Source organism: Bos grunniens, chromosome 5, assembly GCF_055505025.1.
Source record: "Bos grunniens cultivar Pamir isolate PY7600 chromosome 5, Bosgru_T2T1.0, whole genome shotgun sequence".
Lineage (NCBI taxonomy): Eukaryota > Metazoa > Chordata > Mammalia > Artiodactyla > Bovidae > Bos > Bos grunniens.
This window is the reverse complement of record NC_141169.1, coordinates 102814150-102877798: the sequence shown is the minus strand read 5'-3', so window position 1 is coordinate 102877798 and position 63649 is coordinate 102814150. Positions and strand designations below refer to the sequence as shown.

General features: G+C 39.8%; 1 protein-coding gene and 1 long non-coding RNA gene across 7 annotated transcripts; one reads left to right on the top strand and one right to left on the bottom strand.

Annotated features, from left to right (window-relative positions):
* Positions 1 to 9943: 9943 nt before the first annotated feature.
* On the top strand, positions 9944 to 16871 carry LOC147372815 (uncharacterized). Of its 4 annotated transcripts, none has more exons than XR_015164318.1 (4): positions 9944 to 10165; positions 12588 to 12670; positions 13132 to 13876; positions 16600 to 16871. It is a non-coding gene; the product is annotated as an uncharacterized LOC147372815 (long non-coding RNA). The 4 variants fall into 4 exon arrangements; XR_015164320.1 differs by having other exon boundaries at positions 9962 to 10165; positions 13129 to 13876; XR_015164319.1 differs by lacking the exon at positions 9944 to 10165 and having other exon boundaries at positions 12382 to 12670; positions 13129 to 13876.
* A 4944-nt stretch (positions 16872 to 21815) lies between these two features.
* On the bottom strand, positions 21816 to 58315 carry LOC147372814 (scavenger receptor cysteine-rich type 1 protein M130). Of its 3 annotated transcripts, none has more exons than XR_015164314.1 (17): positions 58144 to 58315; positions 56700 to 56786; positions 55022 to 55342; positions 52576 to 52896; positions 49581 to 49901; positions 48832 to 49152; positions 36712 to 37026; positions 36300 to 36614; positions 34951 to 35043; positions 34555 to 34869; positions 30040 to 33683; positions 28957 to 29265; positions 28432 to 28467; positions 28120 to 28227; positions 26293 to 26388; positions 25142 to 25194; positions 21816 to 22014 (listed from the first exon to the last, which is right to left on the bottom strand). XR_015164314.1 is itself a non-coding variant. In XM_086402101.1 (17 exons), exons 1-16 carry the CDS (start codon positions 58187 to 58189, stop codon positions 25172 to 25174), a joined length of 3348 nt encoding a protein of 1115 aa, XP_086258227.1. In that variant the 5' UTR covers positions 58190 to 58315; the 3' UTR covers positions 21816 to 22014; positions 25142 to 25171. The 3 variants fall into 3 exon arrangements, 2 of the variants coding, with proteins under 2 accessions (XP_086258227.1, XP_086258226.1); XM_086402101.1 differs by having other exon boundaries at positions 30040 to 30360; XM_086402100.1 differs by lacking the exons at positions 21816 to 22014; positions 25142 to 25194 and having other exon boundaries at positions 26127 to 26388; positions 30040 to 30360.
* Between the last annotated feature and the right edge of the window lie 5334 nt (positions 58316 to 63649).

Sequence of the window (63649 nt, the reverse complement as noted above, 5' to 3'; positions counted from 1 at the left end):
GTAGGTTCTCATTAGTTATCTGTTTGCCACACTGTTTACAATAGCCAGGACATGGAAGAAACCTAAATGTCCATCAACAGAGAAATGGATAAAGAAGATGTGGCACATATATACAATGGAATATTACTCAGCCATGAAAAGGAATGAAACTGCTATTTGCAGAGACATGGATGGACCTAGAGAGTGTCACACAGAGTGAAATAAATCAGAAAGAGAAAAACTGATATTATATATTAATATGTATACATGGAATCTAGAAAAATGGTGCAGATAAACCTATTTGTAAAGCAGAAATAGAGACCAATATAGAGAACAAACATGAACACCAAGGAGGGAAAGGGGGATGGGATGAATTGGGGGGATTGGAACTGACGTCCTTAGTATTCTCTTGTGTAAATCCTCAGAATAGTATAGGATGGGACTGAGATCCCCAGAGGACAGAGCCTGGGTCAGTCTACCAGGCTCTCACAATCTCTCATTGTGTCTGAAGCTGTGACTTCATCACCCTGAGCACTCAGCAGGTGCTAGTGAGGGGCAGGATTCTCCCATGTCCCTTCCCACCCTGAGAACATGTTTTTCTTAGGGAACCACTCAAGCTCCCACCCTGGCCCTGGGATCTTCTTCGTGACAGGCATCCTTGGTTGCGTCTTGGGACCCTGCATGTTCCTTTTTTTCGTTTTCCTGGCAATTCAAAAGTGCAGACAGAAAATAAAGTGCGAAGGTAGGCTCTAAAATGGAGATGATGATGAGAAGAGCTTGTGGGCTTTGGGTGAGAAGGGAGACACTGTGATGTTGCATACTGAATCTGCATCTTGTCCTCATTACATTTTCTGGGAAATGATACTTGTGTTTCTCTGGACTCAGCCTCAGTGAACTTCAGATAGGCATGCCAAGGAAGCATGATGTTGTACATCACAGCAATAAGTTTAGTATCAAGTACAGGGACACAAGTTAGGACTGGGCCAGGAATTCTGGGTATGCCCCTAAGACATGAGGCTAATGGCTCTGATGAGCTGAGTGCAGTCCCAGAGATGTCAAAGATAGCACTCTATAAAGGTGTTTCAAGATGTGAGTTTCTGACTCAGAATCTTTGTATCAATCTTGTCCTCATGTAAATATTATCTATGGGAGGCTGCCTATGAGCATACTAGTGAGCCTGAGCCTGGGGAGGAAAGACAGATGGAGTCAGGTGGAGAAGTCCCTCGTGTATTCTTCTAGGCATAAACTATCATCTGGGGTGATTCATAGCATCACCTGTGGTCACGCATCCACATACGAGATTCCTGTGTCCCACTTTGGACCTATAGCTCTCTCCATGCTCTGAAGATACCACCAGATATCTCCCATCCCCAGTGAATACTGTCTTCTCTCTGGGATGAAAATAAGTCAAGGCTGGGGGTCTACTCTGACCCCTTATCTGGTTTATACACTCGTGTATTTTTCTTTTCATGTCTATTCTTGGATTGTTTCTTACCTGTTAGATGATTCTGTGGCAGAGCTGCCGAGGAATGAAAACAAAGTTGATTCTGGACGTGTCCTACACAAGGCAGGGCTTTCTGCTCTTGGAAATGGGGATGAGGGTAGGAAAGTCTTGTGTAGAAGAGATACTGAAAAGAGTTTTGGGAGATGGAAACCTCAGTCCTCTAGAGGGAGGGTCTGTCTTCCTGAGGACCATGCTCTGAGGAAAGGAATGACTGTTTCTCCAGCAGGTTTAAACTCCTCTTTTTTTTTAAGCACCTCAGTTACTGTCTCATGACCCCAGAGAGGAAGAAATAGACTGAGTTCTCTGTCTGTATAGTTTCTCTAAGAGTTTCCAATATATTGGGACTTCCCTGGAGGTCCAGTGCTTAAGATTTTGCTTTTCAATGCAGGGAGTGTGGTTTCGATTCCTGATTGGGAAGCTAAGATCCCACATGCCTTGCAGCCAAAAAGCCAAACTGTGAAACAGAAGCCATATTGTAACAAATTCATTAAAGGCTTTAAAAATGGTCCACATAAAAAAATCTTTAAAAAAATAATTTCTGATGTGTGGACATGTATGGATAATGTGAATGCATTTCCCAAACCAAGATGTCTGGTTTGATAAAATATCATAAAAGTTCAGAACAAGAGACAATTGAGAAATATTATTGAAAGATATTACTGAGAGATATTGCATTTGGTGAACATTTTGATGTTTTATGTGGAAAATGCTAACAGGATTTTGAAGCTGATATATCCACCAACTATCCAGAATACCTTTAATTGTAGATTCTGGGATTATCCATTCTTGAAGGGATCATAAGGATTGTATAGTCAAACACTACTGCACAAATAAAGTAACAAAGTAGATAATGTGTGACTTCTCAAGGTTACATAAGAAGTCACTGTTAGATCCAGGATGAAGCTATCCTGATTCCCAGGGATGGGTTCATTCCACTCACATTTGTTGTTCAGTCACTAAGTGGTATCTGACTCCTTGTGACCCCATGGACTATAGCCCGCCAGGTTCCTCTCTCCTCCAGTGTTTCCTGGAGTTCTCTCTAACTCCTGTTCATCAAGTAGGTGATACTATCTAACCATTGCATCTTCTGCTGCGTGTGTGAGTGCTTAGTTGCTTCAGTCGTATCTGACTCTTTGAACCATATAGACTGTAGCCCACCAGGCTTCTCTGTCCATGAGGATTCTCCCAGGCAAGAATACTGGAGTGGGTTTCCATGCCCTGCTCCAGGGGATCTTCCCAACCCAAGGATCAAACCCAGGTCTCCTGCATTGCAGGCAGATTCTTTACCATTCTTTACCCTGAGTCACCAGGGAAGCTCCATCATCTGCTCCACCCTTCTCCTTTGCCTTCAGTCTTTCCCAGCATCAGAGTCTTTTCCAGTGAGTCAGCTCTACACATCAGGTGGCAAAAGTGGAGCTTCAGTTTCAGCATCAGTCCTCCCAATGAATATTCAGGGTTGATTTCCTTTAGAATTGACTGGTTTGATCTCCTGGCAGTCCCAGGGACTCTCAAGACTCCACTTGCACGATTTCCACCAAAGATTCTTGACTGTTATTCAAGGACAGAAGAGAAGTGGTCTAAAATTCAATGACAAAAGTAAAGGGCTTCTATGCCTGAAATTCTTCCTGAGATCTCTTTATGTGAAATGAATGAGATGACCATCCCAGTGTCCACCTTCATGTGATCTCTGCAATGGCACAGGCTGCCACATTAAGAATGACCTTGCACTTGGTTTATCACTTTCCTGTTGCCATCTTGAAATGTTTAATAGTTTTTGTATAAGGAGATCTGCATTTTGGATAATAAGGTCCCCAAAATTCTATTTCCCAGAAAATATTCCCTGAGAAGCAAGTAAAAAAGAAGTCTGATTGATCTCTTATAGTTATAGTCTTATTTCCTGGGAAGATGCGCTTGAACCCTTAAAAGCCAGTCCTTCCTGGAAAGACAAAATTTGAGTGAGCCCATATTCAGTTATTCTGTGTATTGCTAGGAAGGATGGAATTAAATCAGATTTCACAGTGGGTACCTTCCTGCAGTTACAACTAGGCATGTATTTTTTGATGCTATGACCTTATTTTCTTAATCACAACAATCTCATAAATTATCAAAAGATTTAGGTGGTTAATCCAAGATGTGACAAAGTAAGAAATACAGTTAAAATGGCAAAACGTTGATATTAAGATATATTTCGATACTCTATAGCTGCTAAATGTCAAGATTACTCTGATAACTATGTTTTCATGGAGGCAGTTTTGGATGAAAGGTGTGAATCCCTTCATCTTTCTTTAAGACCCATGGTAGGACTAATTTCACAATTTTCAGATTCCAATGCAAAATGAAAGTGTGGATTTCCATGTTCAAAAATTATTGAGACATTGAAGTTGGTGACAGTAGAGCTTTAAACCAAGCCCAGGGCCCTTCTGAGCATAGGTGGCATGATTGTGAGTTTGCCCAGATCCACAGAATTTCAGAGCTGGAAGGCCCAATAAACCGTCTTTGCCATAGCAGTGTGAGGGCGGTGGGGTTCCTTGGGAGAAGAAAAACTGTGGAAGCTGAAGCAGCTTTAGCCATTGAAGACTTTCAGAAAAGGCTAGGGTTATCCTTGTAGACCCTTGGGAAGTTGGGATCCGTTCCCTAAGTGTCCTCATGGGATAGATAATAATGGAGTTGTACCTTCTTCTTACCAGTTTCTCTGATTTAGTACTGAGAAAAGTCGAATGCTCAGAATTCTTTTCTCCAGTTTCAGGTCCCAACCATCTATACAGACTGAAAATTAGAGTTCACAGAAGTTTTTAAGTCTCTGTTACAGATACTTCCTGGACATGGTCTGAGATCAACAGTCTGTATCTAAAATGCTTTTCCTGATGTGTTTTATATCATGCAGAAATGATCTCAATCTGAGTCACCAGGCATGCTGTGTGTTCACTTTGTCCTCCATTCTGATGCCTCTAGAGGGCTCTGTTTCATCTGAGTCATAAACATAACCAGTCCCTAAACTTGCTATTGCAGGCTGGTTTTCACGTTCCTCAAAGAAAGAAGATCTGGGAGAGGAGAAACTCCTGACCGAAGAGTGTGAGTTTGGAAATGAGGATGCTGCGCTTGGAAGCAGTGGAATTCCATTTGAAGAACAAATATGTGTCTACTGAAACTCCTGTTACATTTTGGTCCAAACTAGACGTACAGAAAATATCACTTCATATGTCAATAAAAGGGTAACACTGACTTGTGTCCCATTTTTACATACATTGTCCAATAATAAATACTTCGGTCCTTTTATATCAGTTCCATTATTGAGAAATTTTTGTGAACATCTAGAGACTTTAACACAAACAGCTTTTACAATATTCACCCCCTCACCACTTTCATCCAAATATATATTTTCTTCTCTGGTGTTAAGCCCTAGGTGAGTGATCCATGGTCAGACTGAAAGAGATGCTGAATCCAGATCCAGAGTCAGGGTTCTTCTTCTCCCAAGATGACCTCATAGTAACAGCACTTGAATATTCCAGAAATGTTCTATCCTAATTACATCATTTCTTCTTACGTAAGTTGGGTTCCCTCCCCACATAGACTCTGGAAAATTGATTTCATGGAGGCAGATGTAGGTTTGACAGAATCTTCTTAGTAAAACTAAATCTAAAAACTTCTCAGAAGCATAATTGAAATAGGAAAGTACAGAAGTCATTTAGAATGTTTTTATGTTAACTTTGTAATTTTGGTTGTGAAGATTCTTAGGCTTCAGCTTTATTTTTCAAACACAATTTTGTCTTTTTATGATTGAGTTACTAGTTATAGGACATAATGTGTGCTACCTGGTTAATTTAAATGAAGAGTATTTCTTTTTTGGCATTTTTAAAATTTATTTTTAATTGGTTAATTGCTATACAAGACAGCGTGTTAAAAACCAGAGACATTACTTTGTCCACAAAGGTCTGTCTAGTCAAGGCTATGGTTTTTCCAGTGGTCATGTATGGATGTGAGAATTGGACTATAAAGAAAGCTGAGCTCAGAAGAATTGATGCTTTTGAACTGTGGTGTTGGAAAAAACTCTAGAGAGTCCCTTGGACCGCAAGGAGATCCAACCAGTCCATCCTAAAGGAGATCAGTCCTGGGTGTTCATTGGAAGGACTGATGTTGAAGCTGAAACTCCAATACTTTGGCCACTTGATGTAAAGAACTGACTCATTGGAAAAGACCCTGATGCTGGGAAAGACTGAGGGCAGGAGGAGAGGGGGACAACAGAGGATGACATGGTTGGATGGCATCACTGACTCAATGGACATGGGTTTGGGTGCACCCCGGGAGTTGGTGATGGACAGAGATGCCTGGCGTGCTGTGGTTCATGGGGTCACAAATAGTGAGACACGACCGAGAGACTGAACTGTACAATGTTGTGCTGGTTTCTGTGGTACAACAGCGTGAATCAGCTATATGTATACATATATCCCCTCCCCGTCAAGTCTTCCTCCCACCCCCTCTTCCCATCCCTCCAGGTCATCACAGAGCTGAGCTCCCTGTGCTATACAGCAGCTTCCCACTATCTATCTATTTTATACATGGTAGTGTATTTATGTCAATTATACTCTCTCAATTCGTCCCACCCTCCCCATCCCCTGCTATGTTCACAAGTCCGTCCTGTACATCTGCATTTCTATTCCTGCCCTGAATATAGGTGCATCTGTACCATGTTTTTTAGATTCCATATGTATGTATTAATAAGTGATTTAAATGAAGATTATTTCTCATGTCCTCAAGTATAGTGACCCTTTACAATGTAAATCAATTCAAGTTACCCCATAGTATGGCTAGATTTTAGTTGGGAAAACAACTTTCAGTTCCTTGTTCTCACTTCCTCTAGCTAAAGGAAAAGATCAGAAATGACGAGTCTCTTGGTGGATAAGAAAGGAGCTGGGAGCTGGATTACCATCAGGTTTAGTGGTGATTCACTAGGAACTGGACCATTCTTGTTCCCTCAGAATGTTATAGTCATGGTGAACATGGATAGTCTTTTCAGCTCTTAGCTCATATCCTAGAAGATACTGGTACATGACACTTTGGGAAATGTAAGTTATAAGCAGCTTGTTATAAGCAGCTGTACTCTCTCTATGGGTTTCCCAGGTGGCGCTAGTGGTAAAGAACCCATCTGCCAGTGCAGGAGACATGAGATATGGGTTCAGTCCCTGGGTCAGGAAGATTCCCTGGAGGAGGGCATGGCAACCCACTCCAGTATTCTTGCCTGGAGAATCCCAAGGACAGAGGAGACTGGTGGGCTACACAGTCCATGGGGTGGCAAAGAGTCGGACATAACCGAGTGACTAATATTTTAGATTCAAGCTGTTGTTCAGTCACTCAGTCGTGTCTGACTCTTTGTGACCCCATGGACTACAGCATGCCAGACTTCCCTGTCCTTCACTAACTCCCGGAGTTTGCTCAAACTCATGTCCGTCAAGTCAGTGATGCCATCCAACCATCTCGTCCTCTGTCATCCCCTTCTCCTCCTGCTTTCAATCTTTCCCAGCATCAGGGTCAGCTCTTCTCATCAGGAGGCCTAAGTATTGGAGCTTCAGCCTTAGCATCAGTTCCTCAAGCTAGCAGTACAGATAAGTCAAAAGATAAGCTCTTACAAGAAAAAAGTACCTGCTTTCATCCCCAAATTCCATTCTAATGTGTACCTATCAGTGGAAAGTGGAGAGAATAAGGTCCTTAATTTCTCACTTGCTGTAGAATATGTAATCCTATACAGAATAGGGTCAGACTTGCTCATCTTCTGAGCTTCCTGGAAAAATCATTAGAGTTCACACATCTGCTGAGGACAAATATACCATTTACATAAAACATGTTCAAGTTCTCAAGTCCTTTGACTAATAAGAAATAAAGTGGTTTGAATCATTAGCTTTGCATACTGTACCTAATACTTCTTTAAAAAAAAAAGAAGAAGAAGAAGAAAGAAAGAAAATCTTTTTGTACTGGGATATAGCCAATTAACAAAAAATGCTGTGATAGTTTCAACTGAACAGTGAAGGGACACAGCCATACATATATGTGCATCCATTCTCCCCCAAACTCTCCACCCACTCAGGCTGCTGCATAACATTGAGCAGAATTCCCCATGCTATACATCAAGCAGGTCCTTGTTGATTATCGATTTTTTAAAAAGCAGTGTTGCACTAGTATTTCTAATAGCACTTGAGTGTCTTTGAGCTATCATACTTCTAACCATGACTTCCTGAAAGTGTTTCTGTTAAAATCTAAATCTTTTTTTTTCTTCTTTTTTTGTTCTTCTATGCCTCCAATCTTCTCTCTTCCCATTTCACATAATGTGTAGACATTTTGCTTCTTCTTTCTCATCCAAAACATTGGTAAGAAGAGCTTATTTTAGAGTTCCCTGGTTGCCTAGTGGTTAGGATTCTGGACTTCCACTGCTGTGGCCCGGGTTCTCTCTCTGGTGGGAAATTGAGATCCTGCAAGTGATAAGGTGTAGCCAAAAAAGAATAAATAAAAAAAAAGAAGCAGCTTACTTTATGTGGTCAACGCCTACTAAATTTTAATGTTAAAGGAGGGAGAGTAGGGGACAGAGCCTGGTGCAAAATGTAAATAAATAACAAATTTGACCTAATCTTAACATCCCAACATTGTTCTCCCCCATTCTCTCTGCTGGAGGGATTTCTCTTGGTTTTTGTTTCCATTTTTCTTGGGGCTAGTGGTAAAGAACCTGCCTGCCTACCAGTGCATGAGACATAAAAGACATGGGTTTGATCCCTGAGTTGGGAAGATCCCCTGGAGGAGGGCATGGCAACCCACTCCAGTATTCTTGCCTGGAGAATCCCATGGACAAAGGAGCCTGGGGGACTACAGTCCAATGGGTGGCAAAGAGCTGGACACTACTGAAGCGACTTAGCACCCTTACTTAGTACACACTCTCTCTTTTTTTGACTTTTCCTAATTTCTTTTTCTTACATGTTTTGAAATGCTTCCCAGAAGTGTTTTGAAAATTGACCCTCCTGCCTCAGGTAAACAGAGGTACTAGGAAAGTAGACCCCAAAAGTCCTCCTTCCAACAAAGAGAAAGAAGAAGAATTATGTCCACTTCAGACTGTATACTTGATTCCTGGACAGGAGATCAGAGAATCAGTTTATCCTTTCAGCTGTCACTGTCTGGCCAGCTTTTGGTTCCCTGATTCTCATATTTAAGGTATCTTTGAGCACAGTTTGATTCCACTAAATAGCATTTGCATATTCTGCCTATCTGGAGGTTAGGCCAGCTTTGTGCTTTGGTCTGGCAGGACTGTCTACCTTTCTGTAAAGGCAGCTGGCAGAATTTAATTAATAGAATAGAAACATATTAGTTAGGAGGTACAGCCAGGAACCTTGTCCATGGAGCAGACTTGCTATAAGGAATGTACTTTCAATTATAGTATTTGGATATTGACACCAATGTACAAATAAATGGATAATAAAACACACACATAGAGTGTTAACTTTTACTATTACCAGGTTGCATACTGGTAAAAAAATCCACCTGCCAATGCAGGAGGTGCAAGAGACACACATTTGATCCCTGAGTTGGAAAGATCCCCTGCAAAAGGACATGGCTACCCACTCCAGTATCCTTGCCTGGGAAATCTCATAGACAGAAGAGCCTGGCAGGCTACAGTCCCTGGGGTTGCAGAGTCGTATGCTACTGAGTTCACACACATACTGTTACCCACAACCCACCTCCTTCTCCTGAATGCAAAAGCAACTGCTGTTTTTTCTTTTGATACAGCAAACTTTCCTTCCTGTTAAATACCACTGTGGTTATAATCACAAATTGGCCTAATGATGAACAGAAAAACATCCTGCACCTTTAGTAATATCTGATTAACAGCAGTGAGAGAAGCCCTGGTGGTCTCTACTTGGCAGACATGTGTGGTGCACTCTCTGTATGTCTATCATTGCTCTGAAAGAGCTACAGAATCTCCTAAACTGGCTGCCTTACCATGGATCATTCATAGAGATAAATGGGTAATTATGATTTTATAAATTTGAACTCTAAACCTTACTGATCATATTCCATTTAGTTTGGCTCAAAAAAAAGACTCATATGTGCATTGTGTTCTCAAATATTTCTTCTTTAGTAGCATCATTTCTTTTATAGGCCACAATACCCTATTCCTGCCAAAATGCTCAACTAACAGAGGCTGCTAACTTCCAAAATCAACTCTGATTTCCAAAATCAATTCTGGAGAAATGACAGAGACAAAAGGGAAATAAGTATCCAAAGAACTGACCACATCAGGGACTTCCCTGGTGGTCCAGTGGTTGAGAATCTGCCTTCCAATCAGGGGACAGAGGTTCAATCCCCTGTCAGGGAACTGAGATCCCGTAAGCTGTGGAGGTAATTAAGCCTGGTGGCTGCAACTACTGAGCCCACACACCCACGCTGCAACAAAGACTCAGTGTAGCCAAAAAAAAAAGAATTAAGCATCCCCTGTGTACACTGAACTCAGACTGAACTGATGAGTGGAGAGAGGAGGACTAGGCAGAGGCTGGTGAATGGCTGCAGTGTGGAAAGAAAGCTGCATGTGGAGCTCTGATCTTGCATTTCCCCCCGTTCGGGCAAGCACAAAAGTGCTACTCAGCTGGGAAGTTAAAATATACAATTAGGAAATCAGTAGGATGAACCTGGATGAAGAACAAGTGGGTAAGTTGGAATATCAATTTCAGTGATTTTCCAAGAAGACAAGAGAAAAAAATAAAGAAGTAGAAAATAAAACTAAAATTGTAAGTGATCCAGAGGACAGGAGTAAAGCACCACCGTATAGTTAAGGGGGGCTTCACAGCCAGCACCAGTGGTGAAGAACCTGCCTGCCAATGCAGGAGACAAAGAGATGCAGGTTCAGTTCCTGAGTGGGGAAGGTCCCCTGGAGGAGGGCATGGCAACCTACTCCAGTATTCTTTCCTGGAGAACCCCGTGGACAGAGGGGCCCGGCAGTCTACAGTCCATGGGGCTACAAAGAGTCAGATGTGACTGAAGAGACAGCACACATACTTAAGAGGATTCCAGGAAAAAAAAATCAAAAAAACATAAAACTAGAGAGAAGAAAGGAATTTGAAAAACTAATAGATATAAATTGTACAGAATTTTGAAAAATAGGTAAGGTCTCATTTTGAAAGGATTTGTAGATTACCAGTGAAATAATGAAAATATCCACCCCACTACATAGAAATTTTTTTAAGTGGCAAAGTAAAATTTTCAGAAAAAAACAGTGCATCATCTGCCCAGAAGTAAGAATCAGATTGACTCTGAAGTTATCGGTAGCAGCATCACATACAAGACGATAAAGCAAAATTTTTAAAAGGATAAGAACATTGAATCTGAAATTGTATGTACAGCTAAAAGTATCAGTCCTAAGTGAGAGAGAAATATGTAAGTCCACAATTATATCAAATACATACATGTATATAATTCTGCCATTAACACAAGAAGAAACAGTGAAACTGTCAGCCACTATTACTCAAAATTGATGAAAGCTTTGTTTAGGAATATACTCAGAAACTTCTGGGTTATAGGGTACAGTAGGTATATTGTATGCAAATCTCAGCAAGTGATTTTTTTAAGTGGCTTACAAATTTCTACACCTACTGGCATGCTATTGTTGGGCCATTTATGTTCATTCTATTAGAAATATGTTTTCTTATAAGTGTTCAGCTAATCTTCGACAAGGGTACTATGAACACTCAATTAGGAAGCAATTGTCTGTTCAATAAATGGTGTGGGTGGGACTTCTCCGGTGGTCCAGTGGTTAATGCAGGGGTGCAGGTTCAATCCCTGGTCATGGAGCTAAGATCTCACATGCCTCAAGGCCAAAAAACAAAACAAAACAAAAAGCAGAAGCAGCATTGCAATAAATTCAATAAATATTTTTTAAATGGTCCACATCAAAAAAATCTTTTAAAGAATGGTGTTGGTAAAACTTGATATTCACAAGCAAATGAATAGAACAAGATTCCTTTACTATACACCTATACTAAAATTAACTAAAAATGGTTTAAAGGCTCAAATGTATGACCTGAAACTGTAAAAATCCTTGAGGAGAACATATAAAATGATCATTGACTTTGGCCTTGACCTGATGCAATAAATAAAAGTATTTTTTTAAAAACAATATATATATGTATATGTACCAAAGTATCATGTTGTATACCTTAAACTCACACAATGCCATATGTTAATTGTATCTCAACAAATCTGGGGGGGAAATTTCTGAAGAAAATAAAACATGAAGATATTTTAGTGAGCCAATTTTTGGTACTATACTATTTTCCTATACAATTTCAACATCTTTGTTCCTATATTGTTCTCCTTTAATTACTTATATTTATATTTTGAATCATTAAATAAAACATCAGATTTAAAAACCCCTCTTTGTAAAAAGGATAAGGCAAATGCTATACTGTTTTTTAAAAAGCCTCCTCATTTATGACAATTTAACTTGTCTTTTTCCTGATTTTTTCCTACACAAGGGGCTTTAAACAGACTTTATATGAAAAATGATGAAAAACTGCAGAGTTGTGCATAAGGAGGAAGGAGCTTTATTAGGAAGAGAAATCTGTGCTTGAGTCGATAAATGTTATTTTAGCCTAAATCATCAATCTTTCTGTGTGAAGATGTCAACACAACACAACCATGTAGACTTTATCCTAGTCCAGGTCTTAGGAATTATGAGAGTGAAAAAACATGAACAAACATTGTTTCAGATTTTAAACATAAATTCTTATCTTGATAAGTTTTTTAAAAAACTTAGGCTGGAGAATTTTAATATCTGATACTCAGCCAAAAATTAAGCCAATAAAGGCACAAAGGCATTTTGGTTTCCTGTTTACATGCCTCAGAATCAGGAAGTCAATATGACTTTCAATAGATAATTTCCTTTCAACTGTATTTGCTTGTTATTTTTTCTCTCTAATGGTTCATAAAGTACTCCCTGACTATCATAGTCCATAATGACCCTTGCCTTTTCTGTCTGGGTTTCATTTCCTCAGTTGGATGAGCAGCTGATTTTAGAACTCATTTTTCTTGTCAAATCCAACACTGGCCACATATTTTGTTTTTGTATTCTTAGGTGGTTGATGTCTTTTCTGTTCTGGTCGAGAAATAAAGGGTTTGTGGCCCTTGAGAGAAAACATACATTCATAGCAGATGGAGGTGAGGCATGAAGACTCCTGGAGGTGGTATGTTACAGTCTTGGGAGCTGGCAAAGACTAAACCACATTAACATCTTGCCAGGGGGTCTGCACTGGTCGGTCACCCTAAAGAAGTCTGAGTTCACACCAGGAATTGAGATCATTGTGTGTATGGGGGAGCAGTGGGAGGGAGCAGTGGTGGGACAATGTTCCCTGTGGCAGGGAAAACCTGTCTTTTATTTGGTCTTTTAAGTTAGACATTATTCTGCTGAATAAGACTGGCTCTAGGGCTGCAAAGTCTAAAGAAATTAGTTTCTTCATTTTGTGATTGGATATGTCGCCAATGCTGTGAGAGGCACATTCTGAATATGAGTGATGAAAATCTACCTCCTCACTGGTCTAACCTGATCATCTAGTATTTTTGATTCACTGGAGTTGTGATGGAAGTGAAGCTCCCTAAGGTTGCCTGCTTCTTTCTAGCAGCTATGGGATGAGGCTTGGCCAATCCTCATCCATGTCTTCATCTCCCATTGTGCCTGAAGCTGTGACGTCATCACCTTCATCACCTAGGAGGCGAGAGAGCTGAGGCACAGGATTCCGTGTCCTCAGACCTCGATGGAGGAAGTTGTACCAGAGGCCAGTTTATCCCCAAATGGTGTTCCTTGGCTCTATGCCCTGTTTTCTATGCTCTTTGTCTTTTTTCTCTTTGTCATGTTTTCTCCTTTTTTACTTGAGATAGACCAACATGTAAAGAAATGTAAGTGTCACAGTGGGCTTTAGGGCACAGGAAAATTATAGTGAGAGAATGTGTGTATGGAGAGAGGAGAAGTTATATATTATAATGTGGGGAACATGAGGGGAAATATCTACTCTTCTGTAATCTCCAAGGCCTCAATGACCCTGGGCTAAAGATCTTAGGATTACAATCTTCTATGTGATAGAAGTACTTGCAGAACATGGGTCAGGACCGGGCTAAGCAGTCCATTCCTGATATACCTGTGAAAGATTAGGAAGTATCTGGGGCCGTGCCTGAGCTTACATAATGCCCAGGTTTAAGGATACAAGGAACCCTGGGGAACTGGGAATATATGATGGAATTTCCAGATGATGTTGTCTGACCCAGCATGCTTTGTCTTAGTCTTGCTCAAATGCAGGTTTACTCTGCACAATATTGTCCATAAGGATAAAGAAAATGATGACATGAAGATAGACCATCTAGGAAGTCCAGGTGAGAACCTTTGCCCTTCACCTTTGGGTTCATATGGCCATAGGCTGGCAGTCTAGTTACTCCCATGGTCCATGTGCTAGACAGCTGAGAACACCAAACTCAAATCTGGCCTCAGTGAGACAGTCGCCTCATGTTCAAAATAGGCTTGTTATTTAGGAGCTCCTGTAGGTGAAAAGATTTCTTTTCTCATCTACATTTGGGATGTTCCTCATCTTATCAAGGTTCCCTCTCAAGTGACTCAGTGACTAAGCTACATTTGTTTGTTTGTTTGTTTTTTATGCTATACAATGAAAAACAAAGTGCCTCATCTCCAGGCACTTCTTATAAAGTTGTCTTTATGGTAAGGATAAGTGATAAGATAGATCATAATACAAACACACTGGGGAGACTGAAAGTCCATTTTTCTAGGAGACATTCTGACCACCTATAGACCATAAATCCTGCAGCTTGTGTATGTCAAATGACCTGCCTCTCCAGGAAAGGGTGGTTTCTGTTTTATGGCTCCCTTGTAACATCATTGAGAGATGACATCCTGGATTCTTGGGTTCCCTGAATCCACCATGTCGCTCCCTCAATATTAATGTCCCATGTCCTACAGATACTCTGACCAGGTTTCCCTCACACAATATTTAAATGCCTAGTCTGTAAAAAGCTATTGAGTTGCTTTGAGGTAAAATAAAGTAGATTATGGTTTTTAATTGTCAGCAACCAGAACGTCTAGCCCAACACTGCCATTATGTAACGAGAATATATAATTAATTATTGTAGTTGGACATGTTTGGGCTTCCCAGGTGGTTCAGTGGTAAATAATCCACCTGCCAATGCAGGAGACACAGGAGAAGTGGGTTTGATCCTTGGGTTGGGAAGCTCCCCTGAAGGAGGAAATGGCAACTCACTCTAGTACTCTTCCCTCGAAAATTCCATAGACAGATGAGCCTGGCAGGCTACAGTCCATGAGGTCCCAAAGAGTTAGACATGACTGAGCCATACTGAGCACACACACAATTGGAAAAATTAAAATGAATTGCCCCAAACTTCACATTAAGTCACTGTAACACAGTCATCTGTACAAATGTCTCCACTTCCCTCATCCATGATCCACTTCACTACTGCCACTGTCCTTGAAACCCTTGTCTGCCCTTAGAGTCCAAAGTCAGCACACAAAATTCCCTAAGTGATGTTGAATGAGCAGCTTTTTCTGACATGGTTCCTTTTCCATTGCTGAGTGAAGAAGTGTCTCTCTCATAGAGGGGTACAGGTTTATCAGCTAAGGCTCTCTAAGGGCCTGAGGAAAGTACAGCTATCTTTTCTGATGTTAGAAAATCTGAGTGGGCTTCTATCTCTCTCATACATCAAGTCTGCCCTTTTCAAGACATTTCTGTTATTTCTGTGTCCTCATAAAGGCTGGGTAGATCCTGTGTTCTGTGGTTATACCCGCCTTCCGCCTCCATTCTCAGTAACTGATGCATGCACGCTGTGCTTTTACGTGCTTTTATGACCATATTTCTCAGACTTGAATATTAGTTTCGTGGACTATCTATGGATCTTTGCATTATTTCTTCATGGAAAATCAGTGAGATGCCACAATATGAACATTTTTGTGACATTTCTTACCTTATGATAACAATTGCCCCTAATATACTAGGTTGACCTCCCTTACAAATATATAGTTTCTTGGATTATATGGGGCAGAAATTAATGCAGATTTCTTTAGAAGGCTCATAGAACCTTATGAGAACTGAGGTAGCAAATATCAGCTATAATATCTTTAATTAACAGATTAGAAAGTCATTGCTTTTGCTGTGTAAGGTGAAAAGTTGCGAGCCTTCTGGTGAAGACTGTTTTATAGCTCACGTGGCAACTCCTATTATATAACAATTATTATAAAGTTTGGGATTATCTGCACAGATATTTTAGGAATTGGGACAAGTCACAAGAAAATGGTCAGTCTGTCACTTTGGAATGACAATGACAGTTTTAGAGCTATGCTTTCCTCTCTCCCATTTCTGGTATATTCACCTTGGGAAATAGTCCTTTCTTGTGACAACTTTTCCTCAGACTCTGGGTCGAGTCATAAAGTCCTGTCCTGATATCAATTTCTCAGTTAAATGCTTTCTTATCTACAGTCACCCTCTGTGTTTTTTCAGTCTTCTAACTTTACTGAGGGTTTCAGTGGCTAAATCAAAGATTTCTCTTGGTAAATGTCACATTGCACTTAAAAATATGTGGGCTACTTTCAAATATCTTTTGATAACTGATTTCTAACATAATTCCACAGTGATAAGAGAACATATTCTATATGATTTCAATACCTTTAGACTATAAAATTTTTACATCTTGTTTTCTGTCCCTGGATATGTTTCCAGTGTCTCTTAGTTTATAGTCTATGGGAACTTGGATAGAATTTATATCCTTCTGTTGTGTGAAAATTGTATAAATCTTAATTATGCTGAATTGTTCATAGTGCTTTTCAGGTCTACTATATCTTTCTATTTCTTTGCATATTCATTCTATTAGCTTTTGAGAGTTTGATATTGAAACTCCAACTACAAAATCTTTATTTATCCACCTAAAGTTATGTCCTGACATAATGGTTCTGAGTGTTTGACGATGTACAGCAATTTTTACATTCTGCATCTCTTCCGTTGTTCCTGCTGTCTAAAATGGATGTTATCATTCTTCTGGGTCACAGGCATCATCAAGTAATTTTCTTATTGTTTCAGGCTGTCCCCTGGAGTCACCAAGGACAGAAGTTCTTGGAGGGAAGGAAAATGAGATGAGAGGAGATCCCCCACTGTTCGTGAGGATAGCAAGAGAGCCCAGGGATTCCGAGACTGAGATCTGTTCCCCTGGACCATCCGTTTGATGAAAGTGGCTAAGGCTGTAAGGAGTCCTATGACATCATATCCTGGATGGGAGAAGTCTTCAGAGACCTTCATTGCCTCTGTTTATACTGGGGAAAAAAGATAATAAATATTGTGAGACTCTCAGAAAAGTTCTGTGCCACCAGGAATTTCTTGTTGAACTTATTCCTTCTTGTACTCAACCACTTTTTATTCAACTTAAATCTCAAGCAAATTTTCTGTTTCCAGGCAAAAATCCTAGGTAGATTACTTACACTATCTTATTCTCCTAAAGCAACATATACAGTAATTCTTACAGGGGCAGAAAAGCTCATGGTCCCTGTGAGACTCAGCAGTCACTTAATTCAGGAGCACAGCTGAGACTTTTCTCTCTCCGTCTAAGATGATCACACTGCAAACTTATCTGAACTTTCTGAAATGTTCTGTCCATGTTGCATTTTTTTCTTTTATCACTGGTATGCTCCTCACCCATCTGAGCATGGAACGCAGTTTCACTGAGATGCAGAGAAGGAATTTCTATAGATCTTTTTTCTACCAGAAGCTTTATGACCCCCAAACATTTCTTCATTATTATCAAGTGAAACTAATTTTTATCTCTCCTCTCCCACATCAGGTTTTCTTTTCATGTAAGTTCCTATACATAATTTTCCTCATCTTTACATATCATGTTTACCCCTCTGTTCTTAACCAAATGCAATATATTCGTTCTAATGAGTCATTAAGGCATCTACTAGGAATCTCTAGTTGGAAAAGCATATAAGGATCTGGAGGAGGGTGGGGACAAGAAGGGTGGAGAGAGACAGAGACAGAGAGACATGGAAGGAGGGAAAGGATGAGGGAGAGGTGGACAAAAGAAAGGGGAGGAGGAAGAGATGGAGGAAGGAAACAGAGAAAGAGGGAGGAGTTGAAGGAGGGAAGAATAGAGGAGTGGAAGGGAGAAGAGGAGAGAGATATCTGAACTGAAGATATGGAAAAAGTTGTTTTGAGATGAAAGAAGCATGAGATGTTGTTCATGAGATGAAATAAGTAAAAATGTTAAAGAAAAATCTGGTGCTGCCTTTCAGAACAGTTAGGTGAGAAATTTCTACATTGAATGGAAAGTTAAAACAGTCTGGAAAAGTACCTTTATTATCTAATAATTACAATAATTTGTGATAAGGAGTTGCTGAAATCACTATTCACTTTGGTGTTTGTAAAACTGTATGGATGTCTATTAAGATGATATTCAAAATGTCCGTGGGATGTTGGTCTTTTCTGTCTGCATCTGTATTTTGGAGGGTGTGTATCACTTCCTATGTCTGAATATTCTTTCTCTTCATAGGTGCTTCTGCAGTTTCGGAACACATTTCTTCTTTTTTTATTTTCTATTTTATTTTTATTTTCTTTTTAATAAGTTATTTATTAAATTTGATTTATTTTTTTAATAGCTTGTTTTTTAAAGTTTTAAATAATTTTTTTTTCTTTATCTCTAGGCCTGTGCATGTCTTTTCTAGTTCTGTTTCCAAAGTTTCTGATAATTTTTTAGTATAATTTCTTTTGGGCTTTCCTCGTGGGTCAGTGGTAAAGAACCCATCTGCCAATTCAGGAAACGAGGGTTTGGTCCCTGGGTTGGGAAGATCCCCTGGAGTAGGAAATGGCAACCCACTCTAGTATTCTTGCCTGGGAAATCCATTGGACAGAAGAGCCTGGAGGGCTACAGTTCGTGAAGTCACAAAAGAGTCATACCTGACATATCAACTAAACATTAGGTTAATTTCTTTCTCTCTCTCTTTCTCGTTGATCTATATGCCCAACAAATTCCTTCCAAATGTTTTATTTTATTCCTTGTTTTAATATTCATGTTTCAATATTTTGGAATGAGAGGATACAACTCTAAAACCTGGTTGCCTGCTCCTGAAATGTAATTCTTCTAAGAGTTAAGTGAATTCCCAGAGACCTAGGGTTCTAAAATCAGATAGCCCTGTAAGTATTTAGTGCAGGAAGTGGTCTACTACAGGAAATCATGTGCTTACAAAATCCTCATCAGGAAGCTTCAAAAAAACCCCAGGAAACCACTTCTAAAGAATGCTGCAACACCAAGGCTAGCAATTTTCAGGCAAATGCAAACACTCCTGCAAAACTAAATCTCCCCTAAATGGGAGAATCTATCATTGGAATTTAGCTCAGCTTCCTCCTGTAAGGGTTTATGGGAAATGTAGTTCTCAGTTTTCCAGCCCTGGCCATTTAGAGCATCTAAAGAGCCAGAAACAGTAAGCAATTGATAAAAGGAAATGCAGCTCTGATGCCTATATAGTGCAAAGGGGAGCTCTCTGCTTACCTTTGGCAGCACAGGATTCCTCTAGCTACTTCTATCTCTTTTCTTCACAGGGATTCTTCAGAGTGCTGGGGCAAGAGGGCTAAACACATCACATACTATGCTGAGAGTTCATCCTTTTAGAAGACAATTCCAATGGAAACCAGCCTCTTATCTTTCTAAAACATACTACAATTGCAATAGTTTTCCATTTGTTTTCTCCAAATTTTGGTTACTGAAAATTCCATATCTTCATGTGTGGGGCACCAACATTCTAGACTTAATTTTATTCCCAGGAAGTTATTGCTTTTCAAAAATGCTCCCTGGCAAGGAATATGCCTGATATATTTATTTAAAAATACACATTTTTACCCAGTCTCTGGGACCTAAATTTCGGGTCCACAATCCCTGCCCTAGATAGTTAAAAATATCAAACATCATGCACAAAGGTAACCCCAGTGGGACCACTAGCTCATGTTATGCATGGGACTTCCCCTTCCTCTCAGCTAAGCCTGAGCCTTCTCTTTGGGAAGAAAATTTATCAAGCTTATGGTTCATTCTGAGCTCTCATGAGTTCCTGTAAATGGAAATGTGTCTCCTTTTTGCTGTTTCTGTGATGTTCCTCTTTCTATTAAAAGTGCCTTTCAACTGACTCTGGTAAAATCTTCATATTACATGCTAAACAGTAAAAGGAAAGGGACCATGAATCTTTTCCGGTCAGTGGTTATGAATTTGATTTTGAAATAGGAATATGGATGAAAGGACCCAAGCATTTGTAGAGATGAGATAAGCAATACACGTTTAGTAGAAACTGTACTTCCAATTTGGGATTTTGATTTTTTCCTGGGCTGGTGATACGCTGTCAGTTACTCTCATTGTGCTGGGCAGTGGCAGGAATGAAACACATCCTCCAGCCAGTCACACCACCACAAAGGTGGACAACCGTTCTGCACCCAGCCAACCACTCCAATTTCAACACTATAAAATAGATTTTGTGTTAGATGATTTGACCTAACTGTAGGCTCATGTAAGTGTTCTGAGAACATTTAAAGAAAGCTAGGCTAAACCACCATGTTCAGAGATTTAGGAGTATTAAATGCATTTCTATTCAGGACAATTTCAATTTACCAATGGGTTTATCAGGAGGTTAATACATTGAAGGGCTTCCCAGGTGGCTCAGTGGTACAGAATCCACCTGCCAGTGCAGGAGATGCAGGAGACAAGGGTTCGATCCCTGAGTCTGGAAGATCCCCTGGATAAGGAAATGGCACCCACTCAAGTATTATTGCCTGGAAAATTCCATGTACAGGGGAGCCTGGTGAGCTTCAGTCCATGGGTTCATAGAGTCAGACACTACTGATCAACTGAGCACACGTGCACACACACACACACACACACACACACACACTCAAGGCCATTGAAAGCTGAGGAAGATCTGCCTTTGAAATTGACAAGAGATACAAAAGAAATTGAAAATGAGCCAAATGTCATGATTCTACAAGATAGTTGCTTTGAAGCCCTAAGTGCTAGAAAAGGGTGCATACAGTACTCAAAATCAAATTGCATCTAACGCTTGGATATTCAACAAGTTAATAGACTCTAAACAGCCTTCAATCACTATCAGTTCAGTTCAGTTCACTCAGTCATGTCCAACTCTTTGTGATCCCATGGACTGCAGCATGCCAGGCTTCCCTGTCCATCACCAACTTCTGGAGCTTGCTCAAACTCATGCCCATCGAGTCAGTGATGCCATCCAACCATCTTATCCTCTGTCGTCCCCTTCTCTTCCTGCCTTCAATCTTTCCCAGTATCAGGGTCTTTTCCAATAAGTCAGTTCTTCACATCAGGTGACCAAAGTATTGGAGTTTCAGTTTCAGCATCAGCCCTTCCAATGAATATTCAGGATTGATTTCCTTTAGGATTGACTGGTTGGATCTCCTTGCAGTCCAAGGGACTCTCAAGTGTCTTTTCCAAAACAACAGTTCAAAAGCATCAGTTCACTCTAAGTCTTTCTTTACATGTTATCCTTTCCTTATGTTAATATGTTACATCGGTAAGTGATTTTTAGTAACATACAAACTTTCTTTCTTTACATGTTATCCTTTCCTTATGTTAATATGTTACATCGGTAAGTGATTTTTAGTAACATACAAACTTTCATTATAAGGTGTATATATATATATACATATATATATATGACATAATTGATGCATTCATTTCAGCTTAGTTATGCTGCCCTAAAACATGAGATTTTTGTACCCCTACCAGGATTTCCTGTGCAATTTTTGTGACCAGAATTACAGTGACAGAAAGCAATGAAAGAACTCATGGGAGTCATGTGTTGTAAACAGAACCATACGTTATTAACAAACCCTTCAATAATCATTCTCTTTCCTTTCCCTGAAAAGTTTCCCAGGTGGCTCAGTGGTAAAGAACCTGCCTGCAGTGCAGGAGACACAGGAGATGGGTTCAATCCCTGGGCCAGGAAGATCCCCTGGAGAAGGAAATGGCAACCCACTCCAGTATTCTTGCCTGGAGAATCCCACAGACAGAGAGCCTGGTGGGCTTACAGTCATAGGGTCACAAAGAGTCGGACACAACTGAAATGATTTAGCGCACAGCACAGTAAGAAGAAAATTACTTTTTAAACCAAACTAGAAAAAGATATATGGAAATAAGAACACTGTCAGATGAAAAAACATCATCTTGTATTTATGAAACTCTAAAAGTGAGAAAGCTCATTCAGAAATTCTTAGAATCAAAAATAAGGAGTTAAGACAAATTCAAATCAGCAATATTCTTTTTTACTTAATACCCTTGAAAATCTTATCTACAACTTTTTAGTCATCACATTCACCAAATTAATTTTTTTTTAATTCAGCAGCAGTCTTTTGAATACCAGGAGACAAAGGACTGTATTGTGATCTTCAGTGTTGATCCTTGCTCACTCAATAGTCCAGGTCTTCTTCAAGCTGGCTGAACTAAAGACACAAATAGAATAATGTTACTTTTCTCTTCATATGCACATGCACACATGTAGAAGAATTACATTATAATTTAATATAATGTATTATATTACCTCTGTCTCTCTCTCACATACACACACTCATTTGCTCACTTACTCACATATATTAAAAACCATACTACTTTCCTAAACAGAAAACTTAAATGCAATGATCTTCAAACTTCAGTGTGCTTAAAAATTATTTCTACTCCAGAGAACTACAGTACAGAAAGGCTATTTTGAAATGCACCCTAGTGTGATTCTGAAGCAGTGACTTAGTAGTGATTACTCTTTAAGGAAAAAGTAGCTTGTTATCTATTATTTATTTATTATTTGTTATTATTTATCTATGAGATAAATATCATTTATCAGAATAATACTCATATGTTTGACATTACTAACCAAAAGTCATTCATAGTCCTCAGTTTACAATCTGTTAGAATTTTTAATTATTTCTTTACTTGTACACACATGACAGTTTTACAAATGTTCAGTAACATGAACACAAAAATGGAATGATGTTATTAAATTTTGAGCATGATTTTTTCTTTTTTAGCTGGCTGCACCACAATTTTTCCAGCCACTACTACCCCACTGATTGGCATTCACTTTGTTTCTAGCTTTGGGGCGGTACTAAAAAGACTGCTAAAAGGAATTCTTGTATATTTGTTCTTACATATTAATAGCTTTATCTGTATGAAAGAAATTTTTAGGGGTAGATTGTTGGGTCAAAAGATCTTAGAAGCATAATTTTTTTTTCAAATTAATAAAAGTTTCTAAGTTTCTCTCTCATAAGGCTACTACACATCTTGTTTCCAACAGCAACATTTGAAGTTACATTTTCCTCTGTATTCCCACCAACAAGAAATGCTGGCGCTGCTTTAAGTTTTTGTTGGTCTGATTTATATAAAGAATAGCTCATTGTTAATCATACTTTGAATTACCCAGACATATTGTGAGCATTTTAAAATTATTTAATAAGCGATTTATAATTCACTTTGTGAGAACTGCTTTTTTCATATCTTTGCCAAATGATTTATTACATGCTTTGTCTTAACAATTGCTTTTTATATATGCTGCTGCTTAGTTGCTAAGTCGTGTCCGACTCTTCACAACCACATGGACTGTAACCTGCCATGCTCCTCTGTCCATGGGATTTCCCAGGCAAGAATACTGGAGTGGGTTGCCATTTCTTTCTCCAGGGGATCTTCCCAACCCAGGGATTAACTCGAGTCTTCTGCTTAGCAGGTGGATTCTCTACTACTGAGCCACCTGAGAAGCCTTTTATATATATAGTATGATACTATATATATAGTATACATATATTAACACTTTATCTTGTATACAGTTTGTGACAACTCTATGTTTATGTGTCTATAAGCATGATATTAACATTTTACATTTACATACTTTTAAGAAGTCTAACTTTTATTCTTTGTCTCTGTATTTCTCATATGCCATATAAAATATCTCTACAAAAACTCATACTTCTGCTATATATCATTCCAGAGGAATAGTCCTCCCAAAATTGTTTAACAAAATAGAAAATGTACCCACTAATTCATTTCACCATCTTTTCTTTTTTATGTATAACAACAAATTTCTTGCCTTATTCACTTTTTTCTTTTGTTCCATTTTTCTTTTTTTTTTTTCCATTTTTCTTATGAAAACAAATTATAAAAGCAAATCTGATTATATCTTGCCTGAACTTAATCTTCCAAAGCCTACCACCTCCCCAACAGTCCCTGAAATAAAATATGAACAGGAAATACAACAGATAAGACCATTTGTTATTGGGCTCTATGAAGCCTTTCCTGTCTAGACACTCATCACATCCCTCCCCTGACATGGCCTCTCTGTACACCCACACAGAAACTGTGAGTTCTTTCATCAAATAGCCATGTCTTTGTCAATAGCATATTTTATCTCTGCATCTTCAGTGCTCAGGACACCACTTGACACCAAACATACTTTCAATATGTTTTTGAATGAAAGCTTACCACTCCCCAAACGTGTGATTCTCTTTTATGCCACATTTTAAAATTTATTTTTATTGGAATATAGTTGTTTTACAATGTTGTGTTTGTTTCTATTGTACAGTGAATCAGCTTTATGTATACACATATCCCCCCCCTTTTTTTTTGGATTTCCTTCCCATTTAGGTCACCACAGAGCACTGAGCAGAGTTCCCTGTGCTATACAGTCAGTTCTCATTATCCACTTTATACATGGTAACAATAGTGTATATAGGTTAATCCCAATTTCCCAATTCATCCCACCCTCCTTTCCCTGCTCCCCACCCCATGCCACACTTTGTACATGCCATGTTCTTTCCCTAGAATGGCCCATCTTTTAGTCACCAGATATTAACCTTGATCATCACATCTTCACGATCTCTCCAAACTCTTAGGCAAGCTTTCCATACGCCTATAGTATCTTTTACTATCTTTATCCTAGCATGCACTATACACCTGCAGACACGTCTTGTCTCTTTTCTGAAATGATTCATAATATCTTTAGAAGAGTTATTCATATTTACTTCCCCAGCTTCTCCTTAGCAACATAATAAACCACTGTTATTGCTTAAGATATATGTAACTAAGGGATGGACAAGGGTCATTTATAAAAATGTGTTGCAGGGACTTCCATGGTGGCACAGTGGATAAGAATCCGCCTGTCCATGCAGGGGACATGGGTTCCATCCCTAATGTGGGAAGATCCCACATGCCATGGAGCAGCTAAGCCCACATGCCACAAACACTGAGCCCGCATGCTGCAACTACTGAAACCCATCCTAGAGCCTGAGCTCTGCAACAAGAGAAGCCACAGTGAGAAGCTGTGTACTGCAGTGAAGAGTAGCCCCCACTTCCGGCAACTAGAGAAAGCCTGCGCAAAGCAATGAAGACTCGGCACAGCCAAAAATACATGAATAAATAAAATTAATTTCTTAAAAAACTGTTGCATATTCTGAATATGGATATACATACAAACATAAACATATATGGCATACATATGTATACACATTCTTTCTTTCTTCTTAATACCAGAGGCATTCTCAAAAGGAATGTAACTGCTTTGAACAACGATGAATAAATTCTTCTTACCTCACCAGGTTACAATTCCCTTTCTCTTTTTCATTGTACGTCAACATGATCTCCTTTTTCATCCAAAAATAGGAAGAGATTTAGACACAGAAATTAGTCCAGCATCATTAAAACCATCTTACCCATTGGAATTTTCTGAAAGGAAGAAAATAATTACTGGGAAATAAATCAGACCTCCCCTCATGTGCCTCGGAAGCTCTTTGAACATTTTAAAACACTGTTCACAATTAGGAAGGCAAACAGTGTCAATTAAGAGGCACAGAAAGTCTTTCCCATGTCTTATATATATTTCTTTGAGTTTGGACAAATACCAACTCCTTTGCTCTGAAGAATTGAGGCAGATCCCTCTAAGATGGTAAGGAATATTGAGAAGGCATTGAGTCTTCATAAAGTGGATATTGGGTTTTTTTAAGATGTTTATTATTATTGTACTGTATTGTATTGCATTGTATTTTTTAGCCACAGGGCATGCAAGATATTAGTTCTGGGATCGAACACATGCCCCCTGCTGTGGAAATACAGAGTCTTAACCACTGGACCACCAGGGAAGTCCTTGGGATATTTTTTACAACCCAACAGAGTTATGCCTCCTAGAGGCAGAATTGGTGCTCTGGTGCTAAACAGAAATCAGAGAATAAAGAAAGAAGCTTAATGTAATGGGAAATAAGGCTAGTCCCATGAATAGGAATGGCTTCTGATGGGACAAAGACACAGAAAGCTTAAACTTTCAGAAAAATGTAAGTTAGAGAAAGGATCGTAGCAGAAAGTGGAAATAGAAGAAATTATGAAAGAGATATGAAATGTTTAATCTTTCGAAGATTAGTTTCTGTTTTAATATAAAGATGTGCAAGTCATAATATCCTACAATGTAGTTCCTCTGTCAGAAATCATCATGGATCTCTTAGCCAGAGGTCTTCATGATTGCAATTTCTAGGAATAATGAATACCTAGTCATTATTAAATATTCAATAATGAATATTTCTAAGAATAATGCTTAGTTCTTTCCTGCTTTTCTTCCTTTTGTGCATCACAGGCTTCTTATTATGTTTGAGGTTTCTTTTCACTACTATGTCAAGTAGAATGCCTCTCAGCCTCAGCTGCAGTTACCAATCTGAACCCCAGGGCTACGGACCCTCTAAGAACCCACAGACCTGAGGAATTATATAGGTCCAGATCATCTGCTTTTAGGCAAGAATTCATCTCCCGGTATTGAATTTCGTGGACAGAGTTCTCTCCTCTTGAGGAAACTGACAAAAGAGGTCATAGGTTAGGAGTCAGGGGGGCATAATAAAACTTTCCCTCCCTCTGTGTGCTTTTTCTCAGCAGTGCAAGCACACCCAATCATCACCTAAGCCCTTGTCCTGTTTCCATTCTATTCTACTACCAAGCTTCACCCTTGTGAAGCCACAAACACAAATGCAATAGCAATGAAACTAAACCAGGTATCCCATTGCCATCTTATTACTACCCAGTTTCTTCTCCCAAGGCAGCCAGCATTCTTCCATAATTCACTGGAGATTCATCTAAAATCTTTATAAAACTTATCCTTTCCTGCTCATTCTCACTATAAAGTCTTTTTCATCTTTCATCTCAACTATTTCAAAATCCTATCTTTGTCAATAATGTAGTTCTCTTTCAGCCCCTCAGATGTCCAAACAGAACTTTCTAAGAGCCCGCCTGACTACTCTGTCCACTATACCATACTCTTTAATGACTATTAATCTTCTTACTGGAAAATACAGAACTTCACTACTTGTTTCTTCCCCTTTCTTCAGCCTCATCAGGAACTTCTGTCCTTGAACTCACGTTTTACTTACCCCTACAAAAACACCAAATGTGCCATCTTTAAGCTTCTCTACACTTGTAAATATTTTTTTCTCTCCCTGAAATGCACTCACTAAGTTCTTTGCTCTATATCTTCAAAATTTGTCTCAAAATCTTCTAGAAGCCTCCAATACTCCTTTTTCAGTTAATTAATGTATTTTCTGGGCCCCCTTTGTTCTTTATTCATGTTACTATATAATTATACATTGCAACTTATTTGTTTACATATATTTCTCTTTCGCTAGACTGGAAATTACACAAAGACAAGAACATTGGAATATCCATGTCTGAGTCATCTTCAGAACTTAGCATGTTGCTTAACAGAACAGTAAATTTAGTAATAAGTATCGGAGAAGGCAATGGCGCCCCACTCCAGTACTCTTGCCTGGAAAATCCCATGGATGGAAGAGCCTGGAGGGCTGCAGTCCATGGGGTCGCTGAGGGTCGGACACGACTGAGCGACTTCACTTTTCACTTTTCACTTTCATGCACTGGGGAAGGAAATGGCAACCCACTCCAGTGATCTTGCCTGGAGAATCCCAGGGACGGGGGAGCCTGTTGGGCTGCCGTCTATGGGGTCGCACAGAGTCGGACACGACTAAAGTGACTTAGCAGCATAGAGTAAGAGCAAACAAATGTTTGGGCAATAAAGGATTCATCATGCATCACACAAGCATACTCATTCTAAATGATCGATTCTATAACATCCAATTAAAGATGTAGATAGACTATTTGCTGTTGTTTTTAGTTGCTAAGTTGTACCTGACTCTTGCAACTCCATGGACTATAGCCCACTAGGCTCCTCTGTCCATTGAATTTTCCAGGCAAGAATATTGGAGTGGATTGTGTTTCCCTCTCCAGGAGATCTTCCTGACCCAGGGACTGAACCCTCATCTCCTGCATTGGCAGGTGGATTCTTTACCACTGAGCCACCAGGGAAGCCCATAGCTACATTATAATAATCATCAATACAAGCAGTACCCCTTTTCTTCTCTGAATTTTTGTTTCTTCTTTTGGGGAAACTGCTTAAATCTCTTCTAGGTTTCCTCTTTGTGGCCATTTGATACTTGAATCTAATTTTTGTTGTTGTTGTATTATTCCAAGAAATTTTTTATGCCATAGAAATGTTAGAGACACGATAATTTGGCTCAGACCTGCAAGCCGCTGTCTCTGTCTTCGCCTCTGAATCCACAAGAGGGTTGCGATGAGAAAGGCCAACAGGATGACCCCAAGGATTCCAAGTGCAACAGTGGATGAGTGACCTGAGCACAGGGAAACACCACAAGAGGTAATAACACCTTAGTTAAAAGACCTGGGTCCCCAGTTACTATCCCTTTTCTAGGTCAACTACAGGATTGCTGAAATGAATTTCAGCTTCTTAGAGCTTCTGACCCAGAACATCTTAATAAGAGGGATTCTAAATAATGCAGACAACCGGTCCCATCCTCAGAAACCCCTTGATATACCTGCGGCCTTTACTGATCCTTTGCTCTCTGCAATTTCTGTAGGAGAAAAGAGGAGAGACTCAATTCTGGCAGTTACATACGGAACAGTTACATCTGTTTCCTGTCTGGGGATTTAGCCTCTCAATCAAGTAAACTACTTCTTCCCACCCAAAATTAGAGACCCCTAGTTTTTCCTCCCTCTGCACACGGACACATGTAAGCTAAATGATTTTCCTCAGTGAAAGTCGCTCAGGCGTGTCTGACTCTCTACAACCCCACGGACTGTAGACCGCCAGGTTCCTCTGTCCAAGGAATTCTCCAGGCAGGAATACTGGAGTGGGTTGCCCTTCCCAACCCGGGGATAGAATCCAGGTGTCCGACATTGAAGGCGGATTCTTTACCGTCTGAAGACCAATGTATAACAACACGAAGGATTCTCTCCCCACCAGGTCGCTGTGTTGGTACTTCCGGTCCTTACACAATGCACTTCCCCGCCCACCCTCTCCTCATTGCCGCCGCGGGAGATTCCAGACCCCTTGCGCTCACCTGAGCACTTCACAGAGGCATCCTCCTTGTGCCCGCAGTCACTGTGTCCCCAGGATCTGGCAGGACAATCCCACAAGGAGGACTCATTGCCCTTGCACTTCACTTCATTGAGCCATATGGGCCCAGTTCCCTGGCCGAACGCTGCCTCTTTTCCTGCCTCCAGAGCTAAGCCACAGCCCAGCTGGCGACACACCACCTGGGCATCGTTAAGGTCCCAGGAGTCATCACACACTGTGCCCCAGGAACCTCCGTGCCAGACCTCCACGCGTCCAGAACAATTAGTGGTTCCTTCCTGAAGCCTTATTTTATCTGAAAAATCAGAGACATCTTGATCATTTCTGAGACGATAAAAGCTCCCAGGAGGTCACAGGAGAAAAGAAAAATTTGAAACTCTTTTTAAAAATCTGTTTTAAAAGATTTTTTAAAAATCTGTTTGCTTATTGAATGTGCATTTGGAATTTTACAACATTCATCTTTCATGGAAGTCCATGTCCTTCCAACAAACTAGGTATATTAAATATTTCATCCTGGACATTAGAACGTTAGTGTGACTTAGTAAATGTCAATGAGATAAAGTTAGCATTGTAAATGTATTAGGTTGGTCAAAACTTTTGTTCCATAATTATACACAAATGAACTTTTTGGCCAACTCAGTATAAATCCTCTCAAACTGCCAGATAAATAGAAATCTTCTTCTGGTTTAAAAAGGTGTAGAACAGGGAAATAATTCAGGATTGATCTTTCTGACTGCTTCTTTCCTTACATTGAGTGTAACAAGATATTATTTGAAAGAAAAATGGAGCAACTCAATAGTCAAATACTGAATTATATATTCTCTGATCCTAATTTGTTCACAGAGAAAGCACAACTGAATAAAACTTTTGAGAAGGCCATCAGAGTATGATCATCTTTGAGAAAATGGTCACTGATCCTGAATATCCAAAGGCCAAATTAAATAAAATCAGTTACGTCATCCAGGTAGAATAAGAGTTAACCAAACCTTACTCATTCTTACTGAGTTAGATCAGGAGATGAGAGTGGAGCAACAGAATGAGATTGTCATACAGGCGCACAGATACTCACCAGCACATGTGATCCAGGTCTCCTCTGAGGGGATGGCCAGTCTCCTCTTCCACGGAGATGATGGGCACTGCCATAAGGTTTCAGGTCCCTTAGGACACCGGACATTGTCCACCCACATGTACCTGTTCTCCACCTTGTCTGAAGGTGCTGGTCTGATACTCCCTTTGTCAGTACAGCCGAGCTGCCTGCATACCACCCCCACCGTGGTTGCAGACATGTCGCTCTTGCCCACGCTGCCCCAAGCTCCGTTGTAAAAAACTTCCAGGCGCCCTGCACAGGTCTCGCTGCTGCTGTCACTGATGAGTCTGAGAGACATGAACTCTGGGGTGAAATAAATAGCAGTTTTGCCTCTTTCCTGAAGATCTAGAGGACTGTCTTCATTTACTCTGATGTGTGCATGTTTTAAAAAATAGGTCAGTGTGCTTCCCTGGTGGCTCAGACGGTAAGAATCTGCCTGTAGTGCAGGAGACTGGGGTTCAATCCCTGGATTGGGAAGATCCCCTGGAGAAGGCAATGGCTACCTACTCCAATATTTTTGCCTGAGAATTCCATGGACAAAGGAGCCTGGCTGGGTACAGTCCATAGAGTTGCAAAGAGGTGGGCATGACTGAGCAAGTAACACTAACATGATCTAACAGGATATGCCATTATTAGAAATTATTTGGTAACTTCTTGATGATTTGGTACAGTCAGCAAAAACAAGACCAAGAGCTGAACTGTGGCTCAGATCATGAATTTCTTATTGCCAAATTCAGACTGAAATTGAAGAAAGTAGGGAAAACCACTAGACCATTCAGGTATGACCTAAATCAAATCCCTTATGATTATACAGTGGAAGTAAGAAATAGATTTAAGGGACTAGATCTGATAGAGTGCCTGATGAACTATGGACAGAAGTTCATGACCTTGTACAGGAGACAGGGATCAAGACCTTTCCCATGGAAAAGAAATGCAAAAAAGCAAAATAGTTGTCTGAGGAGGCCTTACAAATAGCTGTGGAAAGAAGAGAAGTGAAAAGCAAAGGAGAAAAGGAAAGATATAAGCATCTGAATACAGAGTTCCAAAGAATAGCAAGGAGAGATAAGAAAGCCTTCCTCAGTGATTAATGCAAAGAAATAGAGGAAAACAACAAGAATAGAAAGACTAGAGATCTCTTCAAGAAAATTAGAGATACCAAGGGAACATTTCATGCAAAGATGGGCTCAATAAAGGACAGAAATGCTATGGACCTAACAGAAGCAGAAGATATTAAGAAGAGGTGGCAGGAATACACAGAAGAACTGTACAAAAAAAATCTTCATGACCAAGATAATCACAATGGTGTGATCACTCACCTAGAGCCAGACATCCTGGAATGTGAAGTCAAGTGGGCCTTAGAAAGCATCACTATGAACAAAGCTAGTGGAGGTGATGGTATTACAGTTGAGCTATTTCAAATCCTGAAAGATGATGCTGTGAAAGTGCTGCACTCAATATGCCAGCAAAGTTGGAAAACTCACCAGTGGCCACAGGACTGGAAAAGGTCAGTTTTCATTCCAATCCCCAAAAAAAGGCAATGCCAAAGAATGCTCAAACTACCGCACAGTTGCACTCATCTCACACGCTAGTAAAGTAATCCTCAAAATTCTCCAAGCCAGGCTTCAGCAATATGTGAACTGTGAACTTCCAGATGTTCAAGCTGGTTTTAGAAAAGGCAGAGGAACCAGAGATCAAATTGCCAACATCCGCTGGATCATTGAAAAAGCAAGGGAGTTCCAGAAAAACATCTATTTCTGCTTTATTTACTATGCCAAAGCCTTTGACTATGTGGATCACAACAAACTGTGGAAAATTCTGAAAGAGATGGGAATACCAGACCACCTGACCTGCCTCTTGGGAAACCTATATGCAGGTCAGGAAGCAACAGTTAGAACTGGACATGGAACAACAGACTGGTTCCAAATAGGAAAAGGAGTATGTCAAGGCTGTATATTGTCACCCTGCTTATTCAACTTATATGCAGAGTACATCATGAGAAACAATGGGCTGGAAGAAGCACAAGCTGGAATCAAGATTGCCAGGAGAAATATCAATAACCTCAGATATGCAGATGACATCACCCTTATGGCAGAAAGTGAAAAGGAACTAAAAAGCCTCTTGATGAAAGTGAAAGAGGAGAGTGAAAAAGTTGGCTTAAAACTCAACATTCAGAAAACGAAGATCATGGTATCTGGTCCCATCACTTCATGGGAAATAGATGGGGAAACAGTGGAAACTGTGTCAGACTTTATTTTGGGGGGCTCCAAAATCACTGCAGATGGTGATTGCAGCCATGAAATTAAAAGACACTTACTCCCTGGAAGGAAAGTTATGACCAACCTAGATAGCATATTCAAAAGCAGACATTACTTTGTCAACAAAGGTCTGTTTAGTCAAGGCTATGGTTTTTCCAGTGGTCATGTATGGATGTGAGAGTTGGACTGTGAAGAAAGCTGAGCGCTGAAGAATTGATGCTTTTGAACTATGGTGTTGGTGAAGACTCTTGAGAGTCCCTTGGACTGCAAGGAGATCCAACCAGTCCATCCTAAAGGAGACCAGTCCTGGGTGTTCATTGGAAGGACTGATGCTGAGGCTGAAACTCCAATACTTTGGCCTCCTCATGCGAATAATTTTCTCATTGGAAAAGACCCTGATGCTGGGAGGGATTGGGGGCAGGACGAGAAGGGGACGACAGAGGATGAGATGGCTGGATGGCACCACCGACTCAATTCTGAGTGAACTCCGGGAGTTGGTGATGGACAGGGAGGCCTGGCGTTCTGGGATTTATGGGGTCGCAAAGAGTCGGACACGACTGAGCAACTGAACTGGACTGAACTGATGATTTTGTAGATTTTCTTAAAATATTTGTTCTATAAATACTTTCAGGTTTTCTAATCTTGGATTTTGTAATTAGGGACCTTTAAAATGCCAACAGTGACTCTAAGTTGACATCTAAACCTCAATCAAAAGTTTACTCAGAGCCTTTTATGAATTACACAGTTTGGGTTTTTTCTCTCTAAATTATGGTAATTTTGACTTTGTAACCCTGATCTGTTCATTTTTGGACAATTGTCCTTGACAGTTAAAATTTAGTGAGATACTCAGACACTCAAACCAATGTTTTGCATGCGTTACCTTAAAATACAATAGTTCCCTTTCTGACACTTTGAAAAGTGAAAGTGAAAGTTGCTCAGTTGTGTCGGACTCTGTGTGACCTTAGAGACTATACAGACCAGAATACTGAAGTGGGTAACCTATCCCTTCTCCAGGGAATCTTCCTGACCCAAGAATCAAACCAGGGTCTCCTGCACTGTAAATGGATTCTTCACCAGCTGAGCTAGTTTTGTTTTGTATATCCTCTACCATATTTATGTCATATTAAATGTGAGAGCAAAATCACATCCGGCATTTAGAATTTTTCATTTTGCTAAGTCATAGCACCATTTTCCCCCCAATACATTACAACTGAGTACATTTTTCTAGTTCACAGTGCTTTCCAAAATCTTATCGTGTATACAAAACAAGAGCGGTATCTCATTGTGATTCTTTGTCTGTCATAAAAAATTACTTGGGCATGGCGGTCTTTTTATCTGTAGAACGTGGTACCAAATGTATTTCTTTTTTTCCTTTAAAAAAAAGAAAAGTTTTATTTATTTTTGGCTATCCTGAGTCTTTATTGCTGCACATGGGCTTTGTGTGGTTGCAATGAGCTGGGGCTACTCTCTAGTTGCAGTGTGTGGGCTTCTAATTTTGGTGGCTTCTCTTGTTGAGGGGCATGGGCTTTAGAGGGTGGGCTCAGTAGTTGTGGCGCATGGGCTTAGTTGCCCTGTAGATGTGGAATCTTTTCAGATAAGAGATCAAACCCATGTCTCCTACACTGGCAGGCATATTTTCAACCACTGGACCACCAGGGAAGTCCTCTTCTTGTCATTTTTAATCTACTTTATTAATACAGTAATCATTCAGTGGTACACTGAATCCTTAACCAACATCCAGCACCCTATATGTTTATAAAAGAATTTCTCATTATTAGTTTTACTGTCATTTTCATGACGTGCAAACTCACTTCTGAGTTTTCCTCTTTCTGATATCATACTACATACTACCTTGCACGTGTGTGTCTGTGTGCTTAGTTACTCGGTCATGTCTGACTCTGCAATCATGGACTATAGCCCACCAGGCTCCTCTATCCATGAGATTCTTCAGGCAAGAATATTGGAATGGGTAGACATTCCCTTCTCCAGGGAAACTTCCCCACCCAGGGATCAAACCCAGGTTTCTTGCATCTTTACTGACTGAGCCACCAGAGAAGCCCACTTTGCACATGAGGTAGCACTAATGCATCAGATCCACACTTCTGGCAGCCTGAATCTCACAACTGTTCCCTCTGAACCTGTAGTTCAAGGAGTTTGCTCAGATTAATATCCTCCCTACCCACCACCCTACCTCAGCCATTTCTTCCAAAACTGTAACCAGTTGTAATTTTGCAGAACTCACCTGAGCAGATAACTCCTGCATCCTCCTTATGCCTGCAGTTCTGCCGCCCCCAGCCATGGGAACGGCACTGAGAAATGCGAGGTTCTTTTCCATTACAGTTCACCTCATCCAGCCAGATGGGCCCTGATCCTTCCCCAAAATGAGCAGAACCTGTGGCATTAATGGCCACACCGCAGCCCAGCTGCCTGCACACCACGTGGGCATCATCCAGGTCCCAGCTGTCATCACAGATGGTGCCCCAGGAGCCCTCATGATAGACCTCTATTCTCCCGGCACAACGCCCACCTCCATTCACCAGGCGGAGCTGTCCACTCCCTGAAAGAGCAAATGAAACAGTGATAAATGCATTTCTGAGGATTTGGAAGTTATTCTCATGGTTCGGTCACCGATTCTCACCTATGCAAGGAACACCATTCTCTTCCAAAACAACGGAGCTTTCTGGATCTGAAGATGATGAATTGCATGGATATAGTGTCTGACTCCGATTTCCTGCAAGCACCAAACATTATCCATCACAAGAGATACAAAAGGATGGAATGAAGAGAGGAGGTCAACTGGTATACTAGATAGATGAACTCAGGACAAACATAGCTTTAGAGAAAGGTGTCTGGGTCAACCAGGCTAAGAATGAATCAGATCCTCTGAGAAGGCACCTGTGTGTCTGTGCTAAGTTACTTTAGTCATGACTGACTCTCTGCGACCCAATGGCTTGTGCCCACTAGGCTCCTCATCCATGGGGTTCTCCAGGCAAGAACAGTGGAGTGGATTGCCATGCCTCCCTCCAGGGGATCTCCCTGACCCAGGGAAAACCTGTGTCTCTTATGTCTCCTGCATTGGCAGCTGGGTTCTTCACCACTGGCAGCACCTGGGAAGCCTGAGAAGTTACATGGTAAGTCCTAAATGGGCTTCCCTGATGGCTCACATGGTAATGAATCTGCCTGCAAGGCAGGAGACCTGGGTTCAATCCCTGGATCAGGAAAATCCTCTGGAGAAGGGAATGGCTACCCACTCCAGTATTCTTGTCTGGAGATTCTCATGGAAAAAGGAGCCTGGTGGGCAGAGTCCATGGAGATGCAAAGAGTCAGACATGACTGAGTGACTGACCCACACACATAAGCTCTATGTAACTATGAGGTCCATGAAAATCAAGTTTACTTTCCACTAAAAAGACAAATGAAGTTAATATTCTGGTACACCTCTCATAATGTCTCAAAGAGGATCATTTGCTTTTACTCCCATTCTTTGCTATAGGTACACCCACTCCTTTTTGGAAGTATAGTTGATTAACAATGTTGTTAATTCCTGTTAATTCAGCAAAGTGATTCAGTTATACATATATACATACATACATATATATATATATTCTTTTTTAATACTCTTTGGTTTATCATAGGATAATTTATATTGGAGTATAATTGGTTTTTTAATGTTGTGTTAGTTTCTGCTATACAACAACATGAATCAGCTGTAAGTATACATATATCCCCTCCCTCTTGAGTCTCCCTCCCACAACCCCCATCCCACCCCTCTAGGTCATCACAGAGCAACGAACTGAACTCTCTGTGTTAAACAGTATCTTCCCACTAGCTATCTCTTTTACACATGGTAGTGTATATACATCAATGCTGCTCTCTCAGTTCATCCCACTCTCCTTCCCTGCCCCCCGCCCCTGCTCCACTAATACCCACTCTTAAGGCACACCACCATGGCAGAGGCTCCTCATTGACTGCCCTTTATTCTCTTACCTGAGCAGATTACAGAGGCCACTTGCCCTTCAGGACACAGCGATGCACCCAGAGCAGTTACAGGACAATCACCCATGTGCTGTTCTGTCCCAGTGCAGTGGAACATGTGTCTCCAGGGCTGCCCACTTCCTTTCCCAAAAGGTGCTCTTCCTGGGATAGAAGCAGCAACTCCACATTTAAGCTGCTGGCACAAAACATGAGCATCTTCCATGTCCCAGTGAGAGTTGCAGAGAGGTCCCCAGGTCCCAAGAATCTTGACCTCCACTCTTCCTTCACATGGGGTATTGCCACCCACCAAGCGAACTTCTGTGTATCCTGGAAGGAGACAGGGCTTTAATAAGATGCCTGTGACTACCTAACCCTACCCTCCTCACAATATGGGGACAAAATGAACATGTTGTCTGGGTCTCACTTGAGCAGACTACTCCAATGTCCTTGCTGTGGCTACACGTCCCATCCAGGCGGGGTGCAACAGGGCAGAGTGAAAGATGGGACTCGTTGCCTTCACACTGGAATTCTTCAGCCCAGATCTGTCCATTTCCTTCTCCAAAGTGAGCTCCCCCCAGGATGGAGACAACGCTGCCGCACTCTAATTCCCTGCATAGCACGCTGGCCGATTCCAGAGAGAAGTCAGAATCACAGATGGTGCCCCAAGTGTCGCCATGTTTCACTTCAACACGACCGGAGCAAGGAATGTCCCCTCCGACTAGTCTGGGTTCCCTGTGGGCTGAAAAATAATATTTTGTGAGAAAGAACATGATTCCAAGATCTTCCCTCCTGCTGGGAGTGAGTCAGGGAGTCAAAAGTGAGAAAAGGAGGCCATTCATTGCTCTTGGATTTTCTGCCTGGAGTTGGGCTTAACAATTTCCAGACCTCCCCATCCTTCACCGGACTACCCTATCAGATAATTCTGGAACTTTGCTTCATAGAACCCATAATTTCTGGAGCATGATTACTCTATCCTTTCAGTATTTTGCCTGTATTATCCATCACTTTGTAGCCCACAGATAATGTGTGTTCATTCTCTCTACATTTTATCACTATATGCACCCACCGCAATCTGGAGTCTGCCCCAACCGTTTCAAGTGGTTCTAGGTAAAGACTTTTAATATATCTACTTCCTATTTCCAAAATGAAAAACAGACTTATTCTTTGATATCTCTCATACTTGATACATGAGACACTCTTTTCCCCCTGTTTTCTCCTCCTTCCTGCCTGCCGGTGCTTTATCAGAACCTGTCATGTGTTCCCCAATCAAAGTTCAGTCCTCAGCTTTCTCATCTCCTCAGTGGGCATTTTCTCTCAACTGCCAGTAAATATGTTTTCATCTATACATTTCTCTTTAAATGTATAGTCATAAGCAGATCTATTTGGACATCTCGAACTTAAGGTGTTCCAAATTGAATGAATTATGCACTGACAAGGCCACCATAGTCTTTATTCAATTAATGGTATCCAGGACCAAATTAGAACCATCTGAAATTGAACCCCTGTGTTTATCTCCTCAGAAATAATGATAATAATGATAGCAATGAAGATTAAGTGAACACCTACTATATATGTATATTTGTATGTGGCATTTTGGGCTTCCCTGGAGTCTCAGTGGTAAAGAATCTGCCTGGAGACCCAGCAGCAGACCCAGGTTCAATCCCTGGGTCGGGAAGATTCCCTGGAGAAGGAAATGGCAAGCCACTCCAGTATTCTGCCTGAGAAATCCCATGGACAGAGGAGTCTAGCAGGCTACAGTCCCTAGGGTCATAAAGAGTTAGACACAACTTAGCAACTAAACAACAACAAATATGGCATCTTAGTATTTATTTAGCAATCACTATTTCATCCTTATTGTTGCCTTAGGGTATAATTATTAAGACAAGGAAACTAAAATGCACAGAAGTGAAGTAATTTGCTAAGGTCACGCAGCAGGTTAATGAAGGGACAGGGTTTGAAGCCAGGCAGTATACTATAGAGCCTAGACTCTTGACCCTCACAACACACTGCACATGTGAAAGCCACCTGCACCAGCTGACTGACTCTCCAGCATATTTTTTCTCCATACTTACTGCTACTACTTTGATGTAATTTGTCACCATACGTCATGTAGACTTTTGCAATAGCTTCCAAAGTGGTCTCCTTGCCTTTAAGTCCTCTTTCCAATAAGTTTATGTCATGACCACAAATATTAAATTTCAAATATTTTCACATAATTTCTGTCTAAGAGAAGTCAATGTTTCTTTACTGTGTATACAATAATTCATCTTTTCAACAAATATTATTAAGCACTTACAATGTTTTAGGCATTTGGATGGGCTAAAAAATCTATCACAGAGTTCAGTCTATCAGTAAGGATAGATAATTCTAGTACTACTAATAATAATCATAACCATAGTAGCTAACATACATTGATCACTTGCTGTGCAATTCCCATGAAGGAGTAGATATTATTACCACCATTTTTTTTTTTTTGAGGAAATTGTAGCAGAAAACTTTGGCAGCTTCCCCAATAGCACTCATTTATTCAAATTAAGGAGACATAATAAGCATTATTTTAGCATACTCGAAAAAACTCTATGATGTCACTTTAAAAGCCTTAACATCTATTACTCTGCCAAACATACTTGTTACCCCAGCCTAAAGATGCTTTTTCAAGCTTCTGTGTCTCTGCAGACACTTTTTGCTCTACTTATATTTCCCAAACTTATGTTTGGGGGACAAAGTTACTTCTTTCAAGGATGCTCAATTTTTCACTGATTTCTCTCTCCTTCAAGAACACATAATTTAGTAGAAGATATACATGTTCATGTAATGAGTCCAAAACGAGATACATGTTTTAGATACAAAACTAAGGAAGGAGTTATCAGTTATATTTGGGCCTTTGTAAGAAAACTATCAGAGAAGGCAATGGCACCCCACTCCAGTACTCTTGCCTGGAAAATCCCATGGATGGAGGAGCCCGGTAGGCTGTAGTCCATGCGGTCGCTAAGAGTTGGAAACGACTGAGCGACTTCCCTTTCACTTTTCACTTTCATGCATTGGAGAAGGAAATGGCAACCCACTCCAGTGTTCTTGCCTGGAGAAAACTATGCTATGCTATGCTATGCTAAGTCACTTCAGTCGTTTCCAACTCTGTGCAACCCCATAGACGGCAGGCCACCAGGCTCCCCCGTTCCTGGGATTCTCCAGGCAAGAACACTGGAGTGGGCTGCCATTTCCTTCTCCAATGCATGAAAGTGAAAAGTGAAAGTGATGTCACTCAGTCATGTCCGACTCTTAGCGACCGCATGGATTGCAGCCTAAGAGGCTCCTCCATCCATGGGATTTTCCAAGCAAGAGTACTGGAGTGGGGTGCCATTGCCTTCTCCGGAGAAAACTATAAAGAGTACCATAAATCTGAACTGAGCTTTGAAAAAAGATGAGAAGTTTGCCAAGTAAATGATATGTGATATGGCATTTAAAGAATACAATCATGAGACAGGATGGTCTAATTGAGGGATTATGAGTAATTTAGTATGGCTGGATTTTAAAAGGTAAAGAAAAGACACACAAGCTATACAGCTGAAAAAATGGAGCTCAGGCTTTAAGGGCATGCTTCACTAGGTTGAGAGCCACTCATCAAGATAATTAAGAGCTTCTTTTAACATTTGTTGTTCAGTCTCTAAGTTGTGTCCAACTCTCAGCAACTAGGAGGTAATTCAAGTTACACAGAAGATACAAAGTATTTTCTTTAATTCATCTTAAAAGAGAGGAAAGAAATAAGAGGCATATGGAATTGGACTTTCTAAAAGGCATAAGTCTTTTAGAGATGCCTGCTGTCAAACATGACTACTCCTTTTTTTAAATATCACTAATTCTTAAGATCCCTTGACATTACTATCAGCATGACACAAATATACCATCAGCCCTTGCCAATTTCCTAAAATGTTCTAGATCTGATGATATTCTCTATCATAGCAATACAGAATAACTCAGCTGTACAAAAATTTCACCACTTATCCATTCAATATGTTTGAAGCAAGTTCCATCCAAATTTGAGTTGAATAACACGTTGCTTTTTAAACAGAGCTAAGACTTTACAGCAAATAATGCCTCTACAACACAGTGACTGGAGTTGAGTTTAATCTTGTTGAATCATTATTTGAGAATGAAATTACTCTAAGATATCATTAACTCTTATTCATATGATCCTATTCCACTTTTGGACAGACCTAAGTCTTTGGATAAAAACAGTTTCTTAGATTTTTTCTTTTAGCCTCTTGCTCTCTCTAGACTGATCTTGAGCAAATAAAATACAACCAGTGAAAAACAACTTCCCCCTCAAAAAAGCAAAACAAATAGATATCCTCCTATTTCCTTAGTCCTAAAATATTTGAGTCCAAGGCAAAAGAAAAATCCTTCTTCTAGAAATTACTTGGAGACTCCATCCTCAGCTTTATTTCATTAAGTCTGCTAGTAACACATTAGTCTATACCACAGAATGGCTTCCTTATACCATTTACTCTGAGTACATGATTAGAATATTGATAATTTACTTCTTTAAGGGATTTTTTTTTCCTGTTAATCCTATGACTGCATTTTTTGAAATGTATTTTTAAATTGGAGTATAATTGTTTTACAATGTTGTATTAGTTTCTGCTGTACACAACATGAATCAGCTATAAGTGTGTGTGTGTGTGTATATATATATACATATATACACATACATATCCCCTCCCCCTTGAACCTTCCTCCCACCCCAACACCCATCCCACCCCTCCAGGTCAACACAGAGCACTGGGCTGAGCTCCCTGCGCTGTACAGCAGCTTCCCACTAGCTATCTATTTTATACATGGTAGTGTATACATGTTAATGCTACTCTCTCAATTCATCCCACCCTCTCCTTCACACCCTGTGTCCACAAGTCCAGTCTCCACATCTGTGCTATGACTGCATTTTAACATAAAAGCCATTAACTGAATTTTTGTGCCTGGATTTAGCCCTTTTAATCAATAAATTAAACTTTCCCTAACATCAGTAACTAAATCTATATTTATTTCTTTCTGAAGAAATGAAGAACAAATATAAGAAATAATTAGAGGTATTTCATTTTGTTTGGTAATAGATACAATACAATTTAAAGAAGCACTAATGCGTTTTCATCATTTATTCCTTTCCAGACTCCGAAAAAGTATAGCTCATTCTAATCTCAAAATTATCTTTCAGGTTTTAGTAAAATAAAACAAATTCAAATGAACAAGTTATTACATTCAAAAGTGCTCTACAGCACCTATACAGTCATCACAAACAAAATGTCTGGGATTCAGAGCAATTTCATGCCCAAAACTCTTAGACATCTTTGTAGCTATCTTGTCTAAACTACAATTCAGGGGTAAACGGTTGCTTTGTATTTCTAGTCTTCCTGCTTTACTGAGTTTTTCTGGCCCCTATCAACCACAATGCCTTATGCTTTATAAAAGTCTAAGAATTTAAACAGACTATGGAATTCGTAGTTTGAACTTGACAGACACAGAGATGGTATTTCCATCATTTTTTTCCTGAAAATCTTCTGAAAGAATCAAGTAAATCAAAAAATGAAATTACAAACTCTATTTTTAGAAAAACAAGGACAGAGCTAAAGTCTTGGCCCAAAAATTAGTAGAAGGGTTTCAAATGCTACAGAAATATAACAAGAGAGTTTACAAAAGAAAGCAAAGTGCACATATGGCAGATAGCAAACAAAAATATGACTTTGTAAAGGGAGGGAACCCATGTTAAGTTGCAAATTTATGCTATTTGGGATTTTTATTATATGCAGCTAAATAGAATCCTGGGCTTCCCTGGTGGCTCAGACAGTAAAGAATCTACCTGTAATGCAGGAGACCTAGGTTCGATCCCTGGATCAAGAAGATCCGCTGGAGAAGGAAATGGCAACCCACTCCAATATTCTTGTCTGGGAAAGCCCATGGACAGAGGAGCCTGGCAAGCTACAGTCCATTGAGTCGCAAGAGTCAGACACGACCTAGCAACTAAACCACCAATAGAATCCTATGTAATTTAGAATGGGTTATCACAAATAAGGTACTCTAGTAATAAAACCTAAATTTTGGATGTTGTTGGATGGAATTCATGGCTATAATATACTGATGACATAGATATTGTAGGCTGGAAAGCTAATAAGTATTGTTATCCATGGTAAAATATCTGGACAGATATCACACTGAAAAGAAAATTATATATTCACTAAAGATGAAAAATGGATAACATATTGGGAAAAGTGTAAAAAAGGGAAAGTATATAAAAAAAGAAAAAAAATCCTCCTTGCCACTTTTAACATTTAGGAGAGAGATGGGCTGAGACTAGAAGCCAGTAGATTACAAGAAGAAGTGGAAGGAAAAATACTAATTTTGTGAGGGAGACATCCTCTGCCTGCAGCTACTGCGTTCAGTTGTGTCTGACTCCATGACCCCATGGACATAGCCCCCCCAGCTCCTCTGTCCATGGGATTCTCCAGGCAAGAATACTGGAGACAGTTGTCGTGCCCTCCTCCAGCGGCTCTTCTTGACCCAGGGATAGAACCTGAGTTTCTTGCATCTCCTGCATTGGAAGCTGATTATTTACTGCTGAGCCACCAGGAAAGCTGCCTGCAGCTATTAGATATAGTTAATTGAGAGTCCTATAATTTGAAACTTACAGAATTGAAAAAAAAAAAAAACCTTAGTATCCTGTCCCCTAAATTAAGATGGTGATAAAACTTCAGATTTAGCAGAAAATAAAATTGATGCTCTGCATATAAAGACAATGAGCCTACCAGCAAAGATAGGATTTACGTCTTGCCTTCCCTCTCAAACCCATGGTTTCAAATGACCTTAGGGCAGTGGCCAATAAATTGAGAGGAAGGGTCTGATCACAGGATAGATCAAAATATGTAATTTATTCTTTGATGGTGGTTATTTTCACATGACATTGGGTTAAAGCAAATAGGCAAGAAATCTACTAAGTCTGAAGAGAATATTTTGCTGAATTTGAGGGTGACTGATATCAGTTAATGAATACTCAACCCTAAAGCAACCCAAGGGTCCCTAAATCAGCATCAGCATGAAGTGGGTTGTGAAAGGTGTGCAGCCTCTGGATGGATATACTCTCGAAACTGAACACAGAGCTGATGATGGGAACAATGCACTAGGAAGTACTGCTCTGAGAAGAGCACCTGGGCACATGAAGGACAGAGCACAGACAGCAGCTTCTCAGAGGGCAGAACCTGGTCCATCAGATTGGCTCACCACACTCCCTCACCTACAGGGCAACTCATTGTTCTTGTCCAGTTGTTGTTTAGTCGTTAAATCATGTCCAATTCTTTGCAACCCCATGGACTGTAGCCACCAGGCTCCTTTGTCCATGAGATTTCCCTGGCAAGAATAGTAGAGTGGGTTGCCATTTCCTTCTCCAGGGGATTGTCCCAACCCAGAGATTGAACCTCTGTGTCCTGCATTGGTAGGCAGATTCTTTACCTACCACTGAGCCACCAGGAAAGCCCTCTTGTCCAGTAGGATATGATAATTACTTTGGAAGAACAGCTCTAGGTGTGTCTTGGTGAACACCTTGTTGTTAAAAAGGCATCATTTATCAACAAGTGATTAACATAAAATGCTAGGGATTGTCCACAAGACTACCAATCACAGACCACTTTTGAGTTTTTTAAAGAAGTTGCATGAAATACATAAAAATGTTCAGAAGGCACAGCCAAGATGACAGAGGAGGAGGATCCTGAGTCATCTCTTCACATGAGCACACCAAAGTAACAACTGCTTACGAGAAAGACCAAAGTCTAGCAGAGAAGATCTTCTACAACTAAAGGTATAAAGAAAGAATCACAACAAGACAAGCAGGAGGGGCAGGGCACAGTATAGTCAAGGCCCATAGACCCAGGTACGCGACCACCAAATAAGAAGATAATTGCAGTTGCAGAGGTTCTCCCCAAGGATCAAGGAATTCCCCAACCAGTGGTGCTGCACCAGGAAGATAAGCTCCCAGGACGTTTGACTTTGAAAGCCAGCAGGGCTTACTTTTGGGAGAGCCAGAGGGCTGTGGGAAATAGAGACTCCTCTCTTAAGGGACACACACAAAATCCCACCCACTCTGGGACCCAGGGCAGAAGCAGTCAATTTGAAAGAAGCCTGGGCCAGACCCACCTGCTGATCTTGGAAAGTCTTCTGGAGAGGTGGGATGTGATGGAACTCATCACGTGGGGACCTGGGGACCCAGATACTGACAGCAGCCATTTTGGGGAGCTCCTTCTACCACGAGGACACTGGTATTAGAAGAAGTCATTTTGGAATCCTCCCTTTAGCTTATTAGCACCAAGACCCAGACCCAGTCACCAGCCTGTCAGTACCAGAAGTGGGACACCTGAGGCCAAGAAACTAAACAGGCAGGGACGCACACCCCTACCACTGTCCTCTATTAGCTGCCTTGAGACTCCCTGAGCCCACAGACACCCTGGGACATGGCAGTGCCCACTAGAGGGCCAGGACTCAGCCCCACATACCAGGAAACTGGCACTAGCACAGGGACCCCCTGGGACCTGAAGCCAGAGCCCCAGTTTCACCACCCCCATACTCCAGTGAGCTGACATTAGCCTAGGGACACCCTGGGCATTGGCCCTGCCCATCAGCTGACCAATTTAGGCTCCAGGACCCTGGGCTCTGCAGCCAGAAATCCCAGGACCCAGCTCTACCCAACAGGGCTAGTGCTAACCCTGGGACAAGTCTTATCTCCCAGAGATCCCAGCCCCAGGACCAGTGCAACCCTACAACCAGCATTCCCTGGGCCCTGGCCCTGTCCACCAGCAGGCCAACACCAGCTCTGGGATTCCTGGGCCCTGCAGCAGGGGACCCCAGGAGCTGACTCTGTCTACCACTGGACTGGCACTAGCCCCAGGACATGGCTTCATGCACCAGTAGGTGAACACCAACCCTAAAATCCTTTGGGCATTGGCCCTACCAACAAGCAGATGGACACCAACTCTGAGACAGGTTGGACCTCTCAGCCAGCTGCCCCAGGAACCAGCTCTACTCACCAGCAGGCTTTCACTAGATCTGGGAACACTGTCTCCCCCACACTCACTGTAAAACTTGGTTCAAACCACAAGTAGAACAGCACTAGCTCTGAAATACTCCTGGTGTCTGCAACCAGCTACCCCATGACCCAGTCCCACCAAGCAGTGACTGGCAGCTTTTGCACAAGGCCGAGTCTAGCAAACAACCAGACTAGGGCCCAGCCATGCCTACCAGACCACTAACAGTAGTCAGCCAACCACAATAGAAGGACTTGTGCTGTTAACGTATGGGGCAAACTAGAGCACATAGCTCTGGTAACCAGAGGGGAGTATGCTGCTGGGAGCATAGAACATTTCCCATAGAAGGTAATTTCTCCAAGGTTGGGAAATGTCACCAACCTACCACCTACATAGAACTGAAAATAGCAAATCAGGCAAAATGAGGCAACAGAGGAACATGTTCCAAACAAGGAACAAGACAAAACCCCAAAATAAGAACAGTGAAGTGCAGATAGGCAATCTCAGTTCAGTTCAGTTCAGCCACTAAGTCATGTCCGACTCTTTGCAAACCCATGGACTACAGCACATCAAGCTTCCCTGACAATCACCAACTCTTGGAGCTTGCTCAAACTCATGTCCATTCAGTCGGTAATGCCATCCAACCAGCTCATCTTCTGTCATCCTCTTCTTCTCCTGCCTTCAATCTTTCCCAACATCAGGGTCTTTTCAAATGAGTCAGCTCTTTGCATCAGGTGGCCAAGGTATTGGAGTTTCAGCTTCAGCATCAGTCTTTCCAATGAATATTCAGGACTGATTTGCTTTAGGATGAACTGGTTGGATCTCCTTGCAGTCCAAGGGACTCTCAAGAGTCTTCTCCCAACACCACAGTTGAAAAGCATCAATTCTTTGGCACTCATCTTTCTTTATAGTCCAACTCTCACATCCATACATGACTACTGGAAAAACCATAGCCTTGACTAGACAGACCTTTGTTGGCAAAGTAATGTCTCTGCTTTTGAATATGCTATCTAGGTTGGTCATAGCTTTTCTTCCAAGGAGTTTCATGGCTGCAGTCACCATGTGCAATGATTTTAGAGCCCAAGAAAGGAAAGTCTCTCACTGTTTCCATTGTTTCCCCATCTATTTGCCATGAAGTGATGGGACTGGATGCCATGGTCTTAGTTTTTTTAATGTTGAGTTTTAAGCCAGCCTTTTCACTCTCCTCTTTCATCAAGAGGCTCTTAGTTCCTCTTCACTTTCTGCCATAAGGGTGGTGTCATCTGCATATCTGAGGATATTGATATTTCTCCCAGCAATCTTGATTCCAGCTTGTGCTTCATCCAGCCCAGCATTTTGCATGATGTACTCTGCATATAAGTTAAATAAGCAGGGTGACAATATACAGCCTTGATGTACTCCTTTCCCAATTCGGAACCAGTCTGTTGTTCCATGTCCAGCTCTACTTGTTGCTTCTTGACCTGCATACAGATTTTTCTCAGGAGGCAGGTACGATGCTCTGGTATTCCCATATCTTGAAGAATTTTCCAGTGTGTTGTGATCCACACAGTTTTTATGATTATGATTTGGCATAATCAATAAAGCAGAAGTAGACATTTTTCTGGAATTCTCTTGCTTTTTCTATGATCCAGCAGATGTTGGCAATTTGATCTCTGGTTCCTCTACCTTTTCTAAACCCAGCTTGAACATCTGCAAGTTCGTGGTTCATGTACTGTTGAAGCCTGGCTTGGAAAATTTTGAGCATTACTTTGCTAGTGTGTGAGAGGAGTGCAACTGTGTGGTGGTTTGAACACTCTTTGGCATTGCCCTTCTTTGGAATTGGAATGAAAACTGACCTTTTCCAGTCCTATGGCCACTGCTGAGTTTTCCAACTTTGCTGGCATATTGAGTGCAGCACTTCCACAGCATCATCTTCCAGGATTTGAAATAGCTCAACTGGAATTCCATCACCTCCACTAGCTTTGTTTGTAGTGATGCTTCCTAAGGCCCACTTGACTTCACATTCCAGGATGTCTGGCTCTAGGTGAGCAATCACATCATCATGGTTAACTGGATCATGAAGATCTTTTTTGTATAGTTTTTCTGTGTATTCTTGCCACCTCTTCTTAATATCTTCTGCTTCTATTAGGTCCATACCATTTCTGTCTTTATTGTGCCCATCTTTGCATGAAATGTTCCATTGGTATCTCTAGTTTTCTTGAAGAAATCTCTAGTCCTTCCCATTCTATTGTTTATATAGATTTTATAATATCTTTATATATATATATATATAGTATATAGGCAATTTACCTAATATCATATGCAATGGTGAAAAAGCTGAATGCATTTTCTCTAAGATCAGGAACAAGGCAAGGATGCCCACTCTTGCCATTTTTATTTGACATAATATCTAAAGTTCTATCCACAGAAATTTAGACAAGGAGAAGAAATAGAAGGAATCCAAACTAGAACGGAAGAAGTAATGCTGTCTCTGTTTGCAGACAAGATGATACTGTGCTTAGAAAATCCTAAAGTCACTACCAAAAAACTACTAGAGTTCATCAGTGAATTTGGTGAAGTTGCAGGATACAGAATGAAAATACAGAAATCTGTTGCCTTTCTATATACTAACAATGAGCTATCAGAAAGGGAAATTAAAGAAACAGTTCCATTTACTATCACATCTAAAGGGCTTCCCAGATGATGTTAGTCAAAAAGAATCTACCTGCCAATGCAGGAGACACAAGAGGCACAGTTTTGATCTTGGATCAAGAAGATCCCCTGGAGTAGGAAATGACAACCCACTCCAGTATTCTTGCCTGGAAAATTCCATGGACATAGGAGCATGGAAGGGTACAGTCCATGGGCCTGCAAAGAATCAGACATGACTGAACAACTGAGCATATACATACATACATACATTAAAAAAGAATAGCATACCTAGGAATAAACCTACCTAAGAAGGCAAGAGCCCTGTACTCGGAAAACTACAAGACACTGATGAAAGAAATGGAAAGATATATTTTGTTCTTAGACTGGAAGAATCAGTTTGGTTAAATATGGTTAAAATGACCATAGTCCCAAGGCAATATACAGATTCAATGCAATCCCTATCAAATTACTGATGGCATTTTTTACAGAATTAAGCAATAAATTTTAAATTTGTATGGAAGCACAACAGATCCCGAATAGCCAAAATAATCTTGAGAAAGAAGAATAAAGCTGGAAGAATCAGGCTGTCTAACTTCAGACTAAACTACAAAGTTACAGTCATCAAAACAGCATGGTACTGAGACAAAAGCAGACACAGAGATTAATGGAACTGGATAGAAAGCCCAGAAATAAATCCACACATTTATTGCCAATTAATCTATCACAAAGGAGACAAAAATATACAATGGAGAAAAGATAGTCTCTTAAATAATAGTGCTGGGAAAACTGGACAGCTCCACATAAAAGAATGAAATTGGAATGCAACTTCTTTACAGGTTGATTGAAAGTCTTACCTGAGCAAGTAACTTTGGCTTCATGATAGTGTTCACAACTAAGCCCACCCCATTGCCAGTTCTTGCAGTCCCAGATAGAAGTCTCATTTCCATTGCAGTTGTTTAAAAACAGCCATGTGTTTGTTGCCTGAATTTTAGAATAAACTTGATAGGATGTTCTGAGCGCAGATCCACATCCCAGCTGCTTGCAAACCACGTCAGCTTCTTTCAGTCCCCAGCTTCTGTCACACACTTTCCCTATCAGTTTCTGAATTTCCACCTCCACTGTCCCAGCACAGCGGCTACCTCCACCTTTGAGTCTCAGTTCAAGATCTGATCCATCTGCAAAAGAAACATAAACTTAGGCCATAGATACATATGGCGGTTAACTACCATAGGGTACTTTTTTCAATCTTGTTCCTTCTCAGATACTGAGACACTAGAAATTCTGGCTTACCTACTTCCTGGCTTTTAGAAGAGCAGCATAGACCATGAATTTGGTTAGAAATGGGGCTATAGTTTCAAAACTTGTAGATTTAGAATTTGAAGTGTGGTCCCTAATAGCAGTTGAAACAATTTTTATAGAAAATAGAGACAGACAACCCTCCAAACTAGTCAAATAAAGAATGTGTTAAAGATTCCTCATACCTGAAAAGAATTCCTAACAAGGAAATCATTAGCTAGTTCTCTCTCTCTCTCACCTCTTACACCTATTCCTACTCCTAAAGAACACAGACCCTTCCTTCTCTGTTTTTCTTGTTTTAACTTACCAGAACAGGTCACACCAGCATCTTCGTTATGATTGCAGTAATGCTTTCCCCATTCGTGATGTCTGCACTGCCAGACAGCAGATTCATGTCCTTGGCAGGAAACACTGTCAAGCCAAATGTGTCCAGTTCCCTCACTGGCATTGACTCTACCGACGGCAGTGATGGCAGTCGGACATCCCAATTGCTGACAGGCTACAGCAGCATCATCACTGTCCCAGCCATCATCACACACTGTCCCCCATTCTCCTTGGAATCTCACTTCTAATCTTCCTGAACACTTGGTGACTCCATCTACCAGTCTCAGGCTCAGGTCAGCTCCCTCTGTAAGAGGGAAACAAAGCCAGTCAGTGATAAAGAAACAAGCATGAAGATGCTCTAAACAGCTCGACCTGAGATGAGATAAGAAAAAGGCAGGGGGCGGGGTGGGGTGGGGGGACATAAGCAGAGACAGAGAAAATAATGATATATTCCCACTGAAAATCATTAAAGATGGAAGTAGGAGCAGATCAGGCAAGAAAAAAGTGTTAGTGGGAACCTGGGGTATAGCACAGGAGCTCAAATCAGTGCTCTGTGATGACCTGGAGGGCTGGGATGAAGATGAGAGTGGGAGGGAGGCTCAAGAGGGAGGGGATATATGTATACATACAGCTGATTCACTTTGTTGTGCAGCAGAAACTAGCACAAGATTGTAAAACAATCATACTCCAATTTAAAAACAAGAAGACAGGATTTTTTATGAATTAGGAGTTTGGCACTAGCAGATGCAAACCATTTTATATCAAATGGATAAATAGCAAGGTCTTATTGTATAGCACAGAGAACTATATTCAGTATCCTATAATAAATCATAATGGAAAAGGTCAATCAATCAATTAAGAAAAAAGAAGACAGAACTTTTCACTGTGGAGAGCATGCATTACAGGAAGAGTTTCTAACAGGAGGCCAAGGAACAGAAATTTATCTAGAATCTGCTTGTTTAAATACCACAGATGTTTTTGTTGGTTTTTTTTTTTTTCCCTGTTAAATACATACTTACAGATGCCTAGGTGCTTATATAAATATAAATATATATATATTTGCTGCAATACTTAACACTCACTTTTGGCTCTGACTGCATTACCTACCCAGACTATTTGGCTTGTATTACCATGCCTGACCCCTTTCTGACCATGTCCATAGTTTAAAAGCAGTGAAAGAGAGAAGGGACTTCATCATTACTCCTTTCACTTTCCCCCAATCAACACTCCTCAAAGACTAGCACTTGATTCTGAGTAATATCCTATAATAAATAAATTGGGTTTTTCCTCTGGCACTTTTAGTTTCTTTCTTTTCTTTTTTTTTTTTTTTTGGTCACAGTGCTGTTTATTGTGATTCCTCAGCATGTATCAAACACACTGAGAAGAAACATGCTGACTGGAGACCTGAGTAAAGGAAACCGGAAGGTACATACTGTATTTTTTCTACCCCAAATCCCTTTCACTTTCTTCAGCTAAAAAAACCAATCTTTTCTGTAGGAATCCCATTCTTTGTGGTTCAGACTGTACATGATCACACTGTTCAACAAGAAAAAAGCCAACTTGGGAATTCCCTGGTAGTCCAGTGGTTAGGACTGTGAGCTTCCACTGCACGGGGCCTAGGTTTTATACTTGGTCAGAGAACTAAGATCCCCACAAGATAAACAGCATGGTTTCAAAAAAAAAAAAGGGGGCAATTCAAGAAATAAAAGAAGAGCCAGAACCTTGATGATATTGTTTAAGTGCTGAATCCATTCATGGATGGAGCTAACTGTACCTCCTGTATTTCCCAGTTTTCTGAGTCAGTATTCCCTTATTTTAAAGCTAGTTTGAATTGAATTTCCTTCATTTGAAAAAAAAAATAAAACCTGGTGAATACAAGAACATTTTTACCCTGGTTATAATTTCCTAAATATCCCCTGGGGTCCAAGGCTTACTAGGTCTTCAAATGAGGCATTCAATTGAAGAAAGGAGAGTGACATTTTTGTACACACAAAACCATGTCCCAGACCTTAATAAAGGATGGAACGTGAAAGTCCCTAGAAAGACACAATGCCTGCTCACAGTGTAGTATTAGCGTAAATGAGATTTTAATAGATACCCAGTTTTTTAAATCATTTGATTCTGTGAATTTAAACTAATAGTTTGATGAAGGGTGGGTCAATGTGGCTAAAGAGGAGGATTTTATAGGTAGAGGATAATAATAGGGGTGACTTTCTTCTAAAACATCCAGAAAGTAACATTTTCTAGTTAACCTGGTTTCTTTTCCTTTCTTTTTTTGGAGGGGTGAGGGAGTAGCCTGTTCTCTGAATACTCCCTTCTATCCTCATAACTTGGATCTCAATTTCATGGCTCATCCTCCCTCCCTAAACTATTTATCCTAATTTCAGTGAATGGTTAAAAAAAAAGAAAGAAAAATTCCTCACGGGCTTCCCCATGGCTCAGTGGTAAAGAATTTGCAGGAGATTTAGGTTCCATCTCTAGGCTTGAAGATCCCCTGGAGATGGAAATGGGAACCCACTCCAGTATTCTTGCCTGAAGAATTCCATAGATAGAGGAGCCTGGTGGGCTACAGCGCATGGAGGTACAAAAGAGTCAGACACAACTAAGTGACTGAACAATAACAACAACAACAACAACAAAAAACCCCACAAGTATCAGAACTGCATCCTGAAATTGGTAATAATGAGGCAATAAAAGAAGAAGACTTTCCTCATTGTAGTTTTCATTTGCATTTCTCTACTAATTAGTGACATTGAGCATCTTTTCATGTACTTCTTGGTCATCTGCATGTTGTACAGGAAAAAAATAACACAACATTGTAAAGCAACTATACTCCAATTAAAAAAAAATTTTTTTAATAGTAAGAGAAAAAAAAAGAAGCACATTTCATTATGTTTTTAAGAGTTCAAACCTTTGAGACTTTTACCCCCATTTTTGTCCTCTCAGAGAGAACGGAACAAACCCAGAGCAGTCCTTACCTAAGCAAATCACTCCGGCATCTTCAGCGTGATCACAGTTGTGCTTTCCCCATCCTTCATGTCTGCAGTTCCAGAGAGCTGACTCATTTCCATGGCATACCAGATCATCAAACCAGATTGGCCCAGACCCTTCTCCAAAATTAGCTGAGCCAGAGAAACTGACAGCACTTCCACATCCAAGCTGTTTACAAACCACAGAAGCGTGATCCAAGTTGAAGTTATCGTCACACACTGTTCCCCACTGGCCCTGGAATTTGATCTCTATTCTTCCTGAGCACCGGTTTCCTCCATTCATCAGCCTCATCTCCAAATCAGATCCATCTAGAGCAGAGAAAAGGCAAGAATTCAGAAGTGATATTTATTCTGAAGTGATCTTAGAGAATAGTATTCCTCTGGTCTCTTGAGACTTGCTGCTGTCCTTAAAAATGATGCCTCATTGTGGATGCTGCTCCAGTTCACATGTTGAAAGATTTTGATCTTTGAAAATTAACTAATGATTAGGACTTTCATCTGTATCAACTGACCCCCCAAAAAAATCTTTTATGGATTAAAATTTACTTTTTGCTTTGTCTCCCTCTATTACTAAGACATAGTAAACATGTCTATGTAGAAATAAATAGTAGAAAAAAGTCTACCCTCTTTACTGTTATGCATGTGATGATAACAGAATTTCCAAGAAGTAGATGCTCTGAGAATTGAGCATTGATCAGGGTGGAGAATCTCAGAAATATGGACTCTGAAACCTTAGAAATATGAACTTGGAAACCTCATGAAACTCGTGAGTCCCTGACTACTCATTCCTTTCTATTATTATGCACAAGTTGAAGCTTTAGGTGTATAATGTTCAAAAACTAAATTTGATTGACATCGTCCTTATATAAAGGATCCTTATGCAAAGTTATGAAAAACAGAACACAGGAGGTAAAAGTACTACACTGAGGTCTTAGCTTAAATGGTCAATACCATCAACAGCAATAATTAATAGTAAGAGCCTGGCAAGATTTATTATGATTTTTAACTTCACTGTAGATGCTTGATGTAGCTCTTACAATTATTACTTCTTATCTTTCCCTGCAAAATGATTAACAATGAAAGACAACAAGAAAAGAAAGAAGAGAAAGGAAGAGGAGAACAGAGAAAGAGAAGGAAGAAGAAAGAGAAATGAGTTGTCTAGATAATGAGAAGCAGTGAGCCATGAGGAAACCAATGCTAATGTTTAGCACCTATGACCTACATGTCAGTGTACCGGTAGCTTTACATGTGTTATATTATTGACTATTCAGAAGCTGAAGTTTAGAAAGATTTACAACTTACTCAAAATAATAGCATTAAGGAGTAGTTGAGGAGTTGTCTAGATACTAGTTACTCCCATGAAACCGCAGAGCCTGGGTAAAGATTGTTGTTGTTGTTTAATCACTAGGTTGTGTCCGACTCTTTGTGACCCCATGGACTGTAGCCCGCTCGACTTCTCTGTCCCTGGGATTTCCCAGGCAAGAATACTGTAGTGCGTTGCCATTTCCTTCTCCAGGGGAACTTCCCGAGGGATCAAATCCATGTCTCTTGCATTGGCAGGCAGCTTCTTTACCACTAAGCCATCAGGGAAGCCTGGATAGAGATTAATCCTTTCTGAAATCAGTCCTATGAAGGAGATGGTCTCTAACAGAAAGGCTGGGCGGTGAGAGGATTGCCTAAAGTTCAATGACATGAGCAAAGAGAAATTGGAAGCTCAGGAATCTGAACTGGATCAGAAACATGATCTTGGGTTTTGTCTGCAGAAAGGTCTGGGTTATCATAATAGCAAGTGAGACGAAACTTATGAAATATTTTATAAATTAAAACTACCATGTAAATGGAATGAATAGCATTGCACAGTGGAAAAAGCAATTCTACCTTGCAAAATATCCTTCCTCCAACAAAACAGATTAGTGCTAGGAGTATTTACTTCTTGACTTGGTAAATTGATTATCAGTTAATGGGCAAACTGTCATGATTTATGAGCCAGTACACGAAAGCAGCATTTTATGGGGAAAGGGGACAAGGAATCAAGTTAGATATGATTTAGGAAATGGCAACCCACTCCAGTATTCTTTCCTAGGAAATTCCATGGACAGTGGAGCCTGACAGGCTGCAGTCCCTGGGGTCACAAAGAGTCATACATGATTAAGCAACTGAGCACAGAATGTTACAGTAGGATTACTTAATATAAAATTGAAGCTAAGCACTTCCTCATTGACTGTAATATTCAGAATCTCTTTTGATTTTTTTTTTTAATATGGGTCTTGTCATACATTTTCTGGTCTTTAACAATGAATTGGGCCCTCTTCATACCTGGATCATTTTATACCTAGATTACTTACAGAAAACTGGCCTTTTCATTTTTAACCCATCTATAAGGTTTTTTCCCACCAAGCATTTCATGTCAAGGTTTGCCTTACACAAGTCTTACCTGAGCAGGTGACTCCTACATCCTGTTGGTGAGTACAGTTATGCTTTCCCCACCCCTCATGTTTGCAGTCCCAGAGAGCTGATTCATTGCCTCGACAAGACACATGATCCATCCAAATGCGCCCAGTGCCTGCACTGGAATTGGTCCATCCTGTGGCTTTGATGACAGACGGACATCCCAGCTGCTTACAAACGACAGAGACGGCAGCCAAGTCCCAGCCGGTGTTGCACACAGTTCCCCACTCTTCCTGGACTTTCACCTCCACTCTCCCAGAACACTTGGTTTGACCAGCCACCAGCCTCAGTTCCTTGTCTGTTCCCCCTGGAACAGGTAAAGGCAGCAATTGGTCAAGATCCAAAAGCAAGTAAAATGATTATTCCTTAGATTACTTATTTTTCAAAGCCAGTTTTGAGAAACATTTCTGAACCTATCTGTGTTACAGTAGGAGACTGTCATTTCATAGGAATTCAAAACCAAACATCAGTGTCACAGGCTTCAAATGAAGCCATGACACAGAAGCAGTAAAGCTGGGTAATTCAATACCATATGGTGTCTTTATTTTATGGCTGAGATTCTTTATAAAATCAATGTATATAATCCTATGGATAGTTTACCATAAAAATAAGATATTACAAAATTTTATAGGGATAAGCTATGTAAGTTTCTCCAATGGTGTCTTTATTTTATGGCTGAGATTCTTTATAAAATCAATGTATATAATCCTATGGATAGTTTACCATAAAAATAAGATATTACAAAATTTTATAGGGATAAGCTATGTAAGTTAGTGGAAAGAAGGCTAATAGTGAAAATGAAAGACTGATTATTGGGAATTCAGTAACTATTTCACACATGTATGCAAAATACCGTGAATTTTTAAAATTAATTTTTTAATTTTAATTGGAGGCTAATTACTTTACACTATTGTGGTCATTTTGCCATACATCGATATGAATCTGCCACGGGTGTACTTGTGTACCCCCATCCTGAAACCCCTTCCCACCTCCCTCCCCACCCCATCCCTCTGGGTTGTCCCTGAGCACTGGCTTTGAGTGCCCTGCTTCACGCATCTAACTTGCACTGGTCATCTATTTTACATATGGAAATATCATAAATTCTTAAAATGCTAGTTGAAATCTACTGAACTTAGCTACCCAAACGGAAACTGAAATGGAGATATTTTCCTATTATCTTCTACCATAAAAAATCCCCTCTCCCCTACTCCTTCCAAGGGTCTTAGCTACCGCCTTGTGATTATTTTAGCTAACATAGAAACCTGTGGTTCTTGATCTATATCTGGCTTCCCTGAACACATTTTAAGATAAATTTTGGCATTTGAGTTTTCAAAGTGTTCCTAAAATTCCCTCATCCCAACAGTTCTGACGTTTCTCCTCCTCTGCATTGTTCCCTATATTTTAGTTAGACATTACTTCAGATCTTTAAGGAATATGCATTTTTCCAGTGAGCATTTATTAAAAAAAAAAAAAGCTGTACTAACATTTTGGGCAAGCAGGGTCACATCATTAAGTATTCATTTTGTGCTTTTAATATCCTGATCCTTCAAAACAACATGAAGCTTGCTTTTAGATGCTATTTAGCCTTCAGGAGAATGATTTGCTTGTCAGTGATTCTCATCACAGTGGGCAAAGATTGTGAGTAAATTTGACAAAGTACTCACCAAGAGCACTGGTGACCAAACAGGCATAGAGAACTGAGACCACAGCAAGAGTGAAGGGACCGAAGTGGACAGAACACCTTTTAAAACCTGTGGAAAGAAATAAAAGAAGGTAAAAGTATAGTCTTTCCAACCAAAGAGGCTTTAGAGCAGGCAGGTGCTTTCAGAGGTTTGAAATTAACAAAGAAAGTCAAACCAAGGCAGAAAACCCTCCTCCTAAATGGCAAGGCAAGCAGGCAGGAAAATTTTATATCCAGGATCATACAGCAACAGTGAAGTAGCTTTGAAAATGTCCATGGTTACAGGCAACCAAGAAGTGAGGGATAAGAAGAGAGTTGGAAATGCAAAAAGAATTGCAAGAGTGAGCCTTAGCACCTGGAAAATTGAAAAGACATTGATGAAACTTAGAAGTGGTCACTTCTCCCATTGGGCACAGAACAATATTCAACCTCTGATATTCTCATCTCCAAGCCTACCTGATCCACATTATTCAATGGCAAGTTCCATGAGGAAATAAATTATACCTATAATGTTCACCAGCTTCACCAGTGCCTGGCACAGTGCCTGCTAAATTCTAATTGAACACTGCAACTGGAGGAAACAGTGACAAAGATTATATTTGAAAGTCCCCATTATCGGACCTTGTGGGCTTCACAGGTGACCCAGTTATAAAGGATCCACCTGCCAGTGCAGAAGACACAGGTTTGATCCCTGGGTCAGGAAGATCCCCTGGAGGAGGAAATGGCAACCCACTCCAGTATTCCTGCCTGGAAAATCCCATGGACAGAGAAGCCTGGAGGGCTACAGTCCATGGGGTCGCAAAGAGTCAGACACCACGGCGACCAAGCATCCACACACACACATGCCACTGGATCTAATCTCCAAAAATAGCCTAAAATGCTCTATCACTCTCACTTCTCCTTCTTACTCTCATCCTACAGTAATTTTAAAGTAAAAATGCTATGACACAGAACTGTGCGCTTGCTACCTATGTTTTCATGTGGTAAGGTTTCAAGTTTAAAAGCTTGAAAAAAAAGTAAGAATGCTAAATGAATTTAATGCATCCACATAAATCATGAAGTAGATTTTTAACACTCAGGGGTGTCATTCTAAATGCCCTCTAGGGAATCAACTTTTCATCACTATGCATTCTTACTTGTTCTATCCTTTCTAACAACTATTCGTTTTATACTCAATACAATTCAGTTAATTTTAGTTCCTTACATAGTTGTTCCTCAATGATTTTACAGAATTGATGCCAAATCTAATCCTTATTTCATACCTTCAATTTTGAACCTATGGAAGATACAGGTACTTCTTAATAGGCTTCTTGCTCTTTCCCATAACTTACCCTCCTGATGCGCATCATTATTAAATCAGATCCACTGACTTTCAGAATATTACTATACTCCATTAAAGAGTAGACAGAACAAATGATAAGCTTTACCAGCAGATCCAGAGTTGTCATGTAGCACCATTCTGAGTTTGTCCATTCCAAAGTTTTATGATGCTTAAATCTTCTTGTATTGGTCCCTTGAAGAATTGGTCTTGGAATAGTCCCTTGAAGAAGAGGACCACTAGGAATTCTAAAAATCATTTCACTTCCACACACACACACAAAAAAAGAAGGCCTTCATAATGGAGGTGGAGTCAACCAGAAAAGGGAAGTAATTAAAAGAGAGAGGTTCCTTTTTGTCCTCATGTTTTCTTCCATTTGGGCCATGAAACAAAGAAAACTGAGAAACATTCACTACAGATTTACAAAAATTAAAGGGGAAATACTAACTCAAGTATGGTTGTCATTGAACATAAAATTTTTGCACTGTGTTTTGGATGAATATATTTGAAACAAAAATAATAATTGTTTTGAGATGAAATTATGTCAAAAAAAATTAAGGTAAGGTACTTCCCTGGTGGTTCAGTAGTTAAGAGTCTGCCTGCCAATGCAGGGGTCATAGGTTCAATCCCTGGTCAGGGAAGATACCACATGCCTCAGAACAATGAATCCCGTGTACCCCAACTACTGAGCCAGAGTTCTAGAGCCCATGAGCCATACCTACTGAAGCCTGTGCTCCACAAGAGAAGCCACCATAATGAGAAGCCGGCGCATCACAACAGAGTAGCCTCCTCTTGATGCAACCAGAGAAAGCCCGCACAGAGCAATGAAGACCCAGTGGAGCCAAAAATAAATAAATAAATAAATAAGCACTTAGCAATGAATTTTTTTAAAAAACCAAAATAAAATGGGCAAAACATAATTAAATCACTAAAGCTTGATTGTATAGCCACTTTTATTATTATTTCCATAATCAAAAGTGTCTCATGAATAATTTTGTGCAGATTATCCATAGACAGCACTTGAATTTCTTTTCTTGTTTAAAAAAATTTATTGGAGTACAGATTTATAATGTTAAGTTCTTCTGTACAGCAAAGTTATACACACACACATATATATATGCCCACTCTTTTTTAGATTCTTTTCTCATATAAGTCATTGGAGAGTATTGAGAAGAGTTCCCTGTGCTATACAGCAGGTCCTAATTATTATCTGTTCTATATATAGTAATGTGTATATGTCAACACAAATTTACCAATTTCTCTCTCCCTACACCTCCTCTTTCTACCCTGCTAACCATAAGTTAGTTTTCTACATCTGGGACTCTCTTTCTGTTTTGTAAAGAAGTTCATTTATACCATTTTTTATAGAGTTTACATATAAGTGATATCATGTATTTGTCTTTTTGTGTCTGACTTAACTTCACTCAGTATGGCAATATATATATGCATTAAACTTCCTAAAAATCTTTCCACAATGAATATTCTAAGCCCCTTTGGCTTCACTGGTAAATTCTAACAAATATTTAAGGGAAAAAAATAATACCAATTCTAAACAAACATTTCTAGAAAACAAAGAGTAGTGACTACTTTCCAACATGTTCTATGAGGTCAATATAACTTTATATCAAAACCAGAAAAAGACATTATAAGGAAGGAAAATTACATAGGAATATCTCTCACAGACATATATGCAAAACTCTGGACAAAATATTAGTAAATAATATCTAGAAATATATAAAATAATAATATATCATAACCAAGCAGGATTCATCCCAAAAATATAATGTTAGTTTAACATTCAAAAATTAAAATTGTATATAACTCATTATATAAGACTCTTAACAGAAAAATTATTCAATCAACTTGATAGATGTAAAAAAGCTTTTCACAAAATGTAACATCAGTTCCCAATAAAAACTTAGTGAACTAGGTATGTAAAGGGTATCCATGAAAAGCCTACAGCTAAAATCATATTTAATGCTCAAAGACTGAATGCTTTCTCCTTAAGATCAAAAGACCAAAATGTTAATTTTAATCATTTCTATTTGACATGGCACTGGAGATACTATCTAAGACAATCAGGCAAGATAAAGAAATAAAAAACATTCATGTTGAAAAGGAAGTAAAACAGTCTTTTTCTTGGCAGATGATATGATCATCTGTGTAGGATGTATAACAAAATTTACAAAAAACTACTAGAATTAATCATTGAGTTAAGCAAGGTTGGAGGATACATGATCAATATACAAAAATCACATAACAAAAAAAAAATCAGAAGTTAAAATTTAAAAGTAAATTCCATTTGTAGTAGTATCAAAATTATACAAAATATTGAGTAAACTTGACCAAAAATGTGAAAGTCCTATATACTCCAAACTACACAATATTCTTGAAAGAATATTAGAAATTAAAGAATTAAAATTAGAAATAATATTAGTTATAGTAATATTAAAATAATAATATTATTTCTAGTATCTAATATTAGAAATTAAAGAATTAAAATTCTTGAAAGAAATTAAAGAAGATTTAAATAATTGGGTTAATTTAAATAATCCTTCGGTTAGAAGACTTTATTGTTAAGATTTCAGTGCTTCACAATTTGAATTCTAAATTCAATATAACCAAAATCAATATCTTAGTGGGCATTTTTTCATAATAACTGGCAAATTGATTTTAAATTTTATTTAGAAATGCAAGGGGTCGGAAAATCCCATGGACGGAGGAGCCTGGTAGGCTGCAGTGCCTGGGGTCTCTAAAAGTCGGACACGATTGAGCGACTTCACTTTCACTTTTCACTTTCATGCATTGGAGAAGGAAATGGCAACCCACTCCAGTGTTCTTGCCTGGAGAATCTCAGGGACGGCAGAGCCTGATGGGCTGCCGTCTATGGGGTCGCACAGAGTCGGACACAACTGAAGTGACTTAGCAGCAGCAGCAGCAAAACAGACATAACAAATTTCGAAGTGATGAACATGTTGGAAGATTAACACTAGCCTATTTTGAGATTTTTTTTTTATAAAACTGCCATAATGAAGACAATGTTGTATTAACATAATCAACACATATATAAATGATTGATTTTTGACAAAGTATAATATTTTCAATAAATGGTGCTGAACAGTTGGTTATTCATATTGCAGCAAGATGAATTTCAATCCTTACACCATATACAAAAAGGGATCATAGACATAAATACAAAACCTAAAATTTTTTAAATATTAAACATCTCAAAGGTTTTAGTTAGGAGAACTGGTAACACATGTTCATTTAGTGACCTGTACATGAATGTTTACGTGAGTTTTACTTGTAATGGACAAAAACTAGAAACAAACAAACAAAAAAAATGTCCTTCAACTGGTGAATGGGAAAACGAGCAGTGGAATTAATACTCAACATCACAAAGGAATGAACTGTTGATACATGTGACAACAGGAATCAGTCTTCTACTTTGTGAACTCATTTAGAATTCTGGGAAATACAAACTAATCTTTTGTGACTGGAAGGAGTGGTTGCTTAAGTCATTTTTATACTGGGGGTAAAAATGATGAAACTTTCAAAGGATAATTGGTATGTTCATTGTCTTGATTGCTTTGATGGTTTCACAGGTACACACCTGTTTATCAAAACTAAAAAACTGATCACTTTAAGTATGTGAGCTTAGTATCTATCAATTATACCTCAATAAAGCTGTTTAGAAAATCTTGATGAACACTTTTTGCTGTAAGATAAAGAAAAGGAAAAACTCTGACATTAGCCCATCTTTCAGGTTTACAATACATGGTGCAAGGCGAATCCTTGATAGGAACCAGGAGAGGCAAACTGAAGATGTGAAAAACTTTAAATGGACCTGAAAGTTAGAAGATAATTTCATAGGAAAACTTTGATATTTTATATGAGCTTCTGCATGGCAAACAGAAGAAGGAAGAGGAATAGAGACAGAAGTAGTACCAGATTTTGGAACTCATTTTGGATTTTGGAAAAGATTTTGGTCTTGTTAGCAAAGTCCTTGTGTATCTGAGAAATACATATTCTCATTGTATTCCTTCTCTAAATGAAGTCATTAGCTTTGTTAGAACCACCTAGTGTTTCTATAACTAAATAAACTTCTGTATTGTTCTTTTAAAAAATCTCTACATATAAATTGCAGAGAGTATTATAATATAAGTCATGGAACAAACTCATGCTTTACTCAGCCTTTACCACCCTACTGTTGAGAATATCTGTGTTCTCTTCCTAATTTGCCTAAGTTACAGTTTCTTTGCAATGCTGAGCAAGGTCAACTTTTTCTTTTTTTATGTTCTACCAATCACGGAATAAACAGTCCATTGATTATCTAGTCTTTGTTTGCAGTTCATGGTGAATGATTACCCAGACCTTATTATCCTTTGTGATAGAGTGCCAGGACTCTCTTGGTTTTGAACTCTTCAATTGCTATTTTTCAGTTTTTCTGAAAAGTTCTTTGTCCCACATATCTGATTTTTTCCTCAAAACCCCAGACTGTAATGTCTTCTGACTTCATTGTGCTCTGTATCTTAATTAACTCAATATTGTCCTTTATTGTCCAAAAGATTGCCTTTCCTAATATTCTGACATGTTGAGCACAAATTTAAGCTTTATGCTAGCAAACTCATCATTTACATTAAACATATAAAATGTGGCTGTTGGCATAATGTGATGCTTGCTGTGTACAAATACTAATAGTTCATTACAGGCTGCATATTGACCAACAGTCAGCTTTGATTCCATCATACTCTGATATTTTTTCCTTAACTCTAGTAATTGGACTTCTGCTTTTGTTCATGCCTTGTGAAAGATTTTGTCTTGCACCAATTCCAGTAATTTGTACCAGATGATCCACTTATGCTTCACTTTCTATCTTGGCTTCTTCTCCAAATCACCAAGTGCTTCAGGACTGGGGGTCCTGTCTTTCAACACATATTTCTGAGATTGAAGCAAGATGTTGTTTTTGTACCATTTGATTACCAGCCAGAGACTGGATATCTTTCTCTTTACTCCATCCAACAATTGCTATGGCTAACCTACATAAGTGGAGAAGGAAATGGCTACCCACTCCAGTATTCTTGCCTGGAGAATCCCATGGATGGAGGAGCCTGGTGGGCTACAGTCCATGGGGCCGCAAGAGTCGGACATGACTTAGCGATTAAACCACCACCACACCCTACATAAAAATCACAATTTTACGGTTTACAACTAGCCTAGATTACTCCCGTATTGAATATAAATTGTTTTCCTTTACTGAGTAACATTATGGATGCCTACATTTTATGGTCCCCCTGAAAATTATCATTTGTTTAGCCTTTCATTTGCTCTTTTTAACCTAGTCAACACAACTACACTCTTTGTACACAGATATTGAATACAATATGGATAATTCAACACTAATCTTTATTCTTTTTCTCAATCATTTCTTGCTGTTTCTCCAAATTTCCTGTAATATAAGCTCTTTGCTTTAACTCTAGACTCTGATCTATTCCTGGTAGCTGAGATTTCACATTAGTGTTTGACATCCTCAACATTTGATATTTGAGTTTCCCAATATTTTTCAGCAAAGACTTGTAATTCCAACTTTTTCCTGTTAAGAGTTTTTTGTGAGA

What these genes read in the sequence shown, in the direction of transcription:
- LOC147372814 (XM_086402100.1), bottom strand. Translation starts at nt 58,189, where the DNA reads ATGGACAAACTCAGAATGGTGCTACATGACAACTCTGGATCTGCTG. An exon ending in TGTAGGAGTCACCTGCTCAG is followed by an intron (nt 52,897 to 55,021) that starts GTAAGACTTGTG and finishes TCTCTGCTCTAG; the next exon opens with ATGGATCTGATTTGGAGATG. An exon ending in AGCCAAAGTTACTTGCTCAG is followed by an intron (nt 37,027 to 48,831) that starts GTAAGACTTTCA and finishes ATTATTTTTCAG; the next exon opens with CCCACAGGGAACCCAGACTA.